Genomic DNA, 62417 nt, shown 5'->3' with positions numbered 1-62417 from the left:
CAATCAATCAATCAATCAATCAATCAATCAATCAATCAATCAATCAATCAATCAGTCTTTATTGACAGACTTTATGGCCATAGTTAAACAAAACAAAAACAAAAACACAACACAGCACAACATATAATCCTTAATGAAAAAAATATTTTTAAAGATATAAAACCATGATATACATAAAATACACAATTACTTAAAAGATAAGATAAGACTTTTTTGATGAAATTTTTGTGTTACCTCAGCTCAGGTTCATATATCAGAAGGAAATACAAAAATACAAATAAGTACAATCAATGAAAAAAAGTAAGATAATACACTATACACAATGGTAGCATACACAGTATGTGATTATGGATATGGTTGGAAATATGCAAGACATAAACTATATAGCTTGACATAACTATTGTACCACTATTATTCCTAAAGAAATATTCCTAAAAGAAATCAATAAACACACAAACTCTTCACACTCAGACTGAATGAGTAACAGGAACCACTCACTGTCAGCTTTGTCACTGCTAAAATTATACTGTAATAGTATTTGCCTGAACAAAGAGTTTCCACATTGTCCATATATGTCATCATCATTCATTCATTCATTTGATCAGTAATAAAGTGACCAAGGTATTTCACCTTTTATGAACCTCAAGAGTATTGTCGGACAGTTTAAACACAAAGAAATTCAGCTGTTTATCTTGCTTGGTTCTACATGTCAAGATAGCACTTTTAACAGCATAGTACATTATATCATATAGCACACCATATTCAGTACGTGTATTAAGAAGCTACTCTAATCCAGCACTACTTGGACTAAAAACAACCAGTTCATCTGCATACGTATGATGATTCATCAATGTTTTACCTAATATACATACAGTGTTACAGGTTCTCAGCTGTATGGACAATCATTATCAACATATAAATTAAATAAAATTGGAGACAAAATCCCACCCTTTCTGACACCATTGCTAACACAAAAGGAGGCAGAAATCCTGCTTCCCCATTTAACCAGCATCTTCTTATGAGCGTACCAGTAAGACAGAATCCAATGTATCCAGGAACTCCCTGTCGCTTCAATTTATCAAAAAGTTTTTCAGGGTTCACTTGATCAAAAGCTTTAGAGGCATCAATGAAACCCATAAGGGCAGATGAAGTTTAGGCCCTATTCAAACTGAATGTTCCCTTGAGTGCATATATGCACATGTCCGTGCCATGCTTTCATTTGAAGGCAAACTGATTATCCAGGGAAGAGATGAACACACTAATGCTATCAAACATGATTTTTTCTAGCACCTTAGATAACATACTGGCTAGTGCTACTCAATTTAATAATAATAATAATAATAGATTGGATTTATATAGCGCTTTTCAAGGCACCCAAAGCACTTTACAATGCCACTATTCATTCACACACTGGTGGAGGCAAGCTACGATTGTACCTACAGCTGCCCTGGGGCAGACTGACAGAAGCGAGGCTGCCATATCGCGCCATCGGCCCCTCTGGCCAACACCAGTAGGCAGTAGGGTAAAGTGTCTTGCCCAAGGACACAACGACCAGGACAGAGAGCCCGGGGATCGAACCAGCAACCTTCCGGTTACAGATACGCTTCCCAACCCCCTGAGCCATGGTCGCTCCAATTTAACAGCTGTGTCCTTTGTAACTGCTACAAATAAAATACATAGCATTGAGTCTGGTAGTTTGCCATGAATCATAAACCTTTAATATCTAATTGTATGCAGGTTAAAGTTTCACTGTCATGTTTTTAATGTTTGTTTGTCTTTTATCTCTGACTGGAGGCACTCATATGGATCGTTTTGTGAGAAAGAAGAGTCATGGGCCCACCTTTCTTTACCAGACATGTTGGAGACAAGTGGTGATAATTGGCACTGTGCCTTTTCGTACTTGGAAGTGTTGGTGACTATGTGGTGATCTCCTTTGAATTTTTTCCTGTAAGAGAATACAGAGAGTAGGCCTACTCGAACCTTAGGGCTAATGATAATAATAATAAATAATAAAATAATAATAATAATAAAATTTGAATTTGATTTGATTTAATGGATCCACACGGCAGAAAAGCCCAGCAATATCAACAGTCTCCTCCTATCCCGTTATCTCTGGTTTGTGTTGAGCCAGCTAACACAAAGAAATCGTGGCTATGTTGAACTTCACTATACCCCTCACATTGTCAGATAGACCACTAAGGCAAACATTTAACTACCGGCCAAACCAGCCTATGCAACAGACACATGGTACTGCATAACCTAATAAATACAAACCTCACATTTCACCAGACTGTGACACAAATTGTGACTGTGGTTAGCCTGTGTTGTAACACAAACCCATCGGTGGCTCAATGTTTGAGAAAAGTTAACTGAATCTTTCACACTTCTTTATTTAAAACAAATCTTTAAACTGCACAGTTTTTTTTTCATAAGAGGCAACAAAGGTCTGCCAGATTGCTGTCAGTTTGTCTGTGTGACTCAGTACCAGTCTGTGTAATAATTCTTTGGCATATGCAGGAAACCACAGTCGCAAAGACTCAGGTTTTGTGGTAGCAAAATAAGATAGACATCAGGATCTGAAGCAACTAAACCTGAGTGAGATAAATACAAATATAATTGTGTTTGCAACTTATATTAATGTCTGTTGCTTAAAGAAAATGCTTTCAGCTGCAGTCTGCAGCGACTGCATTTTCATTACATCAGCGCATAAGCCAGGACAGTCAGCGTGCATCAGGACAACACCAGATGGAGCTAAAAAATAAAAGCAGTGACTGAGGTGTGGAATATGCACGTGCTACGAGAGCTCGGCAATGCTTAGCATGATTACAGTTATTGATCATCATTCAGCATGATTTGGTTCAGATTTGCTTGAACAGTACCACGACTCTGAGACTGTAACTCTTTGATGAGTGTATACATCTTATATCTGCAAAGCATGGCTGATTCTGGCTCATTGAAAAAAAGCTTTTGCATGGTTATCCTACCAGTATGACTTAAAAAAGAAAAAAACAAAAGAACACTCCAATGTGTTTCAGCTGTTCAGGAAATGATACAGAGGACAGCTGTGCACTGCGAGATAATCTCATTTTTTGCTGCACAAATGATATTTGCCTGAAACATGGCCTCGTGTGATGCGTTTATAAATCTTTTAATATACAATAGCTTTATGAATATTCGAAAAATGTTATTAGTAATGATCAAAACAGAGGCAACGCAGAAACATAAAAGAAGACCAACAGGAAAATGTCTCTCTTAATGGTAATTTAGTAACAATGACAAATCGTTAGCTTCATAGCATAATTGCCTAAGTCATTTGACTAAGTCAATGACTTAGGCAATTATGCTATGAAGCTAACGAAATATAACATACATACATGTGCAGAATTCAGCGGTCTGTGAGGTTTGTGACTGTGCTGGGGTTACAAAATGCCTTTCTTACTCAAGATCCCTTTAACCTTTGAAAATATATTTCACTTTACACCTTCAAAACAGTCCAAATTGTCAGGCTTAATGTGTGGCTTTAAGTGCTCCTTCAGCCTTTTCTCCCTGTTTCACTTCCCTAAGAATGGCTTCTTGACAGCCACACTTCCACTGGGACCATTTCTGATGAGGCTTCAGAGAACATTAGATGGATCAACTGAAAACCCAGATTTAGCTCTCATGTCCTGTGTTAGATTTGTATTGTTGATTGTCATTTATGCTTAGAAATATCTACTCATATATGCTTAGAGTTTTATAATCAATGTCATGTTGGTAGAGGTTTGATCCTTAGTATTCTGTGGAGACTCTGTGTGCCTCCCAGAGCACTCTGGCATGCACACACAACTTAAGGTCAGGAGAGAGGTTATATCTGCTCTTACTGATTTATGGTATAGAAGGACACCTACTCTGTATCTGGTTAAGTATAAGAGCCTTTTGTTTAGATGGACCGCTAGACTCCTGGCACCAGCTTTGGGGAGTCTTCACGGGGTCACATCTTGACCCCACACACTCACACTTACACGACACACACAGACAAGGTATTCTTTGTCCACATGTATACCTATATGAAACGTCATATGTTAATGAACCTATGCATATTCATGTGACCGCAATAAAAGGAGTGCTACAGGGAACCTGGCTGAGAGTCTGACGGAGGTCAAGTGGGTGGAAGGACACTTGGCTCCAGGCAGGTCTCCCTCATGCACGAGTAACACAAAGAACTTTGCCTACTTGTGTCTTGCTTTTGCTGTGTAGTAAATTGTCTTGAACATTCCAGCGAATAGGTTTATGCTACAAACTTATCATACTTCACTGTGCAATACCTTTTGTGCAATACTTTTGTTAATAGTCAATGGTGCAATAGACCTCAATACTTGAAATGTGCAATTCACTTGTATTTTTATTTTTATTCCTATTTATTCTATTTATCCCCTTCGTATATTTTATTTATATATGTCTCTGTATTTATATATATGTGTGTGTGTGTGTATATATATATAATATTCTGTAACTGTAACTTCTGTCGGTGCTGTGCTTTTGGAAACCGAATTTCCCAGAGGAACCCACCCGAGGGATTAATAAAGTTTTATCTTATCTTATCTTATCTCCTGTGTGTTTTGAAGATTCAGCTAAAGAAATTAGAACAGATTGTAGGATTCTTGTGATGTGCCGCTAGTAACAAAGTGCCGAGAAATTGAACTTAAAATTGACACTTTGCTAAGCTGTCTGTTGTGTGTGGACACAACTCATTTCATCTCTTGAGTCATTCAGGGTCATTCTGTATGCTTTAATGATTCATAACTAAAAAAAAAAACAAGAAACGTCTGGCTCAATATTCAGTGTCTCAAGATAAAATACTGTTTCACCAAATTACTGGAATCACTGATCTTCTGTTATATTCAAATCTTTTACAATGGACCAAAAGTGCCCCCAAGCCTTTCAAATATTTTTTGTTTGTCTTTCAGTATAATCTTTGTCTTTCTAGTGAAATGTTTGCCTGACTCATGCTTTTTAATATCACTGATAGCGAAAACCCTTGAATGGGCCAGCTGTTTCTGTGCAGATTCCACTTGGAGAAATTGTTACAAATCACAGCATAATGACATAAAAATGGTAATGTGCTCAGTCTGCTTCTTTGTCTCAAACACATGCAGATGCACACAGAGTAACAACTACCTCAGGGCCTCAGAGGTTGTTATCCATCATTTTCCCGCTGCATCACCACATTATCATTCTTTATGACTGTCATATTACTACATTTTCTTCTCTAAGTATACCCAACAAATCTTTATTGATTGCATTCATCCACCAATCCCAAGCCCTCCCCCAGCACATAGCAAGCATTAGATTAGTTAGTCTAACTAACCAAAGGCTGAATTTCCCTCTCCACTTTGTGCGTGTGTGTGTTTGTGTGTGGGTGAGAGCTGTGTGTTTACAGTGCATGTGGGGGAAATTAACTGCCATAGAAACAGGTCTGTTTGTTTGTCTTTGTTGGTGCTTTGTGGCTTGAAAAGAAGCTGAATGTATGTTTATTTTTCCTACTTCTACACAGGGACCTCACCTGTATACATGCGCAGTTATTTCATATTTATTATTAATGCAAAGGCTGATGCAAGAGTGTGATGTTGTGCAGCGCATTCTTTAGAAGGAGATCCATGCTGAATAATTTATGCCACTTGTAAGCCTCACCACAGTCACCTAAACGAAAAGAGGTTTGACATGAGGGCAGTGGCCAAATTTAAACCTTATGAATGGTTATAAAGGTGGTCATGGAGTGACTGGGAGTTGTGTAACAGCACTTTGTGAGATCAGAAGGTTAAGTGAGTCCACTTTCTTTTTTCATTCACTTCTCTTTGTGCAAACACAGCCATCACAAGATGGTGTTACTTACTCTGAGTAAACATTTGGCCCCACAGTAGAAATAATACATTTGATATACTCCACTGTATGGATTCTACCTGCTTTCTACAGAGACAAAAATATGCATCACTGTAATTCTTCTACACGTGTTTAAGTCAGGAACCACTTCCTCTTTTGCGCTTCTTCTTCTTCTTTTTTTTTCTTTTACACACATCATGTACTCTGAGTCGTCTTTCTTTCATGTCTTTCTTCTCCTGCCTCCTCCTGCCCCCCCTCTCAGAGTACAGAAGTAGCGTGAGCACAGCTGCCAGCAGCCTTCGACCGGTTGAAACCTGTATGCATTGCTACTGAAAAGACACTTCCTCCACCCATCACCAGCCAGATCCAGAAAGAGCTGGAAATCAGGAATGAATCTGATACACAGTCACAGTAACACAGTGTACCCCTGCCTTGTGTGTGTGTGTTTAAATTATCTTTTTACTGTAACTTAAGTGAAAGTGTACACTATTTGTAGAAAATACCACTTTTATGTTTCTCCTACCGAGTTGACGTTTAATTAAGACCAGCTATAAAAACATTCCACCCGACCCCTGTCGTGGTACTACTTGCACGGCCGTAACGCGGACTCGTACGGGCAGTGCTGCGGCCGGCCGTTGACCGTCTGTGACTTTTCCGGTTTTCCCCACCGCCACAGTGAACGCAGCACCAGGAGACGAACTGGTGGGTGGAGCATTCGGGAAGTTGCCGTGAACGCTATCCTCCAATCAGAAGCGCCCATCGCACGCGCAACAGCGGTTCGCGCAGCTCCATGTTGGATCAGTCGTTTTTTCTTAGAAATGTAGTGACCCGGAGGTGAGGCTGCGCTTACTGTCTAGTAACAAACGGACGGCCCCGGGCAGTCAGGCGGGTTCAGGTATGAGGGCTACCCGCCGACAGACCGCAGGGCTGCAAACGAATGTTTTCTGGAGGTTTGCGTGAGCGAGCAGCGTCATCCCTTTGCTTTGAAACGGGGCCGAGAAATTAGGTTAAAGACGCACCTGGAGAGGGGAGCGAAAAGTGGCATGCGGGGTGAAGAAGAAGTAATTGGATTGAGATAACGCCTCGCTGGCAGTAAGTATATTTTCTTCTCGTTATCTTTTCAACACATTACTAAAGGGATAAAAATAAATCGCTTTAATAACCCGCAACCTGTTGTTTATTGACTAACGGAGATAAGAGGCTGATGAATGTTTAACGCGGGGACACGTGCTGCTTCTCTTTTCTCACGCGTCTGGGTGAATCACCTGATCCCGCACAGCGGGCAAAAAAAGAAAGAAATGGAAAGAACCATCGCGTGCGCCAAAAAAAATCAGCAGTTTCGTCAGACTGTGGCAGAGATGACTGGTGTCCCATGTGGGTGCGCAGGTCTCCACGAGTTAAATACATCGTGGTGCCTGGAGCTGGTGTTGTAACTTCAGGTATGACCTAAAGTTCAGTCTGGCCATCTTTAAACTTCTGCTCAGTCCTCAATGAACTTGACTTGGAGCAAAGCGGCTGCTGTCACGTGGTGAAAGTCGTAATTCACCCTGAACCGAGTAGCGTTATTCCTCTACGAGTTTAATCAGGAAACTATCGCCAACGCTAGCCCGTCCTTGATGCCAGGGCCGCCTATAATAACCGAGGGCCCCACCCTTTCCTGGGGGCCCCACATTCTCTCACGCAACGCCTCCCCCCTCTCTAATCTGTTTGGATCTGTTACTTCGCCCATGTGTGAATGTGTGTGTGCATGGGTGGATGACTGGTTGTGTAAAGGGCTTTGGGATCCTTAGGGACTAGTAAAGCGCTATACAAATACAGGCCATTTATCATATGCAAAAGACTGGGGGAGGGCTGATAATGCAAGCTCCTTCTAGCTTTGCCACAGTTTGATAAAGATTACTCGCTCCGCTTTGCAAGGATATAGAATAGAATAGCCCTTTATTGCCACTGTACATGTACAATGAAATTATGGGTGCTCCATGCCAACTGTACAGGACTAAAACATAAATAGTAAAACAGCAGGAACAAATGACACACAGAAGAAATGTATACAATCAAGAGGAATGTATACAAAACAAAAGAGACATATAATAGAAATAAATATAACTATATATTATCTATAGGCTATCACAGTTGCCACTAACAACAATTAATGGTGATTCCTGATGACTTCACAGTGGTGTACTAAGAAGCAACATTTCGCATCATATGCTGAGTTTAAAGTCAGAGATTTCTGAATACCTGTTCAATCAATAAAAGTAATTTCACGAATTCCACGTGTACTTTTTTAGGCTGATGCAAGTAACCTGTAATGGTCCAGTTAAAGTTTGAAAGCTCTAAAGTGCATCCGGCATGTTGGAATTAAACATCAGCCCTAAGGGTGTACTCAGTTAAAATAATAAGCTTCAATTAAAAGTTTTATTTTACGGCTCTGTGACACAAAGCTCAAGATTTTTCTGCAGTGTAAATCTCTTTGTTTGCAACAGCTTTGCATTTTACTGCTGTTTTTATACTATTTGCAGATTTTTAATCACCATTTTTGCTCATTACACGTTAATGTCTCTGATTGGAGTAGGTTGCACTCACAGGGATCATTTTGTGCGGAAGAAGAGTCATATGATAAAAAAAATGCCCACTTTTTGTGAGTGTGCAAAGAGCCTGAAGCAGAAAGCCCGGCTCACAGAAAAAACGGAGATAACCATCATCATGATACCCTTTCTTTCTGACTGGGATTTGCATTTTAGATTTTGTCCAGCAAACTAACACAAAGAAAGCCTAGTTGTGTTGAACTTCTTTTATAGTACACTGCTGTTTTATTTACAGCCACAGATTTCCCAAACATATTTCTTAGGTAAAATATATGGTTAATAATGTGGCACTATGACACAACACCATTCTAATAATGACTAGACAGCCAAGCTATTAGTGTGACCGCATCTAATAGTGCTAAGTCATAGTGGTAGCTGTAACAAAATGCGACCTCTCATTCAGTATTTCTTTCTATGTTCAATCATTTCTATGTTAAATCCATGCAGTATGTTAAAACAATTGGATATCATAGTTAAAAAAAAATTAAACAGCATTTTCTTTATGGGCACACAGTAAAACGTAGAACCAGCAATCCGGTGTGATCAATGGATGCATTAGGCCACACCAAAACTACATGCACAATCCTTCGTGCAAACATTTGACTGTCAATTTTGTGTTCTTACTGTGGAAACTGAGGGAAAAACACGTTAACAGTAATGACGTCTGAGATGGTCATTCATGTATGTGACTGTACCAAATGCTGTATATGCTGAATAGAACTAAAAGCTGAGTGAGTAATGGTCAAGGGATTACCTCGTGGCCGATACACAGACAAGCTGTTAGCCTTAGTTAAAACATCCTGTAACATGTAAGGCTGTCACGCTAAGTGAATTTTTAAATTGCAAATGACTATTCGTACCTCTAAGGAAAGACTTGTATATATCTGAAGGATGTTGAAACATTCAAAGCAGATTAACTGCTGATTTGAATGCAGATCATATTATGATGTTTTAGTGTGTTTTCCAAACTATGTAAAAAGTGCAACATTCACTAAGTAAGAGAACAATTTTCAATGCATCACTAAAGGAAATGCACATCTGCCAAAGGTCTTAGTGAGTAAGAACACTGGTGGATTTGGGGCTTCATCAAAGGACTCTGTTCCAAAAACAGCATGTTGTAATATGTCTGGATTTAGCACAGTTTTGGCCTGGTGCTTAAACACTATGAAAAGGAAGTGAGAGTTCAATGTAGTTCACACCATGATAAAATGATAGGGCACTTTAATACTTGTAGTCACTGATTCATGGCTCATGTAGCGGGAGGATAAATGTGTTACTCCAGCAGACTTAGCTGAATGCATGAAATCAGTCTCCAGTTTGGTAACTTGCTATGGATTTAGATTTGTTTTATATGGAGGAGGCCATGATGGAAACAAATTAAATGCTGGGACTTTATCTCCCTTCCGGTCTTTTTTTTTATTTTTTTATATATATACCTGTTGTTTATTTTTCTCCTTATAGGGGCAAACATATGTTGCTCAAGCTTTTCTACAACTTTGTGCATTCCCTCAGGAATTTTCTGACATTTGAGAATCCTTATATTTATGCTAATATTATTATTTCTTATATTGAGACAGTGATTGTTATCATCTCACTGATAAATTCAAAAACTGGAGTGAAAAAGTAGCTGAGCATGTATAGGAGGAATCAACAGTATTGAACAGGCCAATCACAATAGTTACAGTGTAGGTTTTAGATTTCCTGTTGAAGCATAAATCCACATCAACTTTGTCCTCTAAACAAAATGTGTCAAGTTATTTTGGAAGGGTTTTTTTTTTTGTTTTGTTTTCTTACTCGGGCTGCTCATGACAAGAACTGAAAGAGGACTTAAAATATCTCCAAGATGTCCAGCTGGCCCTGTGCAGTTGTTATGTCCATGAGTTCCCAGCAAAATGTCAGATTTTACAAGCATGGGATATCATACCAACATACCGTTTGAAATACTAATATTAAAGTAGTTGGACAGAGTCATCTGTTCTTGCAAAAGGACACAGGGCATAAGTACCACAATATCCTGCACTCGTGTCATAATTTCCTGTTGCATGTTTAACCCTTTTTCTATTAGTATCTGATCGCCACGGTTCGCTAGTTTTCAGGGTTTTCTAGTTGGCCATAGTACCTGGTACCAAGTGCTAAAATAGTACCTACTTGGCCACCGGTTCTAAGCGATCCAAGTAGGTACTAAAATGTGACATCGTCAGACTGCATGTTAGCGACTGGCTGGTCAGTGGTGTCACTCAATGAGTCATGAGAGTTTCTTTCTCATGAAAATCAAAACTGCCACACGAAAAGCCACAAACTGAGCAGTAGCTATATCATCGCTTCGACGGTCATCTTTGTTGTAGCCTTCGTGTCACATGCTTATGTCAAGGGATGCACGGATGGGTTGCTGTAACAATGACCACGCACATTATGTGGTACTCGATTGTAATAGAAAACCAGTTGAGTTTTGGCGAGCTGATCTGAGTAGGTTTTAATGGAAAAGGTCCTTTTGTTGGACCACAGTGTTTACAAAGGCTATAGTTAAATGCATCTCATAGCACTGCTGCACCTCAGTGATCATATCAAAATGTGTCTTTGTGGTGGTATAAACTTTGTGTTGGTTTAAGCTAAAAGTCCCGAGACATGTCTGGTTTAAATAGGGTTACAGGTCTGTAGGTTTTATAAATATTCAAATATCATGTTTTATGCGACAGGCATGGTGCACACCCCAAATACAATCAGCTTTCATTAACGATCATGATCATGATGAGGATGAACTAGAAAAGTAACTGACCAATTTATAAATAATCAGAATTAATCAGTTAATTGTTTTGTTCAAGTTTAGTGCCAAAAAAACCATAAAATAAATAGTATAAGTAAAATTAATTGAGTTTTGTCTCTTTGTTCCAGCGATGTTCACTCTCACTGAGATTGCATCCCTGAACGACATCCAGCCAACATACCGCATCTTAAAGCCATGGTGGGACGTCTTCATGGACTACCTGGGTCTGATCATGCTCATGCTGGCCGTATTTGCAATGACCATGCAGATCACCAAGGACCAAGTAGCTTGCCTTCCATGTATAGATAATGCAGAGGAAGCCTCAGGAACAAGCTCGTTGCCCCAGCAGAGACCTGAGGATGTAACCTCATCCACCAGAGCCCCTGTAGGAACAACCATCCCACCGGTCACTAAGGACCTAACGGATGAAGCGGTCAGTAAGATTACTGCATTACAAGCCCCTCCAACAGGGGTCAAAACAAACCTGGACTTTCAACAGTATGTCTTTATCAACCAAAAGTGTTACCATGATGCCTTGCCCTGGTATTCCAAATACTTTCCATACCTCACCCTCATCCACACCCTCATTCTCATGGTCAGTAGCAACTTCTGGTTCAAGTACCCCAAAACAAGTTCGAAGATTGAGCATTTTGTTTCTATTCTGGGACGGTGTTTTGAATCTCCTTGGACAACAAAGGCTTTGTCTGAAACTGCTTGCGAGGACTCGGAGGAAAACAAACAGAGGCTGACCGGCACCTCTTCTGCACCAAAGCAGGTGTCTATAGAGGGGAACGATGACAGCACAAATGTGAGCCCATCCACACCCATGCTTGGGGTGAAATTTTCTGCAGATAAGCCTATTGCGGAGGTCCCAAGTAGCATGACGATCTTGGATAAAAAAGATGGGGAGCAGGCCAAAGCTCTTTTTGAGAAGGTGAGAAAATTCAGAGCCCATGTGGAGGACAGCGATTTTATCTACAAGCTTTATGTAGCACAGACCATTGTCAAATCTGTGAAGTTTATTTTGATATTGTGCTACACTTCAACCTTTTTAGCCGAAATAAAATTCACACATGAATGTAAGCCTGATATAAAACATTTAACAGGATATACAAAGTTCTTTTGTACACACAACATGGCTTTCATGCTGAGCAAACTGCTCGTCACCTATGTGGCATTGATAATGATCTATGGGATGACATGCTTGTACTCTCTCTTCTGGGTGTTCCGGCGACCCCTGAAAGAGTATTCGTTTGAGAAGGTCAGGGAAGAGAGCAGCTTTAGTGACATTCCTGATGTCAAAAATGACTTTGCATTCCTTTTACACATGATTGACCAGTATGACCAACTTTACTCCAAGCGCTTTGGCGTTTTTCTGTCTGAGGTCAGTGAAAATAAGCTAAGGGAGATCAGCCTCAACCACGAGTGGACTTTTGAAAAATTAAAGCAGCTTGTCACGCGTAATGCACAGGACAAGCAGGAGCTGCACCTCTTCATGCTCTCTGGACTCCCGAATGCAGTGTTTGACCTCACAGATTTGGAAGTGCTCAGACTGGAGCTGATTCCTGACGTGAGGTTCACTGCAAAGGTCTCCCAGATGACCAGCTTGCAAGAGCTGCATCTTTGCAACTCTCCGGCCAAAGTTGAGCAGACGGGCTTTGCTTTCCTCCGTGACCATCTCCGCTGCCTTCATGTCAAGTTCACCGACGTTGCCGAGATCCCGGCTTGGGTTTATTTGCTTAGGAACTTGAGGGAGCTTAACCTAATTGGCAACCTGAGCTCAGAGAACAACAAAATGATTTGCCTGGAGTCCATGCGAGATTTGAGGCATTTAAAGACGCTATGCCTGAAGAGCAACCTCACAAAAATCCCCACAAACATAACAGAACTTTCTCCGCATCTGATTCGGTTAATGGTTCACAATGATGGTACAAAATTGCTGGTCCTAAACAGTTTGAAAAAGATGACAAATCTGATTGAAGTGGAGCTGCACAACTGTGAACTTGATAGGATTCCCCATGCCATTTTCAGCTTAACCAATTTACAAGAACTTGACCTGAAATCCAACAATATTCGAACCATAGAGGAGATCATCAGCTTCCAGCACCTCAAGAGGCTGACGTGCCTTAAACTGTGGCACAACAAAATAATCACCATTCCAGCCACCATCGGCCACATCAAGTCTCTGGAGGCTCTCTACCTCTCTCACAATAAACTGGAGACCCTCCCTGCTGCCCTGTTCACTCTGCCCAAACTGCGACACTTGGAGGTGGGCCACAACTCCATCTCGGTGCTTCCTCCAGATGTGGGTCTCCTCCACAACCTCCAGCACTTGGCCATCAACTCCAACAAGCTGGAGGGGCTGCCCAAGCCTCTGTTCAGATGCACCAAGCTTAAGGTGCTGTGTCTGGGGCACAATGCGCTCACGATGCTGCCAGAGGCTGTGGGTCAGCTAGTCCAGCTCACTCAGCTGGAGCTCAAAGGAAACTGTCTGGACAGACTGCCTGCCCAGTTAGGAAATTGCCGCCTGCTGCGCAGAAACTGCCTAATCGTGGAGGACCATCTTTTTGACACACTGCCCGTGGACGCTAAAGAAAGTATCAGCCGAGAAACCTTTTAGCACAAAAGCCACCTAAAAAGACGGATGGCTTCAACCATTATTTTTGTATTGTATTATCCATGCATTTCTTGATTAGTATTTTTAGGCTGTCTTAGTTGCTTCTGTTTAAATACAGCATAAGAAAACAGAGCTTTTGTTATTGCGAAGTATGTATCTAATGCAACATTGTTATTATGCTTTTTTGATAGCTTTGAGATATTAAAAATCCAGCTTCTTTGTATATTATTCTATAGACCAAAACCATTTCAGTGGCACATTATATACATTTGTCATTATTGTTTTAGGTACTCAGGTATAAATGTAACCATTGGGAACAATCTTTTTGCCTTAACTGCTGCTATTTGTTTGTTTTGTTTTTTTACAGTGAGGGCTTTCACAAACAACAGGACAAAAATTAATAATTTATGATTTCTTGTCAGATTTCTTTCTTTTTGTGTTGAAACTATCAAGGTACTTTTTAACTTGTTGAAATCAAGTAACCAGTGTATTTTTTTTTTCTTCATACCTATGTAGCCGAAAGAATTTGAGTTGTAAACTCAGGTGGAGACCAGAAATGAACTTTTACCCCACTGTAGTAAAGATTGTATATGAAAGCCTCCAGTAATTCATTTGCACATTGAAACCCTAATGATGTAAAGATTGGTGAATGTCCTGCTGAGAGAACTAATAAAAGGGAAATCGGTTGACTAGCTTTTGAAACCATGTTTTGAAGTGTGATTTGAATCTGTTGTGTTGAGCTACTGGTCCCACATGTCACAATCATGTAAAGATGATGACATCTGCCTTCATTCTTGTCAATGTACTTCTGTGTAGGCCTGATATACGTGTTCTTCAGAGCTGCTGTACCACCTTGATGAGCCTCTGCTCAAAGTTCACATTTTTATTGTACAATAAAACAACAGTCCAGATTAACGTCTAATGATTATCGATCGCCTTCAGGTTCATGACACTTGCTGCTGTCCTGCAGTGAAATCTGTAAGTTTGGAGATTATTCTTTTAAATATGTAAGGTGGATTAACAACATTTTAAAACTGTATCATTGGAAAATGAACAGATTTTCTTTCAAAATTGACTTTTTTCCCCCCCACTTGTTTCCACTTTCATTGTTCTATTCTTGGACTTGAGTCACAGTTCAAAATGATCCTTACACTGGGCCTTGGTACAACCCCCTGACTTCAGCCTATAAAACCATCGTCAAACTTTGTTCTAACTGGTTTTAAATAGAAGCTTCAATCAGCAGTCAGTCTGGGAGTGTTTTCTTAGCCGACCATGAATTGTGTAGCAGAAATCAAGACTCGTCAGAACAGGAAATGTTTTTCCAATTTTCTTTTGTGTGTAAATTGTGTGTAGACTCTGTTTTCTGTTCTTAGGTAAAAGGAGTGGCACTTAGTGTTAAGTTCTGCTGGTGTAACCCATCTCTTTCACAGATGTGCCTTGAAGGTTGCTCTACTGCATACCTCGGTTGTAACGCTTGACTTCATGTCAGCTCATTCTCCTCCATCCTCTGGCACCAATAACCGTGCCACGATCAAAGTCCCCTATCTTCCCCATTCGGTTTGCTTAACCATGTCTACATGAATATACCACAGATGTACCTATTTAAAAACAGTATATACTTATAATTTTAAAAATAAATAGAATTTTAATACACTTCAAGTTTGTCACTGGCTTAAGTGTTATATTGACACTAAACATGCTTCTTATTGAATATGGTGTTGTTTGATCATCCCTGTTTTGTTTTTTTTTAACCCCCTGGCATAAGTTTTTCACACTAACAAAGCTCCAAAAAAAACTTCCCAAAAAATACAAGCTAATGGCAAACTCAAGTGTTTGTGTTTAATCCAACAAACCAGTAGGGAGATAAACCTTTTAAGAACAGTCTATGATTTATTTGAAGTTAATTTGGATTTTCTTTCTGACCTGGCTCACACTTGTTTCTGTTTCTCGTTGGATTCGCAGCAAAAAAGATCATGGCTGCAAACCTCCTGATTCTAATGAAGCTGTCCTGTATGAAGTACATCAGTTTCCTCTCACAGTTATTTCAGGTTAATTAGTGATTCTAAAATGGTACTCGTAGATGTGAGTGGTTGTCTGCCTCTCTGTGTTAGCCTTGTGAAGATGGACAGTCTGCCCACTGTTTACCCATCTCTCACCCTGTGACAGTCCCCACAGCCCTGAAAGCAGTTAAGAAAATGAGCACAGGGACAGCAGAAAATATACAGGAAGAACCAAAAATATTAAGGGTGGCTCGTTCTCAGTAAGTACTTCATTCCAGCATTTTATTATACCCTTGTTTGTTTCACTCTACATTTTTCCTCCTGGAAAAAACAGTTTTTTCCCCCTCCACCCTTTTCTGCTTCCTGTCTGCAGCAGAAACTCAAGAAAGATTTAAAACGTCCCTTAAGGGCTTGAGTACAAAGGCCCCAGAGTCACGGCTCTTTTGTTAATGTTGCCAAGAGACAACTGACAATGTTACATTGACCTCAGCAGTTCCCAAGTAATGGTATGATCCCAGTGTACTCTCCAGTGACGTTAACTGAGTTCAAATAATGTGTTTTTAGTCATCCGATGTCTAAAAGTTAATGACTGATAAAGTAAATGTCTTGAGTTCCTCCATATCGTCATGCACGAGATATTTTCTGAAATGTGAATCCTATCAGACCGTTGAGAAGCAGGGGCTAGATTTGGTGCTGCACTGCAGACAAGTAACAATGTGTTTGATTCCTCCAAAGGAAGAACAATAACAGCACTGTTTCTAGGTAGGTCTTGACCAGATTTTTCTGAGAATTATGAGAACACACCTGTCCTTGAGATATCCTCCTCTGGAACTAAACATGCCCGCATGTAGTGTCATGTTTCTGTCTGCCTGTGCTGACACACATTCATTCTTAAACAAATTCTTTCAGATTTCACACTGCTGTCTGTTTAATCCCCTGTTCTTATCTGTAAGTTTTTCTTAACTTATAAACACTCAAAGAATTCAACATTGTGCATTCATCTATATATAATTAGATGAGCAAGCAGTCTACAAGACCCTACTGAGGTCCTGCTTGTTTTAATAGACTTAAACACAGTTAATACTGGAACATTTTTAAACTAATCAAAAAAGATTTTTTTTTTAAAGCTGTGTTTGACAAATGACAAAAAATTAATATGCACAGAGAACGTGTTATCTTCAGTAGGCTATCTGTTCAGTATAAGATGTGCGACACTGAAACATCTGAATGTAGTTGTACTTCTTTATAGAGTTAAAAATAAATTGAATTCAAATTGATATCTTCTTTGGGGAGCATTTTGAATTTCTGGTGACTGTAAAGACAATTTCAGTACAGTAAAATCATTGTCTTGCTGGAAGCAGTTGTCAGACAATGGGTACACTGTGTTCATAAAGGGACAGAGATGAATTAGCAACAATACCCAGGTGGATTGTAGCATTTAAATAGTCCTTAGTTGGTAATAAGGGGTCCAAAGTGTGCCAAGAAGATTTCCCCACATTTTCTTTTTACGTTTGTTAGCCGCTTGGCTGTGATAGTAAACAGTAGACACTGATGTAGCTTACTGAATCTTTTGGACTGTGTTCAGCACAATATTAATTAGTCATTGTCAGTTGCTGATTTGTCCTATTTGCATACTATGCATACTCTCGCTCTCTCTTCATATATATATTTGTGTGTATGTGTGTGTGTTTATCTTGTTAAATTCAGTATGGTTCCAATAACATTTTTTACAGTAAAATATGTTAATGTACAATCCTTAATATAAGGAGGGGGGGTGCCAGAGGGGGTGTTCGCCCAGGGCACCAAACAGGCTAGGACCGCCACTGATGGCTACATTGACTTTCTGGTATGTGATTGACTGATTACACATTTTTGCCCATGAGCAGTTGATTAGAAATGCTTATTCGGGTATCAGGTGAATGTAAGTTATTATGAAAAGGTTTTTACCTCTCGAACCCACCTAAGGTCGGATCAGAATGAATGTGATCCATGAATCGATCCATTCTCTGCTGCACTTTGCTACCATCTGTCGGCTGCTCTAAGTATCATCTAAACAACCTTTTAATAGGCGAACCAGCTTTAGCTTTACCAACAAAGCATATCCTCTATTTTTAAAAAAAATAATGAACCGTCACAATGTGGAAACGTTTCAGGCCCAGGCAAGAAGCAAAGGAGCTACTTCAGGATTTAATAAAATGCCGACTACACGGTATGTGGAGGCTGCACTCTTTAAACGGGGCTAAAATTGTTATTTGGGAAAGTTTCTGATTTACAACCTACATTAAGGTGCCTGTTAATTCAATTTCTGACTCAGTTTTTCTTTTGTCGAGTGGGTGTTAACGGTGCAAGCATTTAATTCTACCAGCTAACGGTGCATAAAGCTTTGTTGTCAACAAATTGTTGTGAGTCTAGCTGTGCAGCTAAAGCTAATAGCAGGAATGGCTAGCCGGTGATACATTCAGTGTTAAATGTTGCGTTTACGTGCGTTGACATTTTATGCTTATTTTTGTTTCATTCGATGAACAGAGTACCCCAAGACTTTATAGATGCTATGAAACGCATATCGGGAGGACAACCAGACATGGCTGCTAACACTCAAGCAGCACAGAAAGGTACAGGTAACCTCTATGCATGCAAGAACGAACACGCACACGCGTCCTCACAGAGGTGCTTTATTACTCTTTAGCTCAACGCTTCCTTTGTCTTTGCGTCGCAGATAACCACTCTGCAAATACAACTGCTGTTTTTGTTTACCTTTTGCCTGATTTGATTAATTTCTGAGTCTAATACGTGTCTTTGAATTATAATGAAAAAGATTTCAGGAACTAGGGCAGTGCAGACGTCACCTCGTGTCTTTTTTTTAAAATAAGTTACACACAGCAGAATCACAAGTTCATTAGTAATCAATTACACCTAGAAAACCCGAAATGTAATGTCCCCATATGAGAACGCAGAGGCTCTGAAAGTTACCGCTCACTGGACATTTTATCAGGTACACCTTAAAAGCACTTTTGCCGTCAGAGCTGCGTCAATCCTTCATTGCACAGTTTCAATTAGGAGTTGGAAACATTTCTCCAAGATTTTTCTCCGCATTGACAATGTAGTGTCAAATAGTTGCTTCGTACTTGTCGGCTGCACATCTATGATGTGAATCTCCCGTTCTGCCACATTGCAAGGCTGCTCTGCTGGATAGAGATCTGGTGACTCCGGAGGCTATTTGAGTACAACGAACTCATTGACTTCATCAGTAATCAGACTAACTAGATTACATATCTGGAGGCGTGTATTCTCTGAACATACGTTGCCTTCATTTTTCATTTTTATACTGCAGCTTCATCCTCAGTTGACAAATGGAAGTCTTCATTCAAACCAATCGGTGATGAAGATGAAGACTCTCAGGACAAAAGCAGCACAGAAAAGTGAGTTGTGTCTCCTGTAGCCTCGGTCAAGGCTGGCCCACATTTGAGGCTTCATATTTTCATGTAGTGAATTAAATTGTAGAAATAGTGTCTGTCTGCCCAATGAAAGCCAAAACATTTTGTTTAATGTGTGAACGTTCAGTCATTGTTCCAAAAAAAAAAAAGAAGAAAAAATTAATTAATCCTTCTTACCCTCATCTTAGGACTGGGCTTTATGACCCTTACAACCCTTTGTCGTCAGACTCTGAACCTGAGATGCCACCGGACCAAGACCACAAACTCTCCCCACCCACTGAGGATAACAGTGTGGAGCGTCAGTGTTTAACTTCAGCGAGAGACTGTCCCGAAGGCCGACACTGGGGCTCAACCTACTCCAAACCAGGAAGCGGACCCCTAGACAGAGGAGAATTTGGCACTGGAACCAGACCTATAGAAATCCCAGGTCTCAGTGCAGGAATTAGAAAGCATGAACAACAGATTTATAGCCCAGAAGCTGAATCACTTAATTGTTCAAGCTTTGGCTCCTTGAGTGAAGTATTGGGCCAGAGAGGTGGCACCCCTGACAGGTGTATTCACAGCTCCTCCACCCAACAGTTTCCTGTGCCTTATGGACAGAGAACCAATGGGGAGGAGACGATAACAGTACCAGGATATAAGATGGAGGTATAGATTTTGAGAATAAAGAATCATTTTTATGCAGTTTGGCTACTGTGGTTCAACTGAATCCAGTGTGATAACCGATCCTTTCTGTTCTCTTTAGACTATTAGATTATCCCCACCGAGGTCACAGGACTATCAGCATCAGGTGGGCTATATGAAAAAAGGTAATGGTAGCTGGGTTACCTTGTTTGTCTCACTATTTCAAATTAACAGCAAGAAATGGCTGAAAGGACTAGATGCTTTAATCACGTCACATTGTCTGAGTAATTCTCTGTATTATATTGTTCTACAGGACGGGACCAAGACCTACCTTCTACAAAGGTGACAAGGAACATGCGCCAAACTGTGACTTTGGAAAAGTAAGCACTGTTCCTTCTGATGTCAAGTTGACAAAGTGAAATCACATGTCCTCTCACCATGTACTCTAATACAGTTTAGTTAAGATGTTGCAGGTCAGTCTGTAACTTTGCCAGTGTTAATAATCTGTCAGACGCACTGAGTCCAGCTGAGTTTGCAGAATTAGTTTTTGCTGCAGCTGAAGTTTGTAATGCTGGAAGTATTCATAGTGATGTCAGCATTTTGGCCACTTCCATGTTGGTTTTATAGAACCAGAAGTAACCATATTTGTACAAGTGCACAGAAGCAAATTCAGTTAGTAAGCTGACGAAACGTTTCTCCCACTGAACACGCTAATTATACTTTGTACCTCATCCAGCTGAAGGACCAATAAGCTCAAGTCACGTCATCGCGAGGGATCCATCCCTTCACAAACAAAAGCTTCTCTACTCCCTGAGTGTTCAGAATTTATTCAATTTTTCATATAAAGCTCATCAAATAGGTCCTCGCCCGAAATGTGCTCAAGGTCTAACCACATTCGGCGTTGACCTTTTAATTCGCATTATCTTGTGTAATACAGCCAACTAATAATAGACCTTTCTCTCTTTTTCTGTACTTTACACACATCACAATAACCTGTGACTTGTGAGTCACGGGTTTTTGCAGTAAGCTCGATGAGCTGCGTCATTGAAATTCTGGTTTCGGTACCACGCTGTAAACATGTTCATTTTCTTGCTAAAGCTGGAACTACAGTTTGGCACTTCCACCTTGGCTTCCTCTTTCACCCCTGAAAGTTACCACAAGACGTTAATACGTTAAACCTGATTGACTAAACTCTACAGCTCTACTGACTAAAGCCCTGCTAAGTCCTGATGAATATGAGCTGTAACGTAAAAACAAATTAACTTTCCTTATTACACAGACCTGTTCCTATTTTGTTATGTACATTTCCATCACAGCAGTTTTGTCGCTCTTTTGTATATGTTAGGAGGCAAGAGACTCTGAGTTACCTCAGGCAGTGCATGTGTTGTAAAGACATATTTAAAATAAGCAATATGTAGCAGATCAGTTGAAGAGTGGGACTGAAGCACTACGCTGATATGGTTGTTTCAGATGCTGCTTTATATCATAATATTTTCCAGGTTTGACCTTTTACCTCCTACTGGGGCAGTCTGGATTAGTTAATGCCCAAATATTTTTAAATTGCCCAAATCATTTTTCTTCTAGAACGCCCATCACTTGTGACCTTTGTGAGGTTGAGCTTGCCAATGGGCAGGAGCTGCAGGATCATTTGGACAGCAAATGTCACTGGGACACCCTGGAGCACATTCAGCAGAATAATAAATACGATGACGTAATGATAGCGTTCCTTCAGGTACGATCACTGACAGAAACGGTAAAACGAATTTCCCAGTCATGTATTCTGGCTTCTGTATCATAAGTTTGCACTCTGCATGTACTATAGATCCATAGATAGATGTCCAACAGATCTTTTCTTTTTTAGGAAGTGATGCTGTATAAGAGCCATTATTGTAGCCAAGCGGTAGAGGACAACGCTCTTCAAAGTAAATACATGTTTTGAAATGAAAAGTCATGATGTTCATGACAGACTAAAAAAGAAATACTTTCATCCTACTCACCCCTATCGTGTTGTCAGCTCTACAGGAAAATAACCACATGACAAAGGTGGAAATGTTTCATTGTGCTGCTTGCAAAGTTTACATATCCACATCTGTTGCTGAAGTGCAGGCTCACATCACCTCTGAGGAACACCTCTCTCGCACAAAGGTAATGCTGCTGTCCTACAAGTGCAACAACACAGATGTGTTTTCATTAAATATCCTTTTTGTTTACTGTGATTGTTTGACTTTCCCGAAGGAGTTTGAAGTGCATAGAAGACATGCTTGCCTCAGCAAAGCAGAAGCCATGATGAAGGAGCTCAAACCACAGTTTGAACACTTCCTGAAGGTATTTTGCAAGAGATTTCCAAACTATCTAGAGTGTACACAGTGTGCTGGCAGAGCTGCTTAACATTAATCTACCAAGCCAAAAAAAGCAGCTGGGGCCTTAGACTTTTTTAATATTTAAACAGTCGTTTTTACAAAGTGGTTATTTTGACCTAATATTTTCTTAAGTTGTCCAATTGTGGACTAAGTGTACTCAAAATTCAATCTTCTACATGATGCTTCTAAAACGAGTACCTGAAGCTATCCAGTGTTTGGACAATAATAGGATTTTGGTAATTTTGCCTCTGTTTAAGATGGCAGTGGAGTTTGAGTGAAACTATGAAGATCTGCGGTTTCAAAGGTTTTAACGAAAGTATTGTGTCCGCTTTTTAGAAATTGCAGACATTTTCAAGAGGCTCAAAAGTAACTCGACAATTGATTGACTAGGAGTTTCATGGCCAGTTTTGAGGCCTGTTTACTCCATGACAAATTAACCAGGTAAAAGATCTGGAGTTGGTTTCAATTGTTGCCTTTTGTAGGCTGGAATTCTAAATATGAGGTCCAAAGAGTTATCAGTGTTAGAGACGGAGGGCATCTCTTAGGGTGCCAAACAGAAATAAACCTTTCAGAGAGATAACATAACAAAAGGAAAAAAGAGAGAGTGGCTAAATCAACAGTCTCTTTCCTTGGTTTAAAAAAAACAAAAACCCTCTCATGTAGTCAAAGCTAGTCAGGCAATGAAGTGAAGAAAGTCTGATATCAAAATTCATCTTGTAAATACAGAGGATTTGCAACAAGGTGCACACCACTGGTTACGGTTAAGAACAGACAGGTTAGAATAAACTTTGCCAGAAGGAGTCTGCACAGTACTGTAGAAGGTTAAATTTGCGGGTTTGTTAATACTTATTTGTAGCTTCCACACCAAAATTTGATACATAAAAACCCCCCGACTTGAATACAGAAGTAATTTGAAAAACATTAGCTTGCTTCTTTGTCTTTTATTTAGTACAACTGGAAATAAATCTTTTGACAGATTAAACCAACATGAACTTAAAGAACAATAATGGGAAGAGAAATATACGGGCAAGGAGAGAAACAGCTCATCCAAATCAAATGTGGTTGTTGTAGTGTTAAGATATGGGGATGTATGGCTGCCTGTAGTTTTTATTGATGAAATACCTACTGATAGAAGTATCAGGATGAACTGTGAAGTGCACACGGCTATACTCTCTGCTCTAATTTAGACAAATGCTGCCAAACTGCTTAGACAGCATTAGACAAAAGCAACCCAAGAGTATTAGTCACCTGATCTCAAAACAACAAAGCATGTTTTACAGGTAAAACTGACAACAAACAGGTAAAGACCCACAAATAAGCAGGATCTGAAGGCAGCTGCTGTAAAGGCCTTGTACAGGATCTCAAGGGAGGAAACAAAGTATTTGAGGACGTCCATGGGTTTCTAGACTTCAGGCAGTCATTGAGTACAAAGGATTTTTATCCATGTATTGAAAACAATCCTTATATTTAGAGTTTGTCCAGTTACCTTTGAGGCTCTGTAGATGGAAGTCTGTGTATGAAACTGGTTCTATTTCCTAAACACTTGAGGCATAATTTTTGTTAAACCTAAGCTGAAAGTCTTCACTTTATATTTGGGCCTGGTATTATCACTTTCCTTATGTTTCTATACATTTATCCAGGATCTCTGGGCTACTTGGATCTTAATCAGTTATACAGATGTCATCTACTGCATGATGTATTTTGATATTTTTAAGTAATATGAGACTATTGGGTAGATGCGAATGATTTTTTTTTTTACTTACCAAATTTAATGAGTTCAAACTTAATACTAAAATGAATTGGCTATTTTTTAAATAAAGATAAAAATCAGTTCTTAATGGGGGACAGTTCATATGCAGAAGATATTCATGATTGATATGAGTTCAAATAAGGAAAATATGTCTTATTAGTGTGTAGGTAAGTGCAGGGAATGTAATCTTCTGTCTTGCAGAGTTAACTTTAATGCACTTTTGTGTGAAGTGAGACATCAAAGCCAAATTGAAACGCAACATTGTACATAAAAGCATAACTTTATCTTTATGTATCAAGTGAAACGTAACTGAAGCCATAAATCTTATTAATGCATTTGTTTTCACTCTCCGTACACTAGCTCGATTAGTAGAAGCAAATGATAGCCTGCAGAGCTAGGAGTAATTACTAGTAATTAAAGTGTGTGCACTCAGCATGTCTGGAGCTCTACAGATGTAACTAAACTAATTCTTTTCTTTCAGGGTGGCAGCCCATTCGAATGACAGAACTTACGTGATGTTGTCATGAGACTGTTTACACTGAGATGCTGCGGATGAAGAGCAGTCGACTTTACTCTTCATTACCACACAAAACTGCTGTCCCAGTACTCGTGTCTAATGCTGACAGACATGCTGTTGTGGGCCTGTGAACACAATGCAGCTTTTCTTTGTTTATATACGGATTCCCATTTCTCATCTGCCTTGCGTTGCACTGACTACAGCTGCTCCCAGACGATCTCCATCTGGGTGCTTGTAGAAGGTTAAACTTGCAGTTTTGTTAACACTAATTCTTTGTACCGTCCACATCAAAATATGCTACGTTAAAAAACAAAAACAAAACATGAATGCATAAATAATTTGAAAAATGTCAGATTGTTTCTTTGTCTTTTATTTAGAACAACACAAATGTTTTAAGCATTGTATCTGTGTGATATAGTACATTTAAAATTAAATTATTTCAAAACAGTATATTTAAACATTAAATATAGGTGACATGTATGAAGGGCTTGGTCAGCACGGGTTGTGCGTGTTAGGTCTCTCTCTCTTTTTTACCTCTTTTCTTCCTCAACCACCTTCAGTTTAAATCTTGTGTTAGAAACAATGCAGTTACTGAAATACTATAAAACACTCTTTCTATGCATGACAAGTTTTCAGACATTTTTTTTCTTTTTCATTTTTTCCTCTTTTTTTTTTTTTTTTGTTGTTTTGCACTTTCATTCAAAATATTTCTCTCAGTAACTCTGGCCTGAAAAGAGACTGTGGGTTTTGATTTGACCATGTTGCAATACAAAGGAAACATGACTTGATGTGAATATTGATACAGAAGAGAAGTGCTCCCAGAAACTGACTCAAACCATGAGAAATCTGAGGTAAAGGTTGTCTTCATTAGAAATGGATTCCACACTACATTACTGCATAAAACAAAACAGTCTGTCCACTTGGAATTGTATTCCAAAAAAATGGACCATGTAAAAACAGACAGGGTAACAATATCCAAAATAATTGATTTTTTCATCTGTCCAAATGTGTACAATATCTCAGGCAATATTGTACTTTTGGCCGGTAATTTGTTGACTAAAAAAACCCAAAAGTGAACATCGAATATACATACACATACAGTCTAGTGAAATCTAAAAAGGTCCCCACTGGCCTCATGAGACAGCATGTGTGACTGTCAAGGAGCCATCTTGGTCAGTCTTGAAGGTTGGGGTGTCTGTGGGCAACGAGGTGACCTCTACCATGCCTAGCCCAGTGTGAGGGACGCTAGTGTTCATTATGTGTCTTTGTAAATGTTTTATCCAGTCCTCCTGAACTGACAAGGGACCTTGGAAGACCAGGTCACAGAACCTGGAAACACAAAGAAATGCAAAACCAGGCAACCAGGTTATCTGGCAGCTTGAGACTGGGGAAAAATGAATTGGGGATTAAAAAAACAACAAAAAAAAGCAAACACATTACCTGCAGGTGAGCCTGTACATTTCCTCTGGTGTTTGAGTTAAGGGCAGTGTCTTCTTTTTTGAGCCAGGCCTTGAGCGTGTCCTAACTGCTTTACAGTCAATCGCTGAAAGACAGAATTTCATTTACAGCCCAACATTAACACTACAGTATATTTAACATTATAATGGATGAAAATATTTGATGAACACTGGAAAATTGTCTAATGACATTTCAGCAAGAGTTCTTTGAATGGGCTTTGAATGTGTGGACGTTTTTGACTTTTGCTGTATTATGCATGGTCGAGTGTGGCTAAGAAAGGGCCCAAGATCAAAGTGTGATGATGTGCGCCTGCAGGAAAACTGGGTCCTGACAACTTGAAGCCACCAAGAGGTCGCTCTGCAATTAAAATCTCTGCTAAAGCTCCAAAAAGCTGATGCCCTCCTACATTCTTACCTTGGGGAGCACACAAATAACCACTGGTGGACTAAATATAACTAAGATTTGGACATCGCAGCTCCTTTTGGTTTCCAGCTACACAGTTTTATCAGGCTGAGATTTCTGCTGCTGTTGGTGCCTGAAAGTTTGTGAACCCTTTGCATAAATATGACCTGCTGCCAGAATAAGAGATCCCAGTTAAACAAGATAAAAAATATTACATCATTCCTTTTATTCAATAATCCAACGTTACATAAGAGAGGTAAAACTATGTGCTTTTTGCTTTTGCTCTAACATTCTTGCTAGGTTAGGGGTTAGGATTCTGACTTGGCCGCATAGTCTTTATTCTTCTTTAACCTTTAAGTACAAATATTAGCGATGAAGGTCATTGTATTGCTGCACGACCTACTTTCTCTCTCGAGATTTACATCGCAGACAGATGTCCTGGTTTTCCTTTAGAATTTGCTGGAATAATTCAGAAGTCATTGTTCCATCAGTGATGAAGAGGCATCTTGGCCTAGATGCAGCAAGCAAGGCCCAAACCATGATACAACCATCTGCTCCTCTCCCTGCCACGCACAGCTTTGCTGTTTGGTGTTCTCCTTTTAACAATTTAATGAACCTGAACATTTGCCAGCATGGAAGTGGTGTTACCCTGGGGTCCTTTATGATCATATGAACTACACACCTTGCTCTTGGGTGATCTTTGTGGGTCGACCACTCCTGGGGAGTGTAACAGTGGTCTTGAATATCCTCCATTTGTACACAATTTGTCTGACTGTGGAACGGTGGAGTCCAAACTCTTTTGAGATGATTTTGTAACCCTTTCCAGCTTCATGAGCATCAACAATCCTCTTCCTGAGTTCCTCAGAGAGCTCCTTTGTTCTTGGCATGATGCCGTTCCACAAACACAGTTAGGTTCTTTTTTTTTTCTTTTTCTTTTTTAAACAGAACAGGCGGTGCACTCACACCTGATTGTAATCTGGCTGATTGAAAACATCTGACTCCAATTTCAGATTAACTGATAATCCACGAGGTTCACATACTTAATGCTAAAATAATACATTTTAGGACTTGAAAATCTGAAGTTGTTTTTGGTCACATTTATGCAGAAATCTATTAAATTCTAAAAGGTACTTTTCTTTGGAGGTTTTAACCAACAGTAGAGCATTTTTTATAAGTAGATGCTCACTTTCTTTGCATTGGCTACACTTGAAAACAAATATTTTGAAGGTAATGCGATCTGATGTGATGCTAGTGTAAAAAGAAAGCAGAAGGAGACTTCTTTGTGGTAAATGCTCCAAGACCAAAGATTTTTTTTACATTTTTTTAATTTGAAGTGGAACTGCTACTAAAACTGTGGTCAACACTGCAGAAAACAGATTGGCTTTTGCAACTATTCCCAATCTTCCAAAAAGGGTAAAAGGAGATTATTCAGTACCAGGAGAAGCCAAAGAGTATGCACAGAGGAAGAATAAAATCACTTGTTTTGTGAGCCCAGCTGTTTTGAGTTTTGATGTTTTTGTTACTGATAAGACCTAGTCAGGAAGAAGGCTAAGACAAAATTCTGGCGTGAAACTGGATTAACAGTTTATGGGGACCTAGTAGTGTGAATGGTAAGTGTAATTGTAAAGGTTTTAAGAAGAAAGCATACAGGGCGTAGTCTGACTAAAGATTTTACTAGTTGCACTTACTGGTTCCCTCGAGTAAGGCGATCCTTTTTCTTTTTGCATATGCCCGGAGGTGATTTGACAATGCAACACCACTGTGGAACGTTGCGTTGCAATGGATGCACACCTTCCTGTTGAATTCACCCTTCTCTGCGAAAAGACAAAATCAATAAGAAGAAAGTAAATACAGAGGTTTAGTGAGGTTTACTTATTCGTCAGAGGTGTTGATGAATTGTAGAAACAGACACTGGTAAGTTTATCATGTCTAAAATCAAGCTTTCAACAGTTTTCATCACATTTCAGCAAATAAGCTGTCTGTGACAAAAAAGAAATGTACTTGGAAATGCCTAAGTGTCAATACTTTATTTAATATTATACTATTAACTGCAAGGCAATAAAACAAGAATAAAGCTAATCTGTATTTCGTGTAACAGGCACTTCCGTTTCATCCACAATACAAGGTACAGTGGGGCAAAAAAGTATTTAGTCAGCCACCGATTGTGCAAGTTCTCCCACCTAAAATGATGACAGAGGTCAGTAATTTGCACCAGAGGTACACTTCAACTGTGAGAGACAGAATGTGAAAAAAAAATCCATGAATCCACATGGTAGGATTTGTAAAGAATTTATTCGTAAATCAGGGTGGAAAATAAGTATTTGGTCAATAACAAAAATACAACTCAATACTTTGTAACATAACCTTTGTTGGCAAAAACAGAGGTCAAACGTTTACTATAGGTCTTTACCAGGTTTGCACACACAGTAGCTGGTATTTTGGCCCATTCCTCCATGCAGATCTTCTCGAGAGCAGTGATGTTTTGGGGCTGTCGCCGAGCAACACGGACTTTCAACTCCCGCCACAGATTTTCTATGGGGTTGAGGTCTGGAGACTGGCTAGGCCACTCCAGGACTTTCAAATGCTTCTTACGGAGCCACTCCTTTGTTGCCCGGGCGGTGTGTTTTGGATCATTGTCATGTTGGAAGACCCAGCCTCATTTCATCTTCAAAGTTCTCACTGATGGAAGGAGGTTTTGGCTCAAAATCTCACGATACATGGCCCCATTCATTCTGTCCTTAACACGGATCAGTCGTCCTGTCCCCTTGGCAGAAAAACAGCCCCATAGCATGATGTTTCCACCCCCATGCTTCACAGTAGGTATGGTGTTCTTGGGATGCAACTCAGTATTCTTCTTCCTCCAAACACGACGAGTTGAGTTTATACCAAAAAGTTCTACTTTGGTTTCATCTGACCACATGACATTCTCCCAATCCTCTGCTGTATCATCCATGTGCTCTCTGGCAAACTTCAGACGGGCCTGGACATGCACTGGCTTCAGCAGCGGAACACGTCTGGCACTGCGGGATTTGATTCCCTGCCGTTGTAGTGTGTTACTGATGGTGACCTTTGTTACTTTGGTCCCAGCTCTCTGCAGGTCATTCACCAGGTCCCCCCGTGTGGTTCTGGGATCTTTGCTCACCGTTCTCATGATCATTTTGACCCCACGGGATGAGATCTTGCGTGGAGCCCCAGATCGAGGGAGATTATCAGTGGTCTTGTATGTCTTCCATTTTCTGATGATTGCTCCCACAGTTGATTTTTTCACACCAAGCTGCTTGCCTATTGTAGATTCACTCTTCCCAGTCTGGTGCAGGTCTACAATACTTTTCCTGGTGTCCTTCGAAAGCTCTTTGGTCTTGGCCATGGCGGAGTTTGGAGTCTGACTGTTTGAGGCTGTGGACAGGTGTCTTTTATACAGATGATGAGTTCAAACAGGTGCCATTCATACAGGTAACGAGTGGGGGACAGAAAAGCTTCTTACAGAAGACGTTACAGGTCTGTGAGAGCCAGAGATTTTCCATGTTTGAGGTGACCAAATACTTATTTTCCACCCTGATTTACGAATAAATTCTTTACAAATCCTACCATGTGAATTCATGGATTTTCTTTTCACATTCTGTCTCTCACAGTTGAAGTGTACCTCTGGTGCAAATTACTGACCTCTGTCATCATTTTAGGTGGGGGAACTTACACAATCGGTGGCTGACTAAATACTTTTTTGCCCCACTGTATACTCTTATTCTCTACATTTATGCTGATGAAACCTTAATTTCAACACACATGCACACTCACAAACACACAAAAAAATCCTGACAAAAAACAGCTGCTGCAAATCTGAGTTTTAGAACATGCACAAGCTTAGACAATTAAATTTAATGGTAGTCCAAAGCATTGTTACTTACCAGATATTTGGTTTGGCAGTGAAGATACAACTTTTGCTCCTGAATTGTGTTCACTGTTTGAAGAAACTGTTATCATGTTTCTGGATATCTGAGAGGATCCCTTTAGTCTGGCATCTTCCTGACACTTCCTTTTCTTTAGAATTCCTATCAAGGCAGTTGTGCCTGAGAACGAATTTTTAACATCCAAATTCGTCTCCTGTTGCCTTTGTTCAGATTCAATTTCTGCTAAAGAAAAGGTGGGTATCAGTGGTTTGGCTTCAGTGCAAACGCTTGAATCGGAATTACTTTTTATGATTCCAGTATGGGGCGATGTGAAACGATCAGCACTGGACAGCTTAGAAGAAGCACCATAGTGGAAATGGTTCCGTCTCTTTCCCACAATCTGAAGGGCCCTCTGGAACTCCTTCTTGTCCCTCATCAGCTCTCGTAGTAAAAGTAATGGGGATTTGTTTTTTGATGCAAAGCTTTTACCAAGCTTTTTGAGGTGGCCTCGTATGTGGTTTGACTGCCCAGTCCTGTTGTCAAACGAGTCCCCACATAAGGGACAAGAATGAATGCTCTTCACGGTCTCAGAGTTTGACTCTAGCTGTAATGCTGAGAGAAATAAAATAAAATTAGGCACAAAAACATTGCACCGTATAATATCAGACATTTGAACTTTGTAACACTGAACGACTTTTAATCTATAATTTAAATCCAGTTTGCAAGTTGGGTTTTATGTTTTATGCTCACAGTTCCTTCCACTGGTTTTATACAGGTATCTCAAAAGAATGACTGTCAAGATTTCGGATGCAGCTAGCTACTGTTGGCTAGCGCTTTGTCACATGGAATTACACAGCGGGTAGCTCTGCATGCTTTATTTGGCAGAGTTTTTACCCCAGAAGGCCTTCCAACTATTCCCATCAGGAAAGGCCAGATAACCAAAGGGGATTTGTGTATCTGGCTGGAATCAACACAGTAATCTTCCACTTGCCCAGCAGATGTGTTAACCACTACACTATGGAGATGGACGCAGCCAGGCGGCTAACCACCCCCCACCAAAACAAGATGGAGAATTTGGAAGAAGGTAGCCCCACTAATTTTCACAAAGCAGTTCTTGAGAGTTTGTCAGTGTTGATTGTTACAGATACAACCTACTGACCTTTGACACTATAATGTTTACATATAAATTACCGTATTTCAAAATGCTTAAATTCTGCTGCACTGTTGGCTGCAGAAATCACCAAGACCAGAAAGAGAATCTTTAATTTTCTCTTGTTGCTGCTGATGTGGACAGAAGATGACACTGGATTGCAGTGACAGATCACAAACAATGGAAGCCTACAGTAGATTGTGGAGCGAACATTTCATTTGATCTAACCATCTTGCAGAAAACCCTATTTATAGATAGTGTACATTAGTGCTGGGCGATATGACCATATATATCGTGTGGACGATAGAAAAATGTCTATCGTGCCATTTGTCTTCTATTGTTTCTATCGTTTCTAACCTAGTTTTATAAATTATTATATAAAATATATCATTAAATAGCCTGTGGCAAATATATTAGTGTTGTCTTGTCACTATACATACTCTAACTTTATGCAAGAGAAAATAAAGTATAAAAAATCTGATATTTTTCGTAGGGGTGCAACAATACTTGTATCGGTATTGAACCGTTTGATATAGTGCTTTCAGTTTGGTACGCATATGTATCGAACGATACAAAATTTTAAATTTATTTTATCAACTTTTCTTCTGACGATGCTGTCTGTGTTGAGAGCTCAGTGGATCTGCGTTTGACTACTCCGCCTAGGCTGCACTGTCGAGCGCAGATCCACTGAGCGCAGCGCAAGCTAGCAAGACAGAAGCTAAGCTCGTTGCAACATGGCAACTGCCTCAACGCTACCCGAAACTGAACCTCCACCACCCTCATTCAGATCTGGAGTTTGGAACTGTCTTTGTTTTCATGTGAAGCATGACCCTGATGGTAAGCGCGTCATGGACGAAAGTAAACCAGTATGTCGGATGTGCCACGCAATGCTCAATTACATTGGTGGGAACTACTGCGTTAGCGCAGTTAGCTCGTTAGCGTGTTGACGCCGTCCAGAGATTTGCCGCGTTGTGGCGTTAATGTCATTTTAACTAGATTAACGCTGACAGCACTAGTGGGAACACAACGAATATGACTGCACACTTACGCCGACATCATCCTAGTGCAAAGACAAGTGGAAGCAGACAAAAACAAGAAGCACGCATGCTACAAACTTTACCCGAGTCATTTAGACAGCCGTTAGCACATGATTCTCCTTATGGGGACCTGATATGTTTAATATGCTGCCGAGAATATAGCCCAGAAGAAGCGTATAGTATAGCTTTTATTTTGGAAAGAGCCATTTCTCTGTAATAAACTCTCTTTTCCAAAGATGAGTGATTTCTCGATCAGATAGATTTATTTATATTTTATTATTTTGTTGTTTCAGCAACATTAAATTTAAAAACTGTACTTTTGAGTTAAAATATATATTTATAATTTTAATAAATGACAAATTAAAAAGGCATGAACATTTTTTTGTATCGAAAATATATCGAACTGTGACACCCAAGTATCGAACCGAACCGAACCGTGAATTTTGTGTATTGTTGCACCCCTAATTTTTCGCAAAGAAACTCCGTCTTGTGGTTTTGCGACATGCTTTATGGTAACTCAAAACGATGGACGCGCGACAGGTTGCAGTTTCATGCCCGGACATGCAACAGGCAGAGACAGCTACAAAGGCAGCCCAAGAAGAAGCACTTTCACCGAAAAGAGGGGATACGTCTGTGATTTGGTTACATTTTGGGTTCAACAGCACCGACACAGAGCAGAAGACGCCCATTTGCAAGCTATGCTATAAAACTAATCCCGCACCCGAAGGCAACACAACAAATCTCTTCTATCACCTACAGAAGGTACACAAAGGAAAACTCAAGAACCCAGAAAATCCAACCTAAACCAAGTTATGGAACAACGGAAGCAAGTTTGGAAAAGAAAAACTATAGCCAGCCGAAGATAAAGCAGTCTTTCGCACAAGGTACGCCGTTTGAGAAAACATCCCAGTGCCATAAACAAATCACAGGAGCCATCTCGCGTTACATTTGTAAAGGCATGGCCCCTGTTCATGTAATTGAGAAGGACAGCTTTCGTGACCTTGTCACCCTCTGCGCTCGCTGTTTACAGACTGCGTACTTTCCACATGACCACACTGGAGTCATGTTAGCCCAAGGTATGAGTCTGCCATTGATACATATTTAATGTGCATAAAGTACATTATGTACATATATACATGCATGTAGTACTCATGTATATATATATATATATATATATATATATATATATATATATATATATATATATATATACACATATTAGTTTTACCAACATATAGAGATTGACAGACCACGTGACTTTCGCGCATTGCATGCCGGGAACTCGTGGCAAAACAATCCAAGTACTGCATCAAATGCAAGCATTTGCAGCACCGCAAAACGTTCATTCTCCGGTTCCAATACCTTCTTGCTTTTCCTTTGTCCCCCAAAAAAGTTATGTACAAAACGAAGGCGAACAATGCCGGTCCGTACAAAGACAGACTTGATGAAAAGTCAAAGAAAAGATATGAGGAAAAAAATCAAACGACTGAAAGGGTCAGACCCTTACGAGCACACAGAGTGGACAAAATACATTAGCGTGCTGCCCAACTTTCACCACGCTCATATTTATAATTATACGGTTCTTGGAGTGAGTGCATACACTCATGAAGTTTAGTAACTTCAGGTCACTGCAACAAGCCCAGGTACAGTTTACCGATGGATGGGTACAGGACCTTGAAATGCACCATGTAGAACGAAAGACCATCGTATGAACAAACGTAAGTTTACCAGTCTCACAAATCGTCTTCATAAATACACATTCGTTAACCGTTTATTAATAGGACCTTTGAGCTCAACGGTAATTAATTAGTAATGGAAATAATTTCTGGTACGCATTACAGAAATGTAGCAGTGACAATAATATTGTATGCTGTAATCGTACTGGGCAATTAGTGATACAAAAAAACCTGTTTTACCCTGTGAATAAAAGTATATGTTTTTGCCAATGTACCATGGTAATAACAGAAGTGAAACGCAATATTGTGTCAGGACAATTCACTATTTATGCACAATAAACAAAGGAGCATAGCACGACAATTTCTGTTCAGCGCCAGACTTGCTTGTAACCTATATCACCAATTATGTTATGAAAAGTATTAACTACTACAAAACACTGACCTTTTTGGAAATGCTTTGGAGCAGACTAACATGTGAGCTGGAGTGCTCTGGGATGTTATATTTGGTCTTTGAATGGCTGCAATCCAGGCCATCCGTCGGCTCTTTGTTACTTCGGAAACATGGCTCGAACAATTTCTCTTCAACAACGTAATCCAATAACAACTGATCTCTTTACCCGTCGGCTTCCCGTGGCTGTCATGCGACCGGCTATTGCAGTTAATAATACAACAGCTTCTTGCCATTTTTTGTGTTTCTTTTTAATCGCTGTGTAATGTAATTTCAATTGAAAGCCTGCGTCCGCTAGTACCTCTTGCCACGAGTTCCCAGAATCCTTTGCGGTTTTACCCCTGAATGACGTCACATTTTCAATCTCTATATGATATGCATGTTAGTAAAACAAATATTTTCATCTACTGTTCTGGCTGTAGTAATTCCGAGTGACCCCTAATTAAGAATTAATGTGTCTAGGTCTTTGTCAAACTTTTCAGAGAATAACTGGAAACATTGTGGTAATATTGCGGTATATTGTGATATATATCGTCATTGTGATATAAAATAATTCATATCGTGATAAATATTTTTTACATATCGCCCCGCACTAGTGTACATAACTAATTATTGCAGTTAATAACTGGTCAGTAACAACCAGTCACTAGAGAAAAACTCCAACCAATTGGCGAGTGGTACCTTCAAATTAATTTGATTAATCTGTTGATGGTTTCGTTTTTGGAACCACATTTTGAGATCTCCTGCAGTATCTGTTACAACTCGGCAAGAGCACATTTTAACAGTAGTAATAAGGAAAGCTGTAATGTACAAGAGTTTTTCTTTTAAAGAAGAACATGCAATAAGCAAGTACCTTTTTTCAATCGGCGTAATGCTGACATCTTCCGTCGAATTCGCGGCCTTCTGTCTTGACAAGCCACCTGCTCAGGAGGCACAACATGGCGCGCATTGTAGCTGAGCCCTACCCTATGAAGATGCCCTCGGACGTGATTTGACAATCCAACACCTGACTCAAATACTGCAGGACAATAAGGACAGTTCTTGCGGTCCGATTCCAACTCTGACAAATCATCTCCGAAGGACTCTCCCAATGGTATTTGGTGGGCTTCAAAGGTTTCTTGAAACACTTCTGTTTCTATGCATTCTTCTTTGATTTCAGGGTCAGTCTGCTCTTGCTCTTCAGTCTTTATCTTCTCAAAAAGCCTTTTAGATGCTTGAAGGGCACCCCTCATAGACATTCTTCTGCTATATGTGTAAATGATGTTTTGTTTTTCTTTTTTGATGCCATTGTCAGAAAGGTTACTGTTTGCATCTGTATCTTTAAACTGGAAAATATCCCTTTCATCATAGTTGGCCACTTCTTCAGGATTGACTTTTTTCGGACTTGGCAAAGGTTTTGGTAAGATAAAGCATGAGTCTTGGTCGGAGGTGTTGCGATATGGGGTGGACATCTTTCTTTTAGATGGTGTCTTTTTGACTGTCGAGGGATCTATAGTCACACTGGAGCCATTTGGGGATAAAGTTGATTCTTCATCCTTGACTGTCAATGTTTCAAGCAACTCATCACAACCATCTTTGTCACTGTGCTGAACAGGTTTACTACAATTATTGCGTTCCTTCTTCTGCTCTAAACTCTTTTTTCCATGTCTTTGTCGAGACAGGAGAACATTAATAGATTTGTCCAGTTTTGACTCTGTTACTTGAGACCTGGGGCCTCTCTTAAGCTTGCTATTTCTGAATAAGTCTGAAATGTCACTGGACCCATTAGGTGAACAAGCTCTTTTAGAGGCAATCTGATTTTTGATAGAGATTTTAGATGTAAACTCTGCATCTTCGACAGGAGTTTTACAAGTAGGCACTTGCTGCTCCTTACCTAGTTGTGCGTTTTTCTCTCTATGCTGTGCGGCTTCATATTCTTCAAAACTTTGTTGATGGCGTCTGAGAAGGTGATTCTTAAAAACAGTTTTGCTAAAAGCTCTATAAGAACAAATATCACATGAGAATATTCCATGATCATCCTCCTGCACTTGCTTTCTAACCGTAATAACAGTGTGCTGCATAATGTCATGTCTCCTAAGGTCATTTTCACTAAGAGTCCTGAAGCTACATTTGTCACATCTAAACTTTCTCTTGTCCTTCTCATGTGTCTTTGCATGTTGAACAAATGTGTTTGGGCAATTTGTTCCAAATGGACACTGAGGACAGAAAAACTTAGCGTTTTTATCATCTTTTTTCCGATCATTCACACCTTTGATCTCTTCAGTAAGTCTTGTTCTCTTGTCCTTATGGATGGACATGTGGTCAATAAGCAAACCACTTTGTCTGAAAGACTGGCCACACTCTCGGCATATGAAGGGCTTTGGTGAAATATTGGGAGGTTCAACATGAGACTTCATATGACGATGCAAATGATGTTCTTTCTTAAATATAAGTTTACATTTTGAGCATGGGTAACAGGACGGCTTCCCCTCTGAATGAGAATTTATTGTGAGTCTTCCCTTCAATGGAGAAAGTCCGTGTTTCATGTTGTTCTCATGTGAATTCCTTGAAGGTCCATTGTAAAGAATTTCCTTGATGGCCTTTACTGTTCCATTTGGATACTTTGAAACTTTTCCTGTTGGTGATGACTGTGACTTAGAGAATTTCCTTGACTTTCTGACTTTTCTGACAGGAATGGAATCTTCTTGGCCTTCAGCCTCAGACAGTTCCTCAGATGACTTGGGGCTCAATTCAGGGTAAAGGTCTTCTGAAGGATCTACCATCACAACCATGTCCATTTTCCGTTTCCTTCTCCTTTGGCTATTAGCAGGAGAGACTTCCTCTTTAGTCTCCTCACCAGGGGAATCACTATGGTTTTCCCAAAGAAACTGCATAAACTCTTTGTGTGGGTCCCAATTTAGGTCACTGGTGCTACTGAAATTATCCAATGAGTTCTCAGGTGACTCATCAAATCCCCAAATTCCTGCAGTGTCGATTTCATGTACAGTTTTTAGAGGCGTGATACTCTTTTCCTCCTCTTTTTCAGAGGAAATGCTATTTAGTTCATGGGCTTGTGTAGCCTGATGGGAAGAAGGTCCATTTCCCAAGCCAACCGGAGACAACATATCTTCATTCGACAGAACATCAAGGACATTGTTTTGTTTTGGGGAAGGCTTGCCAAAGGAATCAGTGCAAGCAGCGGATTCTTGCGCCATTCTCACTGGTTCCTGTAGGAGTGTGAGGGCATTGATCTCAGGATCTGCATCTTTGTCATCTTCATCAACACCTGTCAGACATGACATTTCTGCTGCCATGACCTAAAAAAGAAAAGACATTCTTAAATATACTCACTAACAAACAACTAAATAGTATAGTATTATTCAGTTCAAACCTCTGCCCTGAAAATAGACCATTGGTCTGGAAATTATGTAGCTTTTTTGACTTCCTCTTCATAGTACACACATATTTGTAAATAAAAGAAAACTTCTGTGTTAAAAAATTGTATGGTAATTTTTTTAACATCATACGTGAGCTATTGAGGTCACATGAGGCAAGGTGTGCATGGGGGATTAAATCAAGGATCACGTTAGAATAGTAAACTATAAGTTAATGCTCTCATACAGGTATTTTCTAACCAACTATTTTCTAACCATTCATTCATCGATCCATTTGCTACCACTTATCCAGCCAACAAAGAAACCTAGATCTCCCTCTCCTCAGCCACTTCCTTAAAGTGTTCCTATGACAGTCAAGACATATAACCTCTCCAAGGACATGTCGTTCTTCCAGGACATGTCCTTTTTCCAGGACATGCCCTTCTTCCAGGGTATGTCCTGGAAAAAGGACATGTCCTGGAAGAACGACATGTCCTTGGAGAGGTTATATGTCTTCTTCCAGGACATGCCTGGAACACCCAGGAGACACTATAATCAGATGCCCAAACAAGCCCCTTAGTGGTTCTACTCTGAGTCAGTGAATGACCCAGCTTGTCCCTGACCTGGAGTGGGTATTCTATCCTTTTCTGACTGAGAACCATGGCCTCAGACTTGTGTTAAGTGTTAATTCTCATTTCTTCCAATTAACACTGGGCTGCAAACTGCTTCAATGTGAGCTGGAGGCAACCACTTGATGAAGCCAATAGAACCACACTGTTTACAAAAAGCAGAAGCCACCAAGGTGAAAGCCTTCCGGCACCTGTTGTTTCCACCTGAAGATTCTGTCCGTAAAAATTAGAATAGAAACTGTGACAAGCCCCGGTGAAGTCCAACACCCACTGGAAACGAGTCCGGCTTATTCCCAGCAATGCAAACCAAGCATTTTGTTTTTCTTTTGGTACGATAACAAGGAGCAAAATGACTATGTTTTTCCATCACATTCATGGGTGAAGGGAGCAATGCTGTCATCCATAGGCCCTTTCCACTGGGCATATGGAGAGCCAATGGAAAGGGGTTTTCCATTGGCTCTCCATAGGCAAATACCTCAGCAAATGGACACAACTACAAAACCATGTTAAGCATAAATCTATTAACAGTTGCTTACTACAGTACTAGTCACAAACATGCCAGGGATGGTTACTAGCTAGCTATAACTTAGATATTCATCATGTAACTTATTATACTAATAGTCAAGTATAAAATATATATATATACACCGGTTAAAACCGGATGTTTTTATCAGCATGTCAATATTATTGGCCAAAATTTGCCATTTGGAAACCTATCAGTATCAGTATTCATAATGGTCGATAATTTAAAAACTCGAGAGATGGGAGAAACACCCTTCTTGCTATGAATATTGACATCACATAATTTTTCTGCCTCTCCAACCTCTCTAAACACAAAGTAGGGCAGGGCATAAACAATTAAGTAAATACCCTAACAGTTGTTGTCTGTGGTTAACTGTTTAAGGAAAAAACAATATGGCAACATATTGGAACATCGATTTTTTAACTCACCAAACAAAACATTTTTGCAATCTTGAAGTAACACTTAAATTGCACATTACCGTTAGCTAATATTTTTGAACTTTTTCATACCTCGCTGCACAGGAATAAATGTTTATTTTGAACCTCAAGGGCGTAGGTAGGAAAAATGGTGCAGTAAGCATAGAATCCGCAAGAAGCTGCTGCCAAACAGCAAACAGAGCTGGGGTCATCAATCAACCGGAAGAACATTATTCATTTAATTCAAAAGCTTCTTTCAGATTGGAAACCATTCCTGACACAACCCTGTGTCTCCACCCATTTTTTTGCATGTTAGGCAAATGTGTTAACCACTACACTGCTGAGCCACTAATTGTTGTTTTACTGAGTATTTTGACTATTCATGTCATTTTTCAAAGTAAAACACAATTACATTCTTATAAATAGTACTTCTTTATCTTACACATTAGGTGAATGAATGGGTTAGGTTTTGGACTAAAGCCAAAATTCATCTTAAATTTGCCAAAAAAATTGTTTTTTGACACTAGCCAAGAGAACCAAGAGAACAAACATTTAATGGTAAAAATCATTAACAGGAGCCCAGAAATGCAAATATAGATCAGTGGTAGTTAGCATTGTCTGTACATGCAGCTTGTAGCATGCTTTAGCAGATAGTATAAACTTGACAAAACAGGAAACTGTTCAAAATAACATTGAATATTTATATTTTTAAATGTGCAATTTGTAGTTCTTGGTTATTTAGATGTATAAAGTAAAGCGTTTGGCTATGCTACCAGAGTTGACTTCATGGCTCAATCAGCATTTACTGTCTACAAAATAAATAAAACTAAATACAAAATACACTCGATCCTTAGCTTAGATAATTAATTCTGGTCATTGTTAACACCACAAGGTCGAAGGAGCGAGAGGTGTTGTTTTTGAAGGGCAATAAAAGTGTCATACCAAGTGAATGCTTCTGTGGCACACAAAGGTGATCCTAACATGTACGTAGCAGCACCAAATCTGCACAGGGATGGACCTTATAAATGGCTTTTGGTGAGCGGTGTTGGATTTTGTATAGAGCTGAAACTTTCAGCACAGTTGTTCAGGTACATGCCAGCCCACGACAGTTGGTGTCAGTTTCAAATATGCCTTTTTTTCAGAGCAAATATGATCATCTAGACAAATGTTCCGTTGAAGGATCATTACATTTCTTTGACGTTTATATCACGATGTGTTGCTGGATGCTGCTTGCAGGAGCTGCAGACCATTCCATTAAGGCTGTTCCACACCAAAACCTATTCCTCAGGCTAAAATCCAGCTAATGACAATCGTTACTCGCTACTCATAATACAAACACCATTCCAAATGATGAAAAACAAACAAACGTTACCTCTGAGCGGTGTGGATGAAAACAGGGCGCAATTTATACGCTGCATTGAATAATTTCTTACTTTCGTCTTCCATCTATTTCACAGTCGCCATTTTCCTGTGGTGGTCTGGTGTGGGACAGATCATTTCTTTCGTACGGGTAATCGTACACGTAATTTACTCTAGTGTAAGAGGACAAACTTTTATCCAAATAATTACGTTTAATCCTGTGACTGTTTTATATTACAGCTATAGCAATAGCTCATGTTTTCGTCAAGTATTATTTCGTCGCGTATTGTTTCGAGTCGGCCTCATGCTCCCCCGAGAGATTTGTAATGGTTCAGTCCAGATAGGAGGCATAAAAGCAGAGTTAATGACCATCTCTTTTGGGTAGCAGATTTTTGGGGGGGCTTGATGTCGTATAATCACAGTTTTAATTGATAAGATAAATTGATAGGTTTGGTTTGGATTATTTTAAGCACACATCTGGTTTTGCTTTTTAAAGTTGCTACTGACGCACAGACAGGAATTGTATGCCAACACAGGAGAAATGTTAGCACTACCCCCCCCCCCCCATGGTTGTCTTCTCTTGGGTCTTTGTTGCGTTTGTAGCCGGTTATTAGCTTAGTTCTGTAACTCTCTACCTCGTAGTTTAAAGACTTGAGACACATTTTTTAAACATACGCGACAAAATATAAAAATTAATCCTGTAACCACTCTTATACCTGCCCCTGATTGTTTATAAGGGCATTTTTCTACAGCTGAGTTCAGCACTGTCAAAAGGAAAACGTATTAATAAAACTATTGTCAGTCACTGTGGAGTGAGGTCAGGGGGTTAAACTCAGGCCTGACTAAACAATGTCTTCGTATCTGCAGAGTAATGTCTGTTATCACAGGTGGGTATACAGTCATCATTTTAAGAAAGACATTGTTTTTAACTTACCTAAGCGGTGAACCGTCAAAATGTCTGCATAATTTATTGTGATTAGCTGGTTCTTACATGTTAGCTAAACTAAAGCTGCCGACACTTCTTTTGTCCTTAACATAACAGCCTAGAAAAGTAATAATGTAAGCATTTTGCTCTTAAACACCTTCATTTAAATGCAAATGAAATGCAAACAGATTGTATGTTGCTTTGTTCAGGAGGTGAGCTGTCATGCTGTAAACATTTTCAAGAAATCTGTTAATAACTTGTATTAGCTTAAATGCTAAAGCGATATCAACTGGATTATGACTAACACGAGGGCTGTGCAAAAGGCCTTTGCTAGGAAAGTGGGCAGTAGGTGCAGTGATTTATTGAAACATGTTCAAACGTACATGGAAATGCAGTATATAAGGCAAAAACAAAAAAACAGAGTTCATATAATTCTAACGTGCTTGAAAGTTGATATTTGACCACCTTTATTCTTCATCACAGCCTGAACTCACTTAATCAGAATCAGAATACTTTATTAATCCCTGGGGAAATTACGTAGCATTAGGCAGGTAGAATTAGGCACCTTTCCTGTAATTTCTCTAAGTAGTCTTGCTAGTGCTCCAAGCTTCTCGAAGGACATTCAGAGGTCGTCTTTGGATGTTAGCTGCCTTCTGTTCTCTGTCAAGATGATCCCACACTGCTTCAAAAATGTTGAGGTCCAGGCTCTGGGGAGGAGAATCCATAGTGTGATAGTGTGCCATTGTGTGTGTGTGTGTGTGTGTGTGTGTGTGTGTGTTTATATACAGGTATGCTTTTACTTCATCTGCAGTGTGTTTGGGATCATTGTCATGTTCAAAAAATGAAGGTGTTGTCAATCAGACGCTTTCCAGATGATATTGCTTGGCGAATCGAAATTAGGTCATGACTTTCAGATACTGTTCATGTGCTATAGATAGTTTTGTTGGCCTTATACTTCTTCTTTTGTCCTCTGCTTGCCCAGTTTACTATTTTCCTTAGGAAAATACTGCACACAGTACTGAGATCTGATGCATTTTCAGCTAACAGCTCGTTGGGAAGCACCTTGTTGATGCAATAATTTTATTTTAATGCCTGCCAAACTTTGTGATCTTTGGTATTTTTTGTACTACAGAAATGTAAAGAAATTATTTGCTGACCAGCTGCTAGTAACAAAGTGCCTAAAGATAGAATTTAAAATAGGTTCTTTTGTAAATTGTCTGTTATTTGTAGACACAACACTGGTACCCTTTCATGCTTCAGTGAGTCATAGGTTATTTTTAACTGGCTTAACAAACAACAACAAAAAATTCGTAAAATGGTCAGGTACAAGGACTGGACTGAAAAAGCACCCAATGTCCAAAGGAAAACTTTGAAACACCTTCAGATGTTTGTTTTTTTTAATACCAAGAAAATCTGGAATCAAAATATTTTTAATAATGAGGGATGGCTCAAGATTATAGCACAGAACTGTATATTAAAGCTAAATCATTCCCATGTTATCTGCCCAATGCTATGATACTGTGGGGATTGAAAACTTTAAGGCCATAAGGGCATAAACATGGTATAACTACATCATTAAGAGGCTTGATTGAGTCATGAAACAAAAATGAAGATAAACCTGTTAGCTCTGTGTTAATCTTTACCACAAACCAAAGTCCTTTGGTTGGCAGCAACAATGGCAGTTTCCCCACATTCTCTAATCTAGGTTTTATAGCGAACAGGTCAGTTGTGCATATGCATTTGTCAAATCTCTATTTTCTTTCCTCTTAATCATTTACCCCTAAACCGGTTTGTATTCAAATTCAGTGAGTACATAGCTGTATTATCTGATGAGATGTTGGACTCTGATGACTGCACCTTGGCCTTGGATGGTCTGTTTTTTGACAAACCCGCTGTCCATGAAGTGTAAGTACAAAAAGGTGTCCCACTTATTCCCTTTTGTCTTTACTCCTGTAATCTGAATTATTCTTTTTGACAGAAAACCACTGCACCAGGAGGTCAGTCAATGGCAGCTGGAAGAGCCTCCATCTCTTACTCATATTCCAGCCACTCAGGATATACAAGAGGAAGCTGAATCGCTCTCTACACGATACAGTATGTTGTGCTCAGGATTAGGTTGAATTCCTTTTCACTTGACTTGAGTAAACTGCTCAGTATCAGGCCAATTGAAGCCCTACTAAATTTAACTCTGTGACTCACTGACTCAGTGGCTTGAATAGGCTTGAAAGCATTCCCAGTTTTCTTTGACTTTGCATAAACAAATCTGAATCTGGGTCTTATGATATATTCAGGTATAGATGGAAAGGTTAATTCCCCGATGTTAACTTTGTTTAATCTAATCAAAGCACTGAAGGCGGCTTTATTAAATTTTTTAGAGGGAAACGCATCACAGCTACCAGCAACTTGGATTCAACTCTTTCTCATTCTTCAATGTGACTTGCAGGTTTCTCAGAGGCAACCCATAAGTTTCAGCCTCTTTTTAAAGGATCTGCTGGCCTTAAGGTGCTACCTTCAGCAATCAGCAGTTCCTGCAGTTTTAACAGTGATAAGAAAGAGACTGAGAAGACTAACGGAGGTAGCAGCAGCAGCACCAGCCAATGCGATGGCCTCCAGGGAGGTGAAGGGTTCAGGGATTACTCTCAGGGTGGTTGTCAGAGTGGCAGAGGTGGCGATGAAACCCTGCAGGACTCTGGTCATGTGGGCCTCAGCAGATGGTTGTCTCAGGACTGCAGCAAAAGCCTGCCTCTACGGACAAGGAAAGTCTTAGTTATGTGCACATTGTTTTCAGATATTTACTGTGTTGCATGTGTTTAATGATGAGTAGAAACGTAACAGTTCCTTGTTTTCAAGGCGTTTTAACTGCAGACCCATCACTGTGACCCATGTGATGCCATAAAAAGCAAGTCAACTCTTTGCTGATCTGCGTTATATGGCCCGTGGGATGTTTAAACTAACAGGATTACTATCATTCACTCTATAAAACACACATTTCCATTTTTTTATACATGTGTACCGTAGTGCTGATTTACTCTTTAATCTCTGGACTCATAATAACACAAGAAGATGCTAAGCTATCCTCCATGTTAGCCTTGTTACCTGATTGTGCAGCCCCCTAACAGTCTAATCTGCTTCCACCTCTCTTCTCTTTCATTTCTTTATTTCCTCCTCCTTCCCACAACAGCTTGTTCAATATTCAGGTGTATACCAGTGGAGGTGACTCTTTAAACACAGGTGACCTCAGTAGCAGTGGCGGCAGCAATCAGACAACATCCAGACCTCAAACTTTTCTCAGTCAGGTTACCATGGCGACAGCGCCTCCTCCTCCTCCTCTTCCTCTTCAGCCGCCACGGGCGACAGTTGGCTGCGCAGCTCCTCCTTTCCCCTCCAAGCCCACCCTCTCACCCCCTCCCATGGGTTCATCTGCAGCGAGCGGCCGACCCCCGCAGCAGGCGGCACATGCAGAGACGCAGGACAAGGGCACAAAGAAAGGTTTCGTTCCGCCCATGACGCCTCGGCCGCTCCTAATCCAAGGTGTTACACTGCACTGATATACTGGCAGGTTGACGCTGCGCTCACTGTGTAGGAGCTCTTTAAATACAGCTCATATAGCTTCTGTAAAGTGTTGCAGCTCATCAACATGCCAATGTCTGGCCATGGTAGCAGCTGCCATGGTGTATTTGGGTGTGATGAGGTGAGCTCTGCCCATTGATTGCTCCAGTGTAATGAAACATACTGGTCACTAGGTGGTGAATAGTAGACGCAGTGGACAGGAACAATAGAGGCCATTTTAACCCATTGTAGTCTGCAAAGAATCAGCAGATTCTCTTTCGTCACAAATGTACAACACTACCAAATGCTGCATATTCAATTCAATGTGTAATTGTTTCAATGAAAATCTTGCATTAATGAAAATTTATAATGTCTTAAATAATATTGTCATTTCAGGATCTTCTGGATCTGGAGTTTTGCGCCCAGTTTCAGAAATACGTATCCTTTTTCTTGTTCAAATTGACACAATTTGAAGCTGTTAGGTAGTGTCTGAATCAAAGTGATGTTTCCTAAAACCTGTTACACAGCATTTAAGTTCAGATCTGTCTTCAGTGAGTTTCCCTTTTTCAATTACGTTCAGTCCAAAGCTCTGGATGATGTAAGCATTTGTTTGTAAATCTGCATACACAGAAATCATGAAAAACACATCTGGTTAAATGTAAATTTACACCTGTGTAAATGTAAACTACCCCTGGCACTGTGTCCTCCAGTGTATGTGTGTTTGGTCTGTCTGCAGGTTCTTTATACAAATAAAAACTTTGTGGCCTGTGCTCCGACTGGATCTGGTAAAACAGTGCTGTTTGAGCTGGCAATCATTCGCCTGCTAATGGAGACACCAGAGCCCTGGAGAGATGTCAAAGCTGTATATAGTGAGCATGCAGTATTATTGGCTATAAGCTGCTAAATCCCACTGCTCATTCACATTTATTCAGTGCTTTGAAATGGCACACCTAGCTATAATCACACACAGGGGCTTTGAATATGTGTGTTACTTTCACCATGTTCTGATTTTTTTACTCCAATAATTTTTGGGGGGAGGATTTTTGACTTATGAAGCTCTCGTATAAAGAATCCATTGTTTGTTTTCACCAGTGGCCCCTATCAAAGCTCTCTGCAGTCAGTGCTTTGAGAGCTGGAAAAAGAAGTTTAGTCCTCTGGGGCTGACCTGCAAGGAGCTGACTGGTGACACAGAGATCGATGACTTCTTTGAGATTCAGGACTCCCACATCATCCTGACCACACCTGTATGTGACAATATGAAGCAGCATAATTATGCAAATGCAAAATAAAGGGTAGAAAAGGAGGGGAAATGTAAAATAAGATGTTATGTCTTAGTTAAATATTGTTATATTTCTATGCATCATAGATTGATACATGATCATTTATATTTTTAAGGAAAAGTGGGACAGCATGACCCGAAAGTGGAAGGATAACTGTTTGCTGCAGCTAGTTAGGCTCTTCCTTATCGACGAGGTCAGTGTGTTTGTCACATATTTTGCTCACAGAACCGTTTTTGGATGTTACTTCTTGCCTCTTTATTTTCCTGCACAGTGGGGGATGCACTGGCTACTTTGTGTCTTAGGATGGAACATTGCACGATAGCACATAATTAGCCTCTGCCCTCAGCACTTTATTTTACTTGAGGTTATCCATTAAAAATGATGGAACATCTTGTTCCTGGAGTCTGTATTATGGGAGTACACAGACGCTGGCCTAGTTCCTTTAGACTTGCACTCATTTATGTTAATAATAAAACATAAAGATTGATTTTGTATTTTACGTGCATACAAATATCCCTGAGCCGTTTCCACACATGAAAAATATTTTTGTACCAGGTGCATGTCGTGAAGGATGCAACCCGTGGTGCCACGTTGGAAGTGGTGGTGAGCAGGATGAAGGCAGTACACACCTTCAGGACTTCACAGTATCCAGAGGCCAGCCTCTCTATGAGAGTTGTGGCTGTGTCTGCTACCATACCCAATGTATCTGATGTAAGCACCCGCTGTACCTGTTTGCATTGTCTCTCATTTGTAGATCAGTAACTTGTGGATTCTCAAACTTCCTGCTTGTTTTTAGATAGCAGACTGGCTGTCAAATGAGAACGGCCCGGCCATATATCTGGATATGGATGAGAGCCACCGTCCGGTGAAGCTAAGGAAGGTGGTGCTGGGATTCCCCTGTGGTCCAAATCAAACTGAGTTCAAGTTTGATTTGGCACTTAACTACAAGATAGCCAACATCATACAGACGTACGCTGAGCAGAAGCCTGCACTTGTGGTGGGTTGTAAAATGTATCCAAACTGCATGTTGTTTATGCTTTCTTTCTGAACATGACAGAAGATGCAGGTTTTTGGGGTTTTTTGCCTCATTATCTGAAAATTGTGTCTTGTAGTTTTGCTCTACAAGGAAAGGAACTCAGCAGTCAGCCGCAGTTCTGGCTAAGGATGCTCGATTCATCATGAGCATCGAGCACAAGCAAAGGTTTGATGTTCAATCATCCGCAGTGAAACATCCGCGCACGTGCAAGTTTACAGAGCAGGCTGTTCTGATTGAACTTGTGTGATCTGCTTGACTCTGCAGGTTGATGAAATATGCAAACTCCATTCTCGATTCTAAACTGAGAGGTAAGGTATCTGAAACATGTTATCAGTGGTACTTTTTAAAAGAAAAATGACCTTGGGGCCTCCTTTAGTGGTTTGCAATGTGCTCAGTGATGCTTTGTAGTTTCAGTTTCAACATCCTCTCGACACAAAATAAAGTCTAAAGAAATGAGCTTGAAGAACTTGAATGGCCTGCACAGAACTCACAGATCTCGTTTGTATCTAACTTATGTACGATGAATTGGAGAAAACACATTCAATAATGCAGATGTTGCATTTGGTCATATTTATGTGAGTTTTGACATTGTCGACTGATGATTATGTGACACATTGGTGTATGGCCGAAAAGTAACAAGATGACAAAGACACTTGTAGTGCAGACACAGTGTATATAGAGTGTAATCAAAGGAGCTTGCAAAGAAAAGCGTCTGGACTTCTTTAAGTTGCTTGAAGACGTTTCACCTCTCATCCGAGAAGCTTCTTCAGTTCTAAGGTCAAATGGTGGAGAGTCCCAGATATAAACCTAGTGGGAGTGACCCCCCACAGAGGGACAAAAGGACCCCCTGATGATCCTCTAATCGCCTGAGCCAAGGTGTGAAACTGGGTGTGGGTCCCAATCAGCCAGAGTTTCGGGTGTGTTCATTGTGAAACCTGGCCCCACCTTATCATGCGAATTCCTGAGGTCAGCTGGCCCAGGATGTGAGTGGGCGTTAAGGCGTCTGGGAAGGGATCTCAAAACTGGATTATAGATGGCAGAGAGTTGGTGTTGTAAACCCCCGCCTCTGTTCAAAGATGGTCGCTCACAGTGGACATAGATGGCTTCTTTCACTCCTCTTTCAAACCATCTGTCCTCTCTGTCCAAAATGTGAACATTGGCATCCTCGAAAGAGTGTCCTTTATCCTTAAGATGCAGATGGACTGCTGAGTCTTGTCCTGTGGAGGTGGCTCTTCTGTGTTGTGCCATGCGCTTGTGAAGTGGCTGTTTGGTCTCTCCGATGTAGAGGTCTGGGCATTCCTCACTGCACTGTACAGCATACACCACATTGTTAAGTTTGTGTTTTGGCGTTTTGTCTTTCGGGTGAACCAGTTTCTGTCTGAGCGTGTTGCTGGGTCTGAAATACACCGGGATGTCATGCTTGGAGAAAACTCTCCTGAGTTTCTCTGATACACCGGCTACATAGGGGATGTCAATGTTGTTGCGTCTGTCCTTCTTATCCTCCCTCGCTGGTGTCTGGTCTTCTTTTCTGTGCCTCTTTGCTGACTTTAAGAACCCCCATTTAGGATAGCCGCACGTTTTGACTGCTTCCTTTACATGTGTAAAGGAAGCACTCAAAACGTGCCCCCCCCCGAAGAAAATACAGTTTCAGCTAAATAAGCTGACACAACACACTCACTTTCACTGCACACAGACAAATCGTGCTTAACTTGTGTGTAACCCCGTTTATTGAAAACTTTGTGTTTTGAATATGCAATATGTCAAATGTCTAACATAACTTTGTGGTAACTTTGTTTGCGGCCCAGATTTGGTGGCGTTAGGAGTCGGCTACCATCACGCAGGAGTTGACTTGTCTGATCGGAAGTTGATAGAAGAAGCCTTCACTATGGGAGACCTGCCTGTCCTCTGTGAGGCACAGTTTTATCCTGCGCTGTGAAGTAATATGTTACCACACAAGTGTGCAACATGATACTTTTTTTTCCCTGTCACACTGCTGACACAAACAGGAAGGACAAGTACCACAGTAATTGTTTTTGCACATCAGCTCCTTGTACCAATCACAGGGTTGTGTCAAAAATAACTTAGGTTTCTGTACAACAATAAGAAATATTGTTATTTTGATGGTAATAGTATATATATTTAAGATGATATACTTCATTTGTCTTAAAAGTGCTGAAATTGTGTGACAACAGCCAAAATATGAAACGTATCCTGTACAAAAAAGTATCCTACATGAGGAATAGCAGCTAATTAATTTGAACAAAATGCAACAAAACAAAAATGAAATAATTAAAAAAAAACTAGAAACAGAAGCAACAGTGAGAGCTCAGTGAATAAACATTTAAGCAAAAGATAAAATATATTTTTTGGGCAGCACGGTGGCATGGTGGTTAGCACTGTTGCGGCACAGCAAGAAGGTCCTGAGTTCAATTCCACCATCAGGCCGGGGTCTTTCTGTGTGGAGTTTGCATGTTCTCCCCGTGTTTGCGTGGGTTCCCCCCGGATACTCTGGCTTCCTCCCACCGTCCAAAGACATGCAGCTTGTGGGGATAGGTTGATTGGAAAATCCAAATTGCCATTAGGTGTGAATGTGCGAGTGAATGTGAGTGCGAATGGTTGTCTGCATAGGTGAAGACAATAAGGGAGTCACACAGGAAATAACAAGAAGACTAAACACAAAGAGCAGAAAACTCACCGAACGTGAGACGAAAGCAAGACTAGCGGAATAAACCAGAAATACAGGAAATAAACACAACAACAAAGATAACAAAAACTCCATGAATGAATACTAAACTAGACAAATACAAACATTAAGAAAAATATGGAAAACTCAACCCAACGATGCTAGTAATGATAACTCTGGAATAACAGTGAAAAACAAAAAACTCCAACATCAGGCAGATCCTTAGATCATAACAAACTGAGCACTAGTAGAATAACTTAACCAGTCTTCTGTTTTATTTTATGGTGTCTCAATTTGTTTGCTCTCTCCTAGTTACCACCAGGACTTTATCCATGGGGGTAAACCTACCAGCTCACCTGGTGGTGATCAAATCCACCATGCAGTATGTTGCAGGCTCCTGTCAGGAGTACAGCGAGGCAGATCTGCTCCAGATGATAGGCCGTGCTGGAAGACCACAGGCAATGACATGTTTATGACAGAATATAACAGCAATGAATGCATTATTATATTTAGGTTTTATGATGTACTTTCATTTTCATCCTTTCTGCCTCCAGTTTGACACATCTGCTACTGCTGTGATCATGACCAAGATTCAAACCAGAGAGAAGTACCTGAAGCTTATGAATGGGATAGAAGTCATTGAGAGCAGGTAGGACCAGTAGTAATGCTCTCTTTAAAATCCCTTCTGTCTTTTTCTTCTTTTTCTTCATATCGCTCTCTCAAGAGGACACACAGGTGGAACGATCATGGGGTAACACTAGACTCTGTTTCCACAGCTTACACAGCCACCTGGTGGAACACTTGAATGCTGAGATTGTTCTGCAGACTATCAGTGATGTCAAAATGGCTTTGGACTGGATTCGCTCCACCTTCCTTTACATCAGAGCCCTCAAGAACCCCACACACTATGGTTAGAGCCTTCTCCTGTCTTCTGCTTGTTGTTAATCAGCTGTGAGGTCCGTTAATTTTTAAAAAAACCAGTGAGTGTCAGTTTGTCCGCATTTTCATTTCAGGATTCTCTGCCGACCTAGACAGATGTGGAATTGAAGCAAAATTGCAAGGTGGGCCATAGCTGTACTTTTATGAAACTGAAGGTTACTTTTAGAAAAATACAAAAAAATTCAAGCCACAGTAACCCGGCTGCTTAAAGAGGTTTTGTGTTTGCTTGTTTTTTTTGCTCAAATGTAAGTGTCGGATCTGTTCCCTTATTGAAATTTAAGCTATGTACCGTTTCTGTCATCTTCATTAGAACTGTGTCTGAAGAATCTCAACTCTCTGTCCTCTGTTGGGCTGATCTCTATGGATGAGGATATCACCATCAAACCGACAGGTAGATGTTCAGGCTGTTTTCATGTCTTTTTTTGCAGCCAAGTCTAATACTAAAAACTTGAAACTGTTAAGCAATTTATTTCTCTCTTACAGAGGCTGGCAGGTTGATGGCTAGGTACTGCATTGCCTTTGACACCATGAAACAGTTCAGTAAAGTGTCTGGGACTGAAAACCTGTCTGATCTGGTAGGTTTTCTGTACTACGTATTTGATGTAAATGCATTTATTCAAGATTGACTCTATACAGTGTTATCCTTGACATTTTGCAGGAACAGCATGCCTGACCTTGTTCTTTCTCTTGCTGCCTCTCACAACTAAACTAAACTCAGCTAGAGAAAAAATAACCATTATGAGTATTCACCGTCCTTGTATTGTGTGTACAGATTGAGCTGCTGTCAAAGAGCAGAGAGTTCAGTGACATCCAGCTGAGAGTGAATGAGAAAAGGTCCTTGAATGCTTTGAACAGGGACAAAAACAGAGTCACCATCAGGTCAGACACATTTATAGGATGCACAAATGTATGCACAGCATCAAAAACTTTGTTTTATATGGGAAATGCATAATAGGGGGGTGAGATAGACACAAGCCAGTGAAAACTAAATCTTTATGCGTTTTTCCAGGTATCCCATTAACGGAAAGATCAAAACCAGTGAGATGAAAGTAAACTGGTAGGTTTAAAAGAAAGTGTAGTTTTTGATTTTATATTTTTCAGAATTTGCAGTGTTAAAGAATTGTATTACTGATTGTCCATGTACATAAATATTGTGCTTTGTAGTTTGATTCAGGCTCAGTTAAGCTCCATCCCAGTTCAAGATTTTGGACTTACACAGGACACAGCAAAGATCTTCAGGATTGGCATGCGCATCAGCAGATGTACGTTCAGGGAATAAGAAACGTACAAAAGACGAGTTGCCTGTATTCATGTTTTTAAGTTTTGATTTTATTATGATCCCATTCAGGTCTGTCTGAGTTTCTGAGTCAGAGGGTCAAGGCTGTTTTTTCTGCTGTGGTCAACTCCCTGATCCTGGCTAAGTGCTTCAGAGCAAAGCTTTGGGAAAACTCACCCTATGTTTCCAAACAGCTGGAAAAGATAGGTGGATGCCTCTCTATGTTCTTTTTACATTATAAATTGATACAGCATACTGCATTGTAGGTCAACTGCTCATGCAGTAATACTAGAAGAAATATTATTATGCCACAACTGCTGCATAATGGAAATATTAATAAACCAAATATTCTTTCTGTTAGACGTACACTCACTGGACACTTCATTAGGTACACTTTGCTAGTACTGGGTTGAACCACCTTTTGCCTTCATTTCTGTCTTTTATTCTTTATGGCACAGATTCAACAGGGTGCCGTAAACTTTCCTCAGAGATTTTGGTCCATATTGACATAATCACATCACACAGTTGCTGCAGATTTGTCAGCTGACTCTTCTTTTGCATCACATCCCTAAGGTGCTCTATTGGATTAAGATCTGGTGACCCCCGGGGCCATTTGAGTCCAACAAACTCATGTCATGTTCAAAAAAACAGTTTTAGATGATCTGAGCTTTGTGACATGGTGTGTTATCCAGCTGGAAGCAGCCATCAGAGGATGGGTACACTGTGGTCATAAAGGGATTGACATGATCAGCAACAATACTCAGGGAGGCTGTCGTGTTTTAAAGAACTTCAGCCGGTACTGAGGAGCACAAAGAGTGCCAATAAAATGCCACCTCATTACAACCCCCCACCCCCACCCCCACCCTACCGTTGATGTCATGTTGCTAATGCCAAATTCTGACCCTGCTTTTTTGAATGTTGCAGTAGAAATTGAGACTCATCAGACCAGATAAAATGTTTCCAGTGCTCTGCATTTTTGTGAGTCCCTCCAGTTTCCTGTTATTCGCTAACAGGAGTGACACCCAGTGTGGTTTTTCAAGGTTCCAGAGATACTCTTCTGCATTCCTTGTTTGTAAAAAGTAGTTATTTGAGTTACAGTTGCCTTCTTATCAGCTCAAAGCAGTCTGCTTATTATTCTTATTCTCCCACTTGCAGCGTCGACCATTTTCTCCCAGAGAACTGGCACTCACTCGCTGGCTCGCTAACTCACGCCCTCTTTTCAGGTCATTCTTTGTAAATCCTAGAGATGGTTATGTGGGAAAATCACAGTACATCAGCAGTTTCTAAAATACTCAGACCAGCCCATCTGCAATCAGCAACCACAGCATGTTCAAAGTCATCATGTTAAATAATGTTGCGGCTAACAAGCAGTTGAACAGGTGTACCTAATAAAGTGACACAATAGGTTATTGTATATTGTCGTTACAGTTTATAGTAATTAAGTAATAACATGGGTTGTTTCAGGCCAAACTCTGTCAACTGCCATGGTGCATGCTGGACTCACCACATTCAGCAAAATAGAGCAAACCAACGCCAGAGAGCTTGAGCTGGTAAGTCTGTGTAATACTTAAAAGTAAAATGCTTTATAATCTGAAGATAATCTAATAATTAATCTAATCTAAATTATCTAAAGCTTTTAATTTGTGTGCTCAGTTTGTTGTTCAGTGGGTGTGTGGTTGACGTGGTACGTTTTGGTTCACATGCGTGTGACTACAAACTTTGGCCAGGTCATGAGGAAGTTGCACCACCCTACACCCACCTACTTTTACCTTCACATGATGCCACTATTTCTTTCACACTTTAGGTTAATGTGAAAAAAAAACAACTAAAAAAACAAGAGTAGACAACAATACCTAGTTTCTTAACCAAGTATCCTCACAAAACGTGTCCATTTCACGTTTGCCTCTCCAAACCTGAAATGGACACTTGTTCATGCCTGTCCATTTCACGTGGAGAGGCAAAGCGTGAAATGGACACACATGAAGAAGTTGCATTAGTGCATGCTGACATTGCATTATTAGCAGGAGGTAATATATTTAAAGCCAGAAAGTTGGTATTGAGCTAAAAACATAAGTGCATTCCAGTGTCCTTAATCATCTGACTCTATTAAACTAATATGTACGTACACTTAAATGTGTCTGTTTAAACGCTTTCCCATGATTATTTTCATGTTGGCTTTAAAAAAAAAAATCTCCCTCCACTGTTACTGCAGATTACTGCAACTTCTGCATGCTCGTACGTTTCACATTTTGGAGCGACAAAATGTGAAATGGACACGGTGAACTGGTGTGTCTGTTACACACTTGTAGTGATATCAGGTTGATGTTAAATACCAACAACTAAAGGTGAAAGTGTAATTCTGTTTTTTCAAAATCACTCAGTTAATGTTAAGCATCTCCTCAAGCACTTAATGTCTGCTGAAAGTGTTTGGGTGTAACTTTTGCAAACTTTATGTTCAGATTCTCAATAGGCATCCGCCATTTGGAAACCAAATCAGAGAGTCTGTCATACACCTCCCAAAGTATGACGTAATGGTGGAGCAGGTAAATGGCATTGCAAACTATTGTTATCACGGCACAAGGCACAAGCACTTCATATTTGTTGATCTTAAAAAATCTGAAATCATAAATATTTGATCATAAATGTAGTGAAAAATAGAAAAATACACTAAAATTTGATATATTTTTTTTGTGCTGGATGTTTAAACCACATTTACATATTTAATTCTTCATTCTTCATTCTTGGCCTTTGCTCACACGAGAGCTTCAAGAGGGCAGTTAATGTGAATGTGATTTCTTCTGGGCATGGCTACAAAAAATCAAAGGAGATTATTTTGAGCTTTCAGTTAGCCACAGTTCCCTCTTTAATGCGTTTTAGCCAACATAATCTCTTACTTGTTAATATGTAAAATGGCACAGTATACTGTTAGCTTGCTGAAGGTCCAGCATTTAAATTATTTATATTTTCTTGGCTTTTATTTGAAAGCTATTTCAAAATTGTACCTGTTTTCACCCATATCAACACATTTAAGTGTTTATTTCCATGTCTGTTCTGTATCATGTTCCTCTAAAGCTGTTGTGATTTATAGCTTCCAAGGTACAGCAGCACCACAGCAGAGATTGTGCTTAAAGTGAGCCTCAAAAACCAAGCACAGCTGCTGACCAGGAGAGCAGCTCAAGACCACCATTATGCCTCCGTCGTCATCGGAGACGCTGATAACAATGTCGTCTTTCTGCAGAAACTCACGTGAGGATAAAACACCATGTCTTGACTTTCACCTTTTGTAAAAGAAGCCAAAATATGGAACGCCAACATATGCTGTTTGTTTTCCAGGGACGTAATGCTGCTGAAGGGTGGTAGCTGGTCAAAGAAGATTGAGGTGGCGAAGGCTATGAAAGGAGATGAGATCAGTGTGCATCTTATCAGTTCAGAATATGGTAAACCATGGAAGCACATTTACATTGTAACCAAAAAGAGGAAAACAGCAACATCTCATTTGGTTCCAATTTTTTGTATTTTTTTAAATGAAGGTAACAGCTCACTGTGTCCTTTGGTGTATAGACTCTTATACTGGACTGAATATATGTAAGGAGAGGATTTACCATGCGTTTCTTCTGCTGTAGTGGGTCTGGACATCCAGCAGAAGTTCACAGTGTACTACTCTGCAGCTCGAAGATTTGGGACTGAAAATCCACACAACATAACGCAGGATGCCAGGAGACCGCAATCGGTGCTGAAACCACTATCAACAAATCAGGCTGCAACTCACAGGGAGAACGGCACATCTGTGGGAGAAGAGAGCAGTTGTAGCTTTGGTACAGATTACTTTTTCATGCTTTATCATGATATGGTTTATAAATATTGTATTTCTTCTGAGGCAAATGCATATTTTGTTTGTTGATACATTTTTTTCAGACTTCAAATGTTATATTTTTTAAACTTTTTAAATGTTCTTTTGCAGATATGGGCAATAAAAGACATTGCAACCACTTCTGCAAAAACAAGGCTTTCTGTGCCCATGACTGTTGTGAGTATGATGCATTTTATGAATCTGTCTGTGCAGAGGTCCTTCCTGCCACAGCGTGCCAACAGTGTTCATGCATGTCCTCCCAAGGTAAAGTAGGTGTTACTGTGACAAGAAAGAGGTCAGCAAACCAAGAAACCAGTTTCACTTCATATTTGAAAGACCTGAGGAGCCGATGTGACACATTTGCGCCGACCCCTGTTAAGCGACTCAAAGTGAGCAAAATATCATATCTGAACCCACATCTCATACTTTCAGTAGCTTTATCTAGACTTTTAAATGTGTTGTGTGTCTGAGGGTGTGCTATATCCAAGCAATCTCAATAGGTCATAAACAGTACAGCAGAATAACATTGTATTATGTTCTTACTCCTAAAAAACTGCAGAAGCTGACCAGTCACCAGTAGTTACAATAAAACAATTAAAAGAAATTTCAGTCAAGTATGGAAGTTGCAAATAAAAAAAGATATGCACTATCCACATGGCAGACTTACATATATGTCCTATTATAAGAATAGGACGTATATGCAATGTAAACAATCCTTATTGTGGATTTATAAGTGGAAATTGTTTAGTAGCAATAAGGGACACTGAAACATATATAATGCACATAGTATGTGCATTAAAGTTGTATTTGGCATACAGAAAATACAATTATACAAAAAAGAAAGTCTTTACAGCTATTTACAAAACTGAGGTACTAACGCCAGACACACACACAAGGTTATACTTGCAAATTACTGGGCACAGACACTCTATCAAAATAACGAATCAAAAACACATGCTCTTTGTTGGATGGCGGAGGCTAGTAGAGAGGGGGGCCAGGTGGCTATCATCTGGTAGTTAAGTACTGGAGGTGATCAACCAATTATCCAATCCCAAGACAGGAAGAGACTCCACCCAGCTACTCAGCAGGCACGCCCAGGTGTCCACCTCCTAAGAGAGAAAGGGGAAAAAACCCACAGCCATCCTCTGGTGGGAGGAGTCGCACATAACACAAACACTGACAACCTTGGATCATAACACTAGTGTATTTAGAAAAAATCAGAATGTTAGATTTTTAAATCACCAAATATCAGTATCGATCCTAAAAATCCAATAAGTCGAGCTCTAAAACTTCTACTTTACAGCGTTGTTTCATTTCTCCTGCCACAGTCTTTCGATCAGCTTGAGGCCTGGACTTTGACTGGGCCATTACTACGCCTTGGCGTAGATTTGCTGCTGTGGTTCTGTTTTGTTTTGATCGCGCATGACCCAATTTCAGCCAGGCTTCAGCTGGAGACAGATGGCTTCACATATGAGTTTAGAACAAGTTTGGTATACAGAGGAGTTCATGGTGGACTCAATGACTGCAAGGTGCCCAAGTCTTGTGGCTATAAGACAAACCCAAATCATCACTTCTCCACCAACATGCTTGACAGTTGGTTTACAGTGTTTATGCTGATATGCTTGATGATTGTGTTGCTGTGCACTATGGAAAACTTTGATCTTGTCTGTCCAGAGGACATTGTTCTAGAAGTCTTGTAGTTTGTTCAGGGACAATTTTGCATACCTAAGCTGTGCTGCCATGTTCTTTTTATAGAGAAGAGGCTTCCTCCTGGAAATCCTTCCAAGCACACTGCACTTGTTCAGTCTTTTTTTGTAATTGTACTCCCATGATCTTCAATGTTTAACATGCTAACTGAGGCCTGTTTTTGTTCTTTCTCTGAACACTGCATGATCTAATCTTGGGGTGAATTTGAGAATATTGTGGCATTGTGTTAACACACACATAAATGCTCCATGCCAGTAAACTGCCAAAAAGTTTGCTTTTATAGAGGCGCTCACACTTGCTGATGATCAGTTAATTAACTGTATTGGATTAGCAGCTGCTAATTACCCTTTATGATGGTTTTATTAAGTATAAAATATAAAATATTTCGAAGCTCATTCAGTCCAAAGTTCCCTAGGCAGATATACTCTGTGTATAACTATGAGGGCATAAGCATTGTTTTGGGTTTCTGTAATATTTTGCACCAAAATAACTAATTATAGAAAATGGCATATATATATTTTTTTGTAAAGAAAACCGTCTTCTGCACACGGCGGGCACGTTGTCTGTATTCCTGAGCTAATTAATAATATGGGTGATGTTCTGTTTTATTTCTTTAGATGAAAATGGCTGAGGAGCCTGTGTCGCTCAGCATGCAAAGGTTTGCTTACAAACCCAAAGAGATGCTTCCACCCCCTTCATGGTACACACAGCCACACTGAAATTACAGATTTATCTTGATTCTTATGTGCAAACATGTTAATAGTTTCCTTAAAAGAAAAGCTGAACATTAGATTCTCAACAATCATGAGCAAAGACGCACTTGGCTCACATTACTTTCAAGCTTGGTTTTTTTCCATCTGAAGGAATAAAGAAAATCTCTGTAAAGCTTCAGTGAGACCTCAGTCTGGGACTGACTTGGCAAGTGAAGCTCAACTACCTGACGTAGAAAGCCTGAATGACCTTGACGGAGGTAAACGAGTGACATGACTAAGCTCCACATATTCCTTAACATTTGAATGTCACTTCTATCATATCTTCTTTGTGTCACGTGTTATATCATATATCATTGATATGTTATATCATCAGCTGTTTTCTTTCTTTTTATTTTTTGAGATTATGATGACTATTATGTGGAGGACATGTACACAACGATGGGAGGGCCTTCCCAAAACGCTGCTGCAGCTCATCCTCACCATCAAAGTATTGTTAAATAACTTCAAACTCAGTAGCAGACGGACCATCCTGTTGGTTCACATGTTTTTGTTCTGCTCAGCTTTAAGTTCTCCTCAGAGGAGGTCCAAGTGCAGACAATTGTTATATGGACTGTAGTAACAAAATAAAACATATTAATTAAGTCAGACATACTCAGGAACAGGTTTATTCAGCATACACAAGATTAAATGGTAGACTTAACGAGTATCACCCAACCACGGTCAGCTTTGAAATCAATAGCTGCGTGGGAGATGGAAGAATCTAAAAAGATATTAGATAGATATTATTTTTCAAGTTGAATTTATAAATGCACACAGTTGAGAAGGATTTGATGATGTGACCATGCTTTTATCTTCCTCTGTGTTGAGGTTCCTCGTTGTGGATGACCACAGATATGAGTGTTGGGAGTCAGGACTCTCAACAGGATCTAAACCAGGTCAATATAACCAGCACGGGTCACTCAAAGAGCTCCACCGCACTGCCAGAACAGGCTGCTCTCTGCAAAAATACTTCATCCCTCCAGATACCGACTGTCAACTTTGACCTTGGAAACGAGTGGGATGACTGGGGCGATTTTGATGATGATAATCTGATCCATGCCAGCGAGCCAGCACTGACTTCATACACAACTGCACAACCTCAAATTCAGCAGTGTGGTGAAAACCGCACACCAGGTAGAGTGAACTGAAAATCAGCTTTTCACACATTTCAGTCATTAGGACTTCACTGTGACATGAACACAGTGATGTTTTAATATCACTGGATACCCTTAAGCACACATGCCCATGTGGGATTATACGTCAGATGTTCTTATGGTTTAATTAACACTATACATATGTCTTTATGTAGGCTATGTTACAGCTTCAGCACCAGTATTACTCAGCCACTCACACATCAAACCTTCCATAACCGCTGTGACTACACCACTGAGGTAAGACCACAACCTTATGCACCATTAACCAACAAGTAAGGTATAACCAGGAAGCCAGGAACCAGAAACTGTGTGACATACTGTATGTGTAGTGAGATAGTACCAGTAACCGTTAGAAAATTTGTCATATTTGCAGACTCCAGTTGTTGATCCTGGATTTTCTAAAAGTAAAAGCTTTCATGTTCCCTTCCGTTGGAAACAGCTCCCAGTTTGGATTCAGGAGACAGCCGCCCTCTCTTTTCTATTCTTTTAGTTTTAGTCGATTAAAAATCGTAATAGTGTAGATTAAATCTAAAGTAAAATACAAGTGTCAAAGTTTATAGTTTTTACACAATTTACAATGACAACTTGATATCACATGCAAAAAGTGTCTATTCTTCTCTTTTGTCGCATTGTCATGAGAAACAAGGAGCATGGAAGATGGTTGGACTGTTTAATAACAATACATGTGTAATAAATGTTTTTCATGATTATTTCAGGTTGACTTCAACAAATGTCAGTCCTGAAATCAAAAAAGCGGGACCCTCACCAGTCAGCCGGACATTCACACCACAGAAGAGAATCACACCCAAGTGGAATCCAAAAGTGCATGTATGTGCACACGCGGGAATGTGCACATGTCTATTTGTGCAGTTAGTTGTTATATGTAAAAACACTGAGAACACCATTTTCTGTCTGTTGACATCTTTTAGTTATCTATTATCTATTTAACTGTCTATTTATTCAGTTAGTACAGTAAAGCTCATACTTGTGCTATTTTTCAGTTAATGGTTCTAACCTCACCTTTCTCAAATGTAACAGCCAGCAGTCAAGCTAATGTGCAGACATGAATCATGGCTCTATTTCTTTTTGTTGTGCAGAGGCCAAATATTTTCAGTGAGGAAACCACTATAAAAACATCATTAGAACTTCTAAAACAGCCCGAGGAGGCAAAAGTGACTAGGAGATTGGATTTCTTTTCAGCATTGAGTGCCCCACCCAACGCCAGCTCATCTCTCAATAGAAGGTAAAAAAGTGGCCTTGATTCACACCTATTGCATGTTTTCTCAGCAAATAAAAAAAGTGATCCTATATGCAGGGGATATGGGATAAGCATACTTCCTTACAGGATTAATAAATACCCTTTTTCCTTTTTTCCCCCTTTTGCATATAACACCAGCAGCAAAGAGGAAGATGCTTTTGTTGGCATTTTTGATGGAATATTTTAGAAGTACTGGTGGACACACTCTGATATAAACATGTCCCTAATGTAAGGTTCTTTCTGTTTCCTGTGAGATTTTCACCTGGAGTTATATATTGTTGCATTGTTCATTCTTATTTTGTATTGTAAATGAAACAAGTTCAAAAGGGTTTTTTGATGTGATTGTATTTATGTGCGCTGTTTACTTAATAAAGCCTGCGTTCACCGGAGGATTCAGTGGAGTCTTTGGGTAATTTCTCAATGTGTGAACTCACTTGTAGACTAATTACAAGAAGTTTTGTGACAACTGTCTAGTATCATAGGTGTGTATTCAAAGACTGCCATTCAAGTTGTTGCGTACTCCAGTGAAAGTATTAATTTCAACTTAATGCAAAGGAATACGTTCACATGTCTCTACATATAAATCTTGTTGCATGGTGGTGCAAAAATAGTATTTTACTGTTATTTTTAGATTTATTTTTTTTTGTAGATTCAACTAGCTGTTGTGAAAGTAATGAGCATACTAGTAACAAAGTACCTAAAGATACAATTCAAAACTGGTTCTTCGCTAAGTTGGCTGTTTATACCTTGTGTTAGATGATGATGACTTTTTTATGCTTAGTTATAGTTCTGTTTTTGGTGGCTTAACAAACAAAATAATTAATTTCACTAAACATGGTCAGGTACATTGAAAAGACTGAAAATTATTTTTAAAAAGCAGCCTCCTAAGAAAAATGTCCAATGAGGTTTTGAAAACCTGGAGAGAAAAAGTATAAGGAATTCTGTCTCCTTGAAAACAAAGTAAAAGCAAGAAATGAGGACTCAAGACTTTTGCACAGTACTATATATCCAAGGTTATTAAAAATATAACCACAGCTATATGATAAACCTATAGGAGGTGTTAAAAACACGTTTGCTAACCGAAGTGAAAATAACCGGACATGAACAAGAAAAACAAGAACTGAAATTATGCATTAGATTTATCTGTGGGACGATAT

At 39.9% G+C, this 62417-nt stretch overlaps 4 protein-coding genes across 13 annotated transcripts; 3 read left to right on the top strand and 1 right to left on the bottom strand.

The window, feature by feature from the left end:
• The first annotated feature begins 6476 nt into the window (after nt 1-6476).
• Nucleotides 6477-14743, top strand: lrrc8da (leucine rich repeat containing 8 VRAC subunit Da). The gene is made up of 2 exons (XM_026148539.1): nt 6477-6951; nt 11340-14743. The coding sequence occupies exon 2, from the start codon at nt 11342-11344 to the stop codon at nt 13829-13831; it is 2490 nt and encodes an 829-aa protein (XP_026004324.1). The 5' UTR covers nt 6477-6951; nt 11340-11341; the 3' UTR covers nt 13832-14743.
• Nucleotides 14744-17714: 2971 nt separating this feature from the next.
• Nucleotides 17715-24860, top strand: LOC113009903 (uncharacterized). Of its 2 annotated transcripts, none has more exons than XM_026148542.1 (11): nt 17715-18037; nt 18355-18440; nt 19160-19247; nt 19451-19910; nt 20008-20071; nt 20200-20266; nt 21471-21618; nt 21748-21808; nt 21901-22031; nt 22122-22211; nt 24478-24860. In XM_026148542.1, the coding sequence occupies exons 1-11, from the start codon at nt 17952-17954 to the stop codon at nt 24496-24498; spliced, it is 1302 nt and encodes a 433-aa protein (XP_026004327.1). In that variant the 5' UTR covers nt 17715-17951; the 3' UTR covers nt 24499-24860. The 2 variants fall into 2 exon arrangements, with proteins under 2 accessions (XP_026004327.1, XP_026004328.1); XM_026148543.1 differs by lacking the exon at nt 17715-18037 and adding an exon at nt 18059-18114.
• Nucleotides 24861-24867: 7 nt separating this feature from the next.
• znf644a (zinc finger protein 644a) lies at nt 24868-40987 on the bottom strand. 3 transcript variants are annotated; one of them, XM_026148537.1, is made up of 6 exons: nt 40926-40987; nt 35425-37867; nt 30279-30872; nt 28062-28187; nt 25954-26056; nt 24868-25842 (listed from the first exon to the last, which is right to left on the bottom strand). In XM_026148537.1, the coding sequence occupies exons 2-6, from the start codon at nt 37862-37864 to the stop codon at nt 25647-25649; spliced, it is 3459 nt and encodes a 1152-aa protein (XP_026004322.1). In that variant the 5' UTR covers nt 37865-37867; nt 40926-40987; the 3' UTR covers nt 24868-25646. The 3 variants fall into 3 exon arrangements, with proteins under 3 accessions (XP_026004322.1, XP_026004321.1, XP_026004323.1); XM_026148536.1 differs by lacking the exon at nt 40926-40987 and adding an exon at nt 40865-40925; XM_026148538.1 differs by lacking the exons at nt 28062-28187; nt 30279-30872; nt 35425-37867; nt 40926-40987 and adding an exon at nt 27056-28055.
• On the top strand, nt 39113-61649 carry hfm1 (helicase for meiosis 1). Of its 7 annotated transcripts, none has more exons than XM_026148530.1 (40): nt 39113-40527; nt 43583-43681; nt 43755-43870; nt 44220-44532; nt 44958-45307; nt 45722-45763; nt 45853-45923; nt 46062-46194; nt 46418-46569; nt 46721-46798; nt 47161-47316; nt 47402-47602; nt 47718-47806; nt 47906-47949; nt 49447-49548; nt 50637-50782; nt 50879-50973; nt 51101-51234; nt 51338-51385; nt 51574-51654; nt 51747-51838; nt 52036-52142; nt 52273-52320; nt 52428-52525; nt 52612-52746; nt 54004-54089; nt 54999-55082; nt 55628-55785; nt 55873-55976; nt 56163-56354; nt 56501-56566; nt 56654-56778; nt 58714-58796; nt 58960-59066; nt 59210-59296; nt 59677-59982; nt 60158-60239; nt 60719-60830; nt 61100-61245; nt 61399-61649. In XM_026148530.1, exons 1-40 carry the CDS (start codon nt 40505-40507, stop codon nt 61445-61447), a joined length of 4740 nt encoding a protein of 1579 aa, XP_026004315.1. In that variant the 5' UTR covers nt 39113-40504; the 3' UTR covers nt 61448-61649. The 7 variants fall into 7 exon arrangements, with proteins under 7 accessions (XP_026004315.1, XP_026004317.1, XP_026004316.1 ...); XM_026148532.1 differs by lacking the exon at nt 39113-40527 and adding an exon at nt 40970-41002; XM_026148531.1 differs by lacking the exon at nt 39113-40527 and adding an exon at nt 40976-41029.
• The last annotated feature ends 768 nt before the right edge of the window (nt 61650-62417 follow it).

This window comes from Astatotilapia calliptera, chromosome 18 (assembly GCF_900246225.1).
Source record: "Astatotilapia calliptera chromosome 18, fAstCal1.2, whole genome shotgun sequence".
NCBI lineage: Eukaryota > Metazoa > Chordata > Actinopteri > Cichliformes > Cichlidae > Astatotilapia > Astatotilapia calliptera.
The sequence above is the reverse complement of the archived record's forward strand: the minus strand, read 5'-3'. Positions and strand labels throughout refer to the sequence as shown.

Coding starts and splice junctions, on each gene's coding strand:
- lrrc8da (XM_026148539.1), top strand. CDS start 11,342: ATGTTCACTCTCACTGAGATTGCATCCCTGAACGACATCCAGCCAACA.
- hfm1 (XM_026148528.1), top strand. CDS start 41,701: ATGTCTTCGTATCTGCAGAGTAATGTCTGTTATCACAG. Junction 51,235..51,337: donor CAAGAACCCCACACACTATG/GTTAGAGCCTTC, acceptor TTTTCATTTCAG/GATTCTCTGCCGACCTAGAC. Junction 60,240..60,718: donor GCTGTGACTACACCACTGAG/GTAAGACCACAA, acceptor TGATTATTTCAG/GTTGACTTCAACAAATGTCA.
- LOC113009903 (XM_026148542.1), top strand. CDS start 17,952: ATGAACCGTCACAATGTGGAAACGTTTCAGGCCCAGGCAAGAAGCAAA. Junction 19,911..20,007: donor TACCAGGATATAAGATGGAG/GTATAGATTTTG, acceptor TGTTCTCTTTAG/ACTATTAGATTATCCCCACC. Junction 22,032..22,121: donor AACACCTCTCTCGCACAAAG/GTAATGCTGCTG, acceptor ACTTTCCCGAAG/GAGTTTGAAGTGCATAGAAG.
- znf644a (XM_026148537.1), bottom strand. CDS start 37,864: ATGGCAGCAGAAATGTCATGTCTGACAGGTGTTGATGAAGATGACAAA. Junction 28,188..30,278: donor ACTGCCAAACCAAATATCTG/GTAAGTAACAAT, acceptor GTCTTTTCGCAG/AGAAGGGTGAATTCAACAGG. Junction 25,843..25,953: donor ATGTACAGGCTCACCTGCAG/GTAATGTGTTTG, acceptor TTGTGTTTCCAG/GTTCTGTGACCTGGTCTTCC.